At 44.3% G+C, this 72,089-nt stretch overlaps 1 protein-coding gene across 1 annotated transcript; it reads left to right on the forward strand.

Annotated features, from left to right (window-relative positions):
* Positions 1 to 15,254: 15,254 nt before the first annotated feature.
* LOC126153054 (carbonic anhydrase 6-like) lies at positions 15,255 to 35,089 on the forward strand. Its single transcript, XM_049916044.1, has 4 exons — positions 15,255 to 15,353; positions 19,793 to 20,020; positions 34,765 to 34,851; positions 34,898 to 35,089. Exons 1-4 carry the CDS (start codon positions 15,255 to 15,257, stop codon positions 35,087 to 35,089), a joined length of 606 nt encoding a protein of 201 aa, XP_049772001.1.
* The last annotated feature ends 37,000 nt before the right edge of the window (positions 35,090 to 72,089 follow it).

Here is a 72,089-nt window from a genome sequence, read left to right on the forward strand (position 1 = left end):
GGTCTGCTTCGCGGGAAGCGACAGTTGCAGACGCTTAGTTCGACGACGTTTGCAGCAGCATGGACTATCAGCTCGGAGACCGATGCTGCTGTTACCCTTGACGCTGTATCACAGACAGGAGCGCCCGCGATGGTGTACTCGACGACGAACCTGGGTGCACGAATGGCAAAACGTCATTTATTCGGATGAACCCAGGTGCTGTTTACAGCATCATGATGGTCGCATCCGTGTTTGGCGACATCGCGGTGAAGGCACATTGGAAGCGTGTATTCGTCATCGCCATACTGGCGTATCACCCGGCGTAATGGTACGGGGTGCCATTGGTTACACGTCTCGGTCACCTCTTGTTCGCATTGATGGCACTTTCAACAGTGGACGTTACATTTCAGATGTATTACGACTGGTGGCTCTACCCTTCATTCGATCCCTGTGAAACCCTACATTTCAGCAGGATAATGCACGACCGCATGTTGCAGGTCCTGTACGGGCCTTTCTGGATACAGAAAATGTTCGACTGCTGCCCTGGCCAGCACATTATCCAGATCTCTCACCAATTGAACACATCTGGTCAATGGTGGCCGAGCCATTGGCTCGTCACAATACGCCAGTCACTACTCTTGATGAACTGTGGTATCGTGTTGAAGCTGCATGGGCAGCTGTACCTGTACACGCCATCCATGCTCTGTTTGACTCAATGCCCAGGCGTATCAAGGCCGTTATTATGGCCAGAGGTGTTTATTCTGGGTACTGATTTGTCAGGATGTATGCACCCAAACTGCGTGAAAATGTAATCACATGTCAGTTCTAGTATAATATATTTGTCCAAGGAATATGATCTGATTTCTTCTTGGTGTAGCAATTTTAATGGCCAGTACTGTAAATAAGGCAAGTTTTTGTGAAATCTGCATGCAGGCGTTTTACATCCGCGTTTTAAGCAAGAAATGGGCATAAAAAAAAGCTCAATCACTTTTCATGTTTTAACTTAACTAAACGAAACGTATATCACGTTTAGCAAACGCATTTCAGTAGTAGCGTGCACAATACTCGAATTCGAAGTCGTTCTAATTCAAACAATATAGTACAGAATAGGAAAACATGTTATAGGTCTCCCAATGGAAGAGAAACTTTATTGGAGGAATATTTTATAAGCCTATTCAGAAAACTTTTACTACGAAGTTTTTCTTATTTTGCCGCGTACATCCACAAATATAAACTACTTTCAGATAGAAGGATATGTGTCTCCAGTTACACTTTGGAAACTGGACTTGCACGCTGCTTCCCAAAGACGTGCGAATTATTGATGCAGCAGCTACTCTTACCGTGTACACAAAAGTAGGGAGTTGCTCGATATTACTTCGAAAGAATACGCACAGTGAAGATCTGAGACGATTTAATACGCTTATGTCGTTCCAACCCCTTCAAGTCATTCACAGCTACAATGCTGACATAACTGAAGAAGGAAAATGTTTTTATTGAGGCTTGTACTTTCCTGTCTTGAGTACATCACCGTAGTCGCTGTTGCTCCTCTGTGGCTACGGCATTCCCCGCTTGCGCGTCCTTTTCGGTTGCTGACAGTTCCAGCGAAAGAAGTTCAAGTGCGCCGATGATACGTGGGCGCGCCTAAAAGCTGGAGAGCAATTTTTGTGGTTTAGACTTCGATTGATTTGTAGTTCCAAAAAATCGCCACTTACTACATGCTCTTTTTTAGAGTTTGCCAGTCATATTTGCACTGATTGCGGAAGTTCCATGAGAAATACTGAACTGTACGTAGTGAATGTTGTCAAAATTTAGTTTTAACCCGATAGTCTTTCACCATTTTTTGAGTATTTAATTGGCTGCTTCTTCAGTAAGAAAGTTGGTGATATATTTAATTCCTTTCCTTGTACCATCTGAGAAAAGGTTAAAATTTGCATCTTCTGAAGTTACAAGCGGAAGTTAATTTATGTATTTCACAGGACTCACTTATGACACACAATGTCTGTCCAGCCGACTTTTTTCTTTTGAGTCCTTGTCTTCTGACTGGTTTGACGCGGCCGGCCACGAATTCCTATCATGTGCCAACCTCTTCATCTCCGAGCAGCACTAGCACCCTATGTCCTCAAATATTCTTGGCTGTATTCAAATCTCTGTCTTCCTGTAGAGCTCCCTCCAGATCCATCGACGTTATTCCCTGCTTTAATATATGCCCTATCATTCTGTACCTTGTTGTTGACAGTGTTTTCCAGACGTTATTTCCTTCGCTGATTCTGCGGAGAACCTCTCCAATCCTTAGCTTATCAGTGCACCTGACTTTAAACCTACTTTAGTAGCACCACATCTCAAAAGCTTCGATCTTCTTCCGTTCCGTTTTTCCCACTCTCCATGTTTCACTACCATAAAATGCTCTGCTCCAAACGTACATTCTCAAAAATTTCTCCCTCAAATAAAGGCCTATGTTTGATACTAGTAGACTTGTCTAGGCTATCCGTCGTTGGTTATTTTACTGCCTTGGTAGTAGATTTCCTTGACTTAATCTACGTCGTGACAATCAATCCTGATGTTAAGTTTCTCGTTGTGCTCATTTCGGCTACTTCTCATTGCTTCTGCTTTTCTTCGATTTACTCTCATTCCATATTCTGTAGTCATTAGGTTGTTCATTCCATTCTCCGTCATTTTCACTCAGTATGGCAATATCATCAGCGAATCGCACCACGGATATCATTTCATCTTGAATTTTAATTCCTCTCCTAAACCTTTGTTCTATTTCCATCATCGCTTCTTCGATGTACAGATTGATCGGTAGGGGCGAAGGACTACATCCCTGTCTTATAGCATTTTTAATCCGAGCACTTCGTTATTGGTCGTCGACTCTTATTATTCTGTCTTGGCTTCTGTACATGTTTTGTATTACTCGTCTCTCCCTATAGATTAGCCTTATTTTTCTCAGAATTTCGAACATCTTGCAACATCTTACATTGTCGAACGCTTTTCCAGATCGACAAATCCTATGAACAATTTACATAAAGGCCTAAAATCACTTATCTTGGTCCGAAAAGGGGCCAGTGTTCAGAAACACACATTTTCAATAAATTGCCAGCAACTATTAAATACTTGATTTCAGATGAAGCACGGTTTAAACAGAGTTAGAAAGACTTTTTGATAGGCAATTCCGTCTAAGCTAAAGATGAATGTTTTAACATGGACTGTTAGCCCAGCGTAAGTAAAATTGTCTGTTAGATTTAAGTTTTGACAGCAGTTGCTCACATTGGGTATTTTGTGCATGATAAACTTATTAAAAGTGCATAACCATGTTTCATTCTGACAGTGTATTAATTCTGTAAATATTGACAGTTTACTGTAATATATTCACCTATTTTGAAAAACTTTTGACAAATGATCAGGGTAGTGAGTATTATATTCAAATGATTTATGTTTTTTACATGTTATAAGAGGGCTATTCGGCAAGTGAGGAACGATTAGTCGCGAATTGGGAACCACTGTGAAAATCCGACGAGGCTTTTCACAGATGTTTTGGGCAGTGCCTCCAGTACGCCCATCGATCGCATCAAGACGCTCTTTTCAGTTGTGAGCGCACTGTGAGCGAGTAAAGGTGCCGATAACAACAATGTCACTTGCCAAGTAGGAGGGCCCGCTGAGGCGCTTCGCCTTAATGAGTGCAGCCCAACTAACACAACTGCCACGCACTTCCTGCTTCATGGCAATTCTCCGTCGCACTGCAGGGGCAGTGAAGAAGCTCCTGCAGACTTTTCGATGGGAAGTGTTCGATTACCCACAACACAGCCCTAATTGGCTCGTCCTGAGTATTATCTCTGTTCACTTGAAACGCTGGATACGAAGACAACATTTAGGCTCGGGCTACGCGCTATTGACCAGCGTAGAGAATTATCGGAAAGCACAGGTGGGTGCCTTCTACACTACTGGCTATTAAAACTGCTACACCAAGAAGAAATGCAGATGATAAACGGGTATTCATTGGACAAATATATTATACTAGAACTGACATGTTATTACATTTTCACGCAATTGGGATGCATAGATCCTGAGAAATCAGTACCCAGAACAACCACCTCTGGCCGTAATAACGGCCTTGATACGCCCGGGCATTGAGTCAAACAGAGCTTGGATGGCGTGTACAGGTACAGCTGTCCATGCAGCTACAACAAGGTACCACAGTTGATCAAGAGTAGTGACCGGCGTATTGTGACGAGCCAGTTGCTCGGCCACCAGACGTTTTCAATTGGTGAGAGATCTGGAGAATGTGCTGGTCAGGGCAGCAGTCGAACGTTTTCTGTATCCAGAAAGGCCCGTATAGGACCTGCAACATGCTGTTGTGGATTATCCTGCTGAAATGTAGGGTTTCGCAGGGATCGAATGAAGGGTAGAGACACGGGTCGTAACACATCTGATATGCAACGTCCACTGTTCAAAATGCCGACAATGCGAACAGGAGGTAACCGAGACGTGTAACCAATGGCACCCCATTGCCATCACGCCGGGTGATACGCCAGTATGGCGATGACGAATACACGCTTCCAATGTGGGTTCACCGCGATATCGCCAAACACGGATGCGACCATCACGATGCTGTAAACAGAACCTGGATTCATCCGAAAAAATGACGTTTTGTCATTTGTGCACCCAGGTTCGTCGTTGAGTACACCATCGCGGGCGCTCCTGTCTGTGATGCAGCGTCAAGAGTGACCGCAGCCACGGTCTCCGAACTGATGTTCCATGCTGCTGCAAACGTCGTCGAACTGTTCGTGCAGATGGTTGTTGTCTTGCAAACGTCCCCATCTGTTGACTCAGGGATCGAGACGTGGCTGCACGATCCGTTACAGCCATGCGGATAAGATACTGTCATCTCGACTGCTAGTGATACTAGGCCGTGGGGATCCAGCACGGCGTTCCGTATTACCCTCCTGAACTCACCGATTCCATATTCTGTTAACAGTCATTGGACCTCGACCAACGCGAGCAGCAATGTCGCGATACGATAAACAGCAATCGCGATAGGCTACAATCCGACCTTTATCAAAGTCAGAAACGGTACGTATTTCTCCTCCTTACACGAGGCATCACAACGACGTTTCACCAGGCAACTCTAGTCAACTGCTGTTTGTGTATGAGAAATCGGTTGGAAACTTCCCTCATGTCAGCACGTTGTAGGTGTCGCCACGGGCGCCAACCTTGTGTGAATGCTCTGAAAAGCTAATCATTTGCATATCACAGCATGTTCTTCCTGTCGGTTAAATTTCGCGTAGCACGTCATCTTAGTGGTGTAGCAATTTTAATGGCCAGTAGTGTATGACGATGGTGTTGGGAATTTGATATAACGCTCCGACAAATGTCTAAGTCGGAGTGGCGACTATGTAGACAAGTACCTGGAAGGTGTAGGTAAATTTGCAAAGAAAACAGTTTTGATTTTCACTGTGTTTCCACCTCGCGACCGATCGTTCCTTACTTTCCGAACAACCCTCATACTTTCTGACATGTGCCATGCCTACGAGAATCATCTCATTTTTGGGTCTAAGGAACGAAAACGGAATCTACACTAATCTAATGACAGAACGGCGGTATCGAAAACTGGCGTCGAGACAACTGTGGGGCACCATAGGCAATAGATAGCAGGCGTGAGAGACAGCTGCGGGAATAGACGTGCAACTGTTTAGCAGCAGACGGCCTTATGAACCAAGGGGCTATCAACAATGTCTCCTCATTTGCTCTTCAGCGAACGTTGCTGCGTGTGGGCCTCCGCAGCAGGCACCTATTTAATGGTTCAAAAAATGGATCAAATGGCTCTGAGCACTTTGGGACTCAACATCTGAGGTCATCAGTCCCCTAGAACTTAGAACTACACTCCTGGAAATTGAAATAAGAACACCGTGAATTCATTGTTCCAGGAAGGGGAAACTTTATTGACACATTCCTGGGGTCAGATACATCACATGATCACACTGACAGAACCACAGGCACATAGACACAGGCAACAGAGCATGCACAATGTCGGCACTAGTACAGTGTATATCCACCTTTCGCAGCAATGCAGGCTGCTATTCTCCCATGGAGACGATCGTAGAAATGCTGGATGTAGTCCTGTGGAACGGCTTGCCATGCCATTTCCACCTGGCGCCTCAGTTGGACCAGCGTTCGTGCTGGACGTGCAGACCGCGTGAGACGACGCTTCATCCAGTCCCAAACATGCTCAATGGGGGACAGATCCGGAGATCTTGCTGGCCAGGGTAGTTGACTTACACCTTCTAGAGCACGTTGGGTGGCACGGGATACATGCGGACGTGCATTGTCCTGTTGGAACAGCAAGTTCCCTTGCCGGTCTAGGAATGGTAGAACGATGGGTTCGATGACGGTTTGGATGTACCGTGCACTATTCAGTGTCCCCTCGACGATCACCAGTGGTGTACGGCCAGTGTAGGAGATCGCTCCCCACACCATGATGCCGGGTGTTGGCCCTGTGTGCCTCGGTCGTATGCAGTCCTGATTGTGGCGCTCACCTGCACGACGCCAAACACGCATACGACCATCATTGGCACCAAGGCAGAAGCGACTCTCATCGCTGAAGACGACACGTCTCCATTCGTCCCTCCATTCACGCCTGTCGCGACACCACTGGACGCGGGCTGCACGATGTTGGGGCGTGAGCGGAAGACGGCCTAACGGTGTGCGGGACCGTAGCCCAGCTTCATGGAGACGGTTGCGAATGGTCCTCGCCGATACCCCAGGAGCAACAGTGTCCCTAATTTGCTGGGAAGTGGCGGTGCGGTCCCCTACGGCACTGCGTAGGATCCTACGGTCTTGGCGTGCATCCGTGCGTCGCTGCGGTCCGGTCGCAGGTCGACGGGCACGTGCACCTTCCGCCGACCACTGGCGACAACATCGATGTACTGTTGAGACCTCACGCCCCACGTGTTGAGCAATTCGGCGGTACGACCACCCGGCCTCCCGCATGCCCACTATACGCCCTCGCCCAAAGTCCGTCAACTGCACATACGGTTCACGTCCACGCTGTCGCGGCATGCTACCAGTGTTAAAGACTGCAATGGAGCTCCGTATGCCACGGCAAACTGGCTGACACTGACGGCGGCGGTGCACAAATGCTGCGCAGCTAGCGCCATTCGACGGCCAACACCGCGGTTCCTGGTGTGTCCGCTGTGCCGTGCGTGTGATCATTGCTTGTACAGCCCTCTCGCAGTGTCCGGAGCAAGTATGGTGGGTCTGACACACCGGTGTCAATGTGTTCTTTTTTCCATTTCCAGGAGTGTATTTAAACCTAAATAACCTAAGGACACCACACATATCCATGCCCGAGGCAGGATTCAAACCTGCGACCGTGGCGGTCGCTCGGTTCCAGACTGAAGCGCCTAGAACCGCTCGGTCACAGCGGCCGGCTCCTATTTAATGCACCCATGCTGAATGCTGTTCATCGGCGACGAAGGCTGGAATTTGCACGCTAATATCGGAACTGGTCGTCCACTGAGAGGGGACTGGTGTCCTTTTCAGATGAAGCATATCTTATGCCTCATCGGACAGACGGCTATCTGAAAGCAAACACCCTGCAACAATCGTCTTAAGGGTCCAAACCGCACGAGGGAGCGTTACAGTAAGGCAAACGTTTTCGTGGTATTCGCTGGGTGACCTAGTCGTTGTGGAAAGCGCAATGGATCAACACAAGTATGGGTACCATGACCACCTCTACATGCAGTCTTTTCTTCCACGGCACGATTACATCTACGAGCAGGGCAATGCAACGTGTCATACCGCTCGTAGTGTACATGTGTGGTTCGTAGAGCTCCAGGATGAGTTTATCGTATTCCCCTGGTCACCAAATTCCTCGGATTTAAAGCGAATCGGGAGTCTGTGGGACCGCCTCGACGGTGCTATGCGCGTCACGGATTCCCTAGCGGCAGACCTAGCGCAGCTGACCATGTCACTGGAATTGGGCATGGCTGCACATCCCTTCCAGAACCTCACTGACTCTCTTCCTGTACGTCTCGCAGCGATCTGGGCTGATGATGATGATGTCGGTTTGTGAGGCGCTCAACATCGTGGTCATCAGTGCCCAGTCTTTCCTGTTTCAATCTCGGCACTTCCCGAATGATGATGAGATAATGAGGACAACCCAAACACCCAGTCATCGGTCGGAGAAAATCCCCGTCTTGGAATCGAATCCGGGACCCCGTGATCTAGAGGTATCACGCTAGACACTAGAGCACGAGCTGCAGACGATCTGCATGAAAAAGGTTTTCAGGCTTTTGACAGGTGGTCATGTTGTGTAAGTGGACAACGTAATTATTAGTTGTTGCTCCTGACTTCTACTGGCTGTTTTAAGAACGTCAAATAGCTGAAGTGAAGGTCAATATCAATGAAATTATCCAAGAGCCGTGTAGCTGAGATGTTATTTTATTTTATTTTGATGGCTACCAATTTCGGCATTCAATCTCTCCCAATAAACGGTAATGTCATATAGTGCCATAAATCTCTGGATGTCGTTAATTTATATGCTTTCACTAGTGTTTCATTCGAACACTTGATAGTAACTTGCTATCAAGTCATCGAATAAAGCACTAGTGAAACAATTGAGATTTATGGTACTGTATGACATCATAGCTTATTTGGAGACATGCATATGGGGCCTGAAGATGGCATGTGGAATGCCGAAACTGGTAGCCTTCAAAATAAAATGAAATAACATCTCAGTTACGGCTGTTGGACAATTACATTGATATTGACAGTTACTTAAACAGTCGATGTCCCCTGTCCACGATGGATCAACAGAGAATAGCTGAAGTGGTCATTCTTCAGAGTGTATCGAATAAGATACACTCAGAAGATAAGTTAAGGGATCTTGCAACTCTAGTAGGCACTGAAATCCAGGCGCCGCAGTACCGTTTCACGTCACTAGAGAAGCCAAAACAAAAGCGCTCAACCCACTGATAAATTCTGGACGGGCTTCTCTACCGGTGTGACACCGCACTGTGGCGGGCTGATTTCAACTGTGGACATGTACCTGCAAAAATAAGAACTTAATTGCAAAAGAAATTAATTTCTGTGTAATAATAAAAGCTTTATGACTACTAATAATACGAAAGATATTGCAGCTTGCGAATAAACATAACTGAAATATATGTATGGCATATTATACAGGTGGTCGTTAGAGGATACAATTGACTCTCTTGTGTACTAGTTCTCAACTCTTGAATTGTTTTCACGGCATTCTCGGTCGCAGTAATGTAATAATTTTTTGTACCACATTTTCGAAAAAGAGAAACATTTTTGGTGACAGAGACTATTGAAAGAGGCACAAGTAATGAAACAGTTCTTAGAGTACTTGGTAAATAAAAGATCTCTGAAGCACTTTCTGGGACTAACACAAGATGCAATCGCTACAAATGCCACTGTACGCTGAAAAAATTTACCCTATAAATCGAGTTAGACCATGAAATGACTGTATACTTCGAAAGTGAAATTAAACTTGAAGAAAAAACTTATCTGCTGACTTTTAAAACACCTATAAATACGACTGCATATGGCGCTAATGTAACTGGACTAAACCGTTTCATTAAGTCTAGTGCGTTTTCCAATTCTGGATATGATCTATTAGTAGTACCAAAATCTGCACACATTCCTTTCTTTGAATTTACGCACATCAACAAAAGTGTTGCATCATTCCGTAACACCATGCAGGAGCGCTGCCTTTGCGACTGTTCCTGTACTGATCAGAAGGCCACCCCTGACACTGTTTGTAAACATACACACAGTTACCATGAGCGGTACCTACGGGCAGGACGACCCACTCAAACGGACTACAGCTTTTCAGTTGAGAGTAATGCACTGGTAGGGGCGCGTTAGAGATGTCTGTGTAACAGTAGAGTCAACGTTCATAATACCAGGAAGGTCATTCTTGACCAATGACTGGGGATGCGTAATGCGCGCATTAGACTTGTCAGCCAGTGAAGTTGCTCCATGTACGTGCGGGAGTGTTGAGCAGACAAGGAACCGGTTGCACTTGATCGATAGTATTGGGGAGTTACACTGCACAGGCTGTCCGACAGATGCACAGGACGATCGGAATCTACGACTTTGGGGTCAAAGGAGCCTTGGCCTGAGTGCTCCGGAACTGAATTCGGCGTTCGAAGAGGCTGACGGACGTCATGTATTGCATCAAACTGTACGGAAACCATTTCATGACGCGAACCTCCATTCCTGACTGTAAGGTTACCGTTAGGTGGTATCTTATTCTATGACTGAATAGAACTGTGTAAGCTGTAATGACATTATTTAATACTGCAATTTTGTCACGGAAATACACGCTTTTACACAGTTTACAATGTGACAATGTTAAGCCAGTTGTCAAAATGACACATTTCAGCCTCTGAAAGTGAACTAATCCTAAAAACAACAGTATTAAATTTTAACTCTCAGAAAGTTAAATAATCCTAAACACAACAATATTAAATTTTAACTACGAGTTTTATTACAAAATTATTCTTACGTGTACATTATGATGTTGGCCAGTACTATGATAAATCATCCGATTCCAGTTCAAAGTTTGGTACTACTTTTAGGATGACAATCAAGTCTGTGGGGGATGGTCAGTTTTGTGAAAAGTCGGGCAAAAGATTACCCAAGGTTGCTCGAGTTTACAGTGGACGCAAGCTGGTGAACCAACAGGTTTACGCTTCTGCACGCGGTATTTACCTTAGTTGCGATGAGTTGTCGTCTGCATGGCGTCTCTCGCCCACTGAAATTCCTAAAAAATCTAATTAAGCCTTTGTTGAATTTACCAGTAAAAACTTTCCCTATGTTTCTCGATATGCGAGAAAAGATGAACTCATACCCAGTCTCAGTACATACGCATGGCTGGAGCAGCATGCCCTCACAGTTCTCACAAGAACAATTAGCTAACTGGCTGGTTCGTTTCTCCACAGTTGGAACTCAATGACGCTACAGCTAATTTCTAGCTGGAGGTCAGCCACTGCGAACACAGTGTTCATACAAATTTCTCCTCTGCGTCGTACAGAGTGTTATGCACTCTGTTTTGCTCGTGACTCCAGTTCAGAGAAGAGCCCCCTCAAATTTACGTCTTGTCTTCCTCGTAGCCGAACTCTCTTCCCACCTGGGTTCTTTTGTTCTTCACGTCACAGCTCTTTTCTGCAAATAGCAACGTTCCTCTTATTTTGTGGAATTAACTCTCTCTACCAATCGCAAGGGTCCCACCATTGAACTGCGTCGATATCTCGGCACTTTACGCCTTCCCGGTGCGTTTCCGCCAATCGAACGTTTTGTGCCTGCTCCAGACGCCTAAAAAATTACATGTGTCTATCATGTGTGTACCACTTGCACTTCATATGATCGAATGCGTCACTGGTTTTCTTCGTATCAGTTTGGAATTCCGAAACGCAGTTTTCTAAAGCTTCTTTCTGCCCTACTTCTGGTGGTCAGTTTCTCGCCCTGCAGGATGTGTCACCCATCCAGTCGCTGGCTCTCACTGCGGGACGTGCCCCCTTTAAGAGCTTTCTGTAGTGCCTCCCACGGTGCAGCCTCTGTGTCTGCCCGTGCTGGCTTCCACACAAAACGTTTCCTCTCGCTACTTGTTTCACCTTCTGCTCATTGGCACGCGTTATATAGGAGTGGATGTGAATACCGTCGATTGAGAGTCATTCCTTTTGCGTTACATACTTATAGGCAAATCTACTCATTGCTGCCGAAGTAAGTTAGGTGTTATATTCACCTTCCTGTTACGATGTATAAAACTCTTATGTAAGGTGCGAAATTGACCTTCATTTATTCTGCCACCTTACGTGACGATCACAGAGAGCGCCACGTTGTACACCACAACACCCTGGAACCCGTTACAGATGGGCAAGGAATCATACAGAATGGCCAACCCAGTATTGACGAAACTCGGCTTTGTTTGTACGCTTACAGCTGTTGCCAAAATGTTTGGAGACAACTAGGTAATATCGAACGCCTCCAACACTGTCGTCGACAAGTGCAGCAAGGTGGTTATGGAGTGACGTCCCGGGTGGCATTACATGGGGCCACCGTACATCTGTGATTTTTGAGGGCAATAACACTGCTGTACATATTGGGAACAAGATTCAGCAACCAATAATGGACCCGTACTGCCAACGTTTTGACGACAATCTTCATATGATATCTCGCGTGCTTATTGTACTAGTCTCCTGAATTTGTTCCTTCAGCATAACAGGATGGCCAGAATGGAGTGATCTCTGTATTCCCCTGACATGAACCCAGTCACACATGTGTGGGGCCAATTACATGGCTCTGAGCACTATGCGACTTAACTTCTGAGGTCATCAGTCGCCTAGAACTTAGAACTAATTAAACCTAACTAACCTAAGGACATCACACACATCCACGCCCGAGGCAGGATTCGAACCTGCGACCGTAGCGGTGGCTCGGCTCCAGACTGTAGCGCCTAGAACCGCACGGCCACTCCGGTGGGGCCAATTAAAACGAGCTGTTTTTGAACATCGATAACGAGCACGTACTTCGCACGATTTAAGCGGAGTCGCCATTGAACAGTGGGACAATTTGTACCAGGGTCAGCTTGATGATCTCGTCGACGTTATGTCATGACGGATTTAAGACTGCATCCGAGCAAGGTGATCTTCCACCGCGCATTGAAGTTGCTCAGGCATGCTGTAAATAACACCCTACAATGATTGTGTAATCTCCTCCCTCTTTCCTAATTCCATCTATTGTCCACATTAGTATTTTATGAAGATTTGAGAGGAGCGAAGATTACAATAAACTATCTAGTTTACTTAGCTTTGTCATGCAGAGTTCACTCCAGTTCTTCTTGTCTGCGGGGTCTGATTCTTGAAGCTGAAAATGTCACATTTTAGGTCCTCACGGTTGGATCGATCTAAATAAATTTGAATATTATTGCTGCAGAATTTTTGTTTTTGCGTATATATATTTCTCACATTTTTGTAAATCACACAGTCTTTTGATTTTTCACATTAACAAAGCCGAAATTACATTGTTCGCACAAAATACAAAGATACGTCCGATAACATCAGTGGAATACTTACGACTGTCACACACTGGAAAAAACTGTGTCCCTAAGGGTTTACAATTTTTCTAAACAAATGTATTTCTACTAGTTTCTGTTACATTATTACTTTCGATTATTATTATTATTTCATAAATGAAATCAGGAATAAATATAGTAACCAGTACAGTATTGCGTAATGAATAACAGGAATTTTAAATGTGCTAATGATTCGTAATTTCATATGTTTCTAAAAAAGTTATTTATATTGTACATTCACAACTAGTACTTATAGATTATAACATCGAGACTAAAATATTTTATAAAGTAATTCATTTTAATAAATTTTAGCTTGAAATATAACATAGTGTTTATAAAATTATTTGAAGGTTTTCAGAAGAGCATCTGAGATAATATTGACCTGTCCAAAATTCGAAAAATAATTCTGGTATCGACAACTACTGTTGAGGAAAAGTAATGCTACAGGAGGATGTCCCGTTACAAACGGACAATTTTGTTTTTTATGTATGATGATCTTAACACTTTAGAAATGAATATATACAAATGCCTCAGCGCCAATTCTTGTTTTATGTGCCATGAATTTGAAAATAAAGGGATGACGCAAATTTCTTGTAGAAGTGTTTTTTATGTTAGGTTGATGCACAAGTTTGTAGCGTTTCTTCAGAAGTTTAATAAACACAACAAGTACACGTAACAGAGACTGTAGTCATCAATAATACGTTCTCCTTCACTTTTTACAACAGTCTACCATCGCTGGGGTTTCTCGTAGACTCCGTGACTGGAAACCGATTGGTTTTGAGACGAAGAACCCGTTGTACCATGTTCGAAGTGCATATTCATCCGTAAAGGAAGTTTCTTGAAGGTTGTTCGACAGAGAGCGGAAAAGATGAAAATCTGATGGCGCAAGATTAGGTAAACAAGGTGGGTGCGGAATGACTTCCCACGGGAGCAGAATGTTACCATAGAGTAGCATCACTTCACGCAGTGTTCCTGGTCGTTATTCTTGGAATGCGTATGCAAGACGTCTCAGTTGTGGACAATAAACGTCAGCGGAGATGATAACACCTTGGGGAAGTTATTCTAGCATACCACACCGTCGATGTTGGACCAGGTGCGTAACATTATCCTTTGTGGATGTGCGCAGGCCCTTGTACGTGGAGTCGCTGCTTTGTTTGGGCTCAACCATGGCTTTCTTTTCCTTGTGTTAGCGTAAAGACACCACTTATCCCTACCAGCAGCGACACAGGATAGAAATGGTCGGTGTTGTTCACGAGCCAATTGATGGCGAGGACGAAACACACATGCATTATCACCCATAGATTTTTGTGATTTTGGTTCAGAGCATGCAGTACTCATACAGCCGATTTTTGAACCTCTCCATTGCATGGGAATGTCACACGATTGTGGAATGATCACAGTTCAGCATACTTGACAGCTGTCGAGTACACAGGTGTAGATCATTGTGGATTAAAGCGTTTAAACGATGTTCATCAAATCACGAAGGTCGGACAGTCACTAATGTCGTAACAATCCTCCTGAAAATGGAAAATACAATTTTCTTGTCATGCTGTGTCCAATATCATTATCCCCATACAGGGAGCAAATGTTTCTGGATGCTTCCGCTGCTGTCACCGCCCCATAATGAACTCTAACAGAAAAGTAACTCGGAAATGTTCTGGTTTCTGCACTTGGCACTCCATTTTCTAACGGCCAAAGCTCCACTCAGTATCTCGAAATAACAAAATATCAATATCTAAACTCAAATAGCAACAGCGAACTACAAATAAAAAATGACAGTCGACAAATAAATCCACGGTGACGGGAATACCATCAGCAAAACAAAGATGCTACGAACTTATGCGGCAACCTACTAGTTGTACGAACCGAGCGGTCTAAGGCGCTGCTGTCATGGACTGTGCGGCTGGTCCCGGCGGAGGTTCCAGTCCTCCCTCGGGCATGGGTGTGTATGTTTGTCCTTAGGATAATTTAGGTTACGTAGTGTGTAAGCTTAGGGACTGATGACCTTAGCAGTTAAGTCCCATAAGATTTCACACACATTTGAACATTTTTGAATAGTTGTACGTTATGTTGTTCTGTTAGATACATTGTACTCTCTTTGCTCAGTCTTGTACTAATTCTGTTGCCAATGAGCTCCACATATTATATGTAAATGCACCTTTCAATTTTCAGACACGTAATGGAAGCTCAATGGGCGCTGGTCAACCAGGAGTACCCAAACTACGAGGAAGCAGAGGATGGTTACTGGGGAGTCCTGAAAATTGGCAGAGTAATGATGGTGAGTATCACCAGCAATAGCTCAGATAACAAGCCAACTGTAAGGAAAGTAAGGAAGGCTTAAAAGTGAAAGGAATATATAGGAGAGCTACAACGGAAAGATTATTGACGACGAGTTGTGGAGAAGGTAGATGAATATGGGACGGTGATGTGATACTGTGAGATAAATTTAATAGTGCGTTGAAGAACTTAAGAAGTCGAAACAAGGCGCACTTAGGGGACAACATTCCATTAAAATTATCATCATCTTTGGAAGATCCAAACATGACAAAACTGTCCGACCTAGTATGCAGGATATATGAGAGGCGAAATACCCTTAGATTTCAAGAAGAATGTGATAATCCTAATACTAGAAAAGGCAGGTGCTTGCTGGCATCAATATTACCGAAAAATCAGTTAAATAAATCATATGAGGGTTGAATGAAAAGTAATGCCTCCAACTTCGTTAATGGTGTTTGGATGGGAATATTTTAATAAATCAAACTCAGAAATAATCCTTAGGATGTAATCTTTAATTACCAATATTCACTTTTCTACATAATCATCAGCCATTTGGATACATTTCTGCCAACGATGAACAAGTTTCCTGAACCCGTCACGGAAGAAGGCAACACTGTTTCCGCAAGCACAGTCTGACAGTTCTCTCAACGTCTTCGTCAGAAGCATAATGGTGTCCCCGCAGGTCGTCTTTCTTTATCGGGAATTCAGAATTCAGAATCTGTGGCTTTAATATGTAAATCCTTGTCTTTAAGGTTTCTCTTTAATTATCTTGAATTCTTAAAATGGCCTTCCGCCGTACTGTGTAAATGCTTATCTTAGGTTTGTCTTTCATTTTTCGAATAATTGTTTGGGCCTTCAGCTGTCAAGATATTTAAAGTTTTCATCAGATGGTTTTCTGTAGTGCTGTGTAAATGCTTATCTTTAAAGGTTACCTTTTATTATGTTGAAATATTATTGGGCTATCAGCCGAGGAATTAATTTGAATTTTCCTTAATATGCCTTTTAAAAAATTTCCTTTGGTGATCTGAAATAAACTCCTGGAAATGGAAAAATGAACACATTGACACCGGTGTGTCAGACCCACCGTACTTGCTCCGGACACTGCGAGAGGGCTGTACAAGCAATGATCACACGCACGGCACAGCGGACACACCAGGAACCGCGGTGTTGGCCGTCGAATGGCGCTAGCTGCGCAGCATTTGTGCACTGCCGCCGTCAGTGTCAGCCAGTTTGCCGTGGCATACGGAGCTCCATCGCAGTCTTTAACACTGGTAGCATGCCGCGACAGCGTGGACGTGAACCGTATGTGCAGTTGACGGACTTTGAGCGAGGGCGTATAGTGGGCATGCGGGAGGCCGGGTGGACGTACCGCCGAATTGCTCAACACGTGGGGCGTGAGGTCTCCACAGTACATCGATGTTGTCGCCAGTGGTCGGCGGAAGGTGCACGTGCCCGTCGACCTGGGACCGGACCGCAGCGACGCACGGATGCGCGCCAAGACCGTAGGATCCTACGCAGTGCCGTAGGGGACCGCACCGCCACTTCCCAGCAAATTAGGGACACTGTTGCTCCTGGGGTATCGGCGACGACCATTCGCAACCGTCTCCATGAAGCTGGGCTACGGTCCCGCACACCGTTAGGCCGTCTTCCGCTCACGCCCCAACATCGTGCAGCCCGCCTCCAGTGGTGTCGCGACAGGCGTGAATGGAGGGACGAATGGAGACGTGTCGTCTTCAGCAATGAGAGTCGCTTCTGCCTTGGTGCCAATGATGGTCGTATGCGTGTTTGGCGCCGTGCAGGTGAGCGCCACAATCAGGACTGCATATGACCGAGGCACACAGGGCCAACACCCGGCATCATGGTGTGGGGAGCGATCTCCTACACTGGCCGTACACCACTGGTGATCGTCGAGGGGACACTGAATAGTGCACGGTACATCCAAACCGTCATCGAACCCATCGTTCTACCATTCCTAGACCGGCAAGGGAACTTGCTGTTCCAACAGGACAATGCACGTCCGCATGTATCCCGTGCCACCCAACGTGCTCTAGAAGGTGTAAGTCAACTACCCTGGCCAGCAAGATCTCCGGATCTGTCCCCCATTGAGCATGTTTGGGACTGGATGAAGCGTCGTCTCACGCGGTCTGCACGTCCAGCACGAACGCTGGTCCAACTGAGGCGCCAGGTGGAAATGGCATGGCAAGCCGTTCCACAGGACTACATCCAGCATCTCTACGATCGTCTCCATGGGAGAATAGCAGCCTGCATTGCTGCGAAAGGTGGATATACACTGTACTAGTGCCGACATTGTGCATGCTCTGTTGCCTGTGTCTATGTGCCTGTGGTTCTGTCAGTGTGATCATGTGATGTATCTGACCCCAGGAATGTGTCAATAAAGTTTCCCCTTCCTGGGACAATGAATTCACGGTGTTCTTATTTCAATTTCCAGGAGTGTATTATTTCGGCCTTTAGCCGAGAAGATATTTTAATTTTACTTAAGTAAGGACTTCATCCGTTTCTCTAAATCATGGGTTTTAAAAGGAATTATTTAAACTTACGAGGGCTGTCCAGAAAGTAAGTTACGATTGATCGCGAAATGAAAATCACAGTGAAAATCAGAAATGTTTCATTTGTAACCTTTGAGTTACTTCTCTACGTAGTCGCCGTTCTGACTCAGACATTCGTCGTAGCGTTGTACCAACTTTCCAATACCCTCATCATAGAAGGCAGCCGCCAGTGCTTTCCGGCAATTGTCTACGCTGGCCTAGAGACAATTACGGGCTGTATTGTGGGTAATCAAACATTTCCAATTGAAACGATGCAGGAAGAAGAAACCGCACGACAGTTATGTAATGTTGGTTGCATAGCTTCAGGGGAAAATTCTCACCAGGCCCTCGTACTTGGCGGGGGAGACTATTTTCTATAACATCTTTACGCGCTCACTAAGAGCTCAGGGATGAAAAGAGCGACATAATTCTACCTAGAGTCATACTAGAGACACTGCCCAACACATCTTTGCAAAGCTTTGTCGGATTTTCATAGTCGTTTCCATTTCGCGACCGATCGTAACTTACTTTCTGGACAGCCCTCGTATTTTTGAGAAGTCACTTGGGCCCTCAGCCGTGAGTTGACCCTTGTTGTCTTAAAGAGAAAACTGTGCATTGGTTTTCACGGAATAAAGTTGTGTGTTCTTGTGTAACTGACAGTAACTGATCTTGGCCCTTTTCCACAACCTGATCCTCTCTGCCCTGCGTAACCAGATTTCAGCCTCCAACCGAAAATAACTATTTCCCGCCAGTGATCGGTTCGTTCCATGTAAACACTGCCCACAATATTATGGAGCCACCACCAGCTTGCACAGTGCCTTGTGAAAACTTGTGTCCACAGATTGGTGGCGTTTGCCCCACACCCGAACCTTGTCAACAGCTCTTAGAGCAACTGCAAGCGGGACTCATCTGACCAGGCCACTGTTTTCCAGTCGTCTGGGGTCCAACCGATATGGACACGAGCGCAGGAGAGCACCTCCAGGCGACGTCGTAATGTTAGCAAGGACACTCACGTCGGTCGTCTGCTGCCATAGTCCATTAATGCCAGATTTCGCCGCACTGTCGTATGTTCGTCGCACGTCCCACATTAATTTCTGCGGTTATTTCACACTGGGTGTTGCTTGTCTGTTAGCGCCGACAACTCTATGCCAAAGCCGCTGCTCTCGGTCATTAAGTGAAGATCGCCGGCCACTGTGTTTTCCATGGTGAGAGGAATGCTTGATATCTGGTAGTCTCGGCATACTCTTGACAATGTGAATCTCGGAGTATTGAATTCCCTAATGATTTTCGGAATGAATTGTTCCATGTGTCTAGCTCGAACTACCATTTCGCATTCAAAGGATGTTAATTTCCGTTATGCGACTATAATCACGTCGGAATCCTTTTAACGTGAATCGAATGAGTTCAAATGACAGCTCTTTCAATGTACAGCAGTTTTATACCTCGTGTATGCGATACTATCGCCATCTATATATGTACATAGAGCTATCCCATCACTTTTATCAGCTCAATGTACATCTGTGTGACCTATCAGTGTATATCTGTGTGAGCTATGGAACTATAATGTCATGTTCGCTGGGACCCCCCCCCCCCCCAATTTCAGGAGTGCCATTTGCACGACTAAGTTAATTTCACATGATTTCATGGGTGTGGCCATTTTTTTACTGTTTACGTCACCAGTTATGGGTCTTACGATCATTAGAGGAATATGCTGAGCACCCAGCCATAGTCTTTGAATGTGCATATCCAAGCGCATAGCACCCTTCACGCCAGTTAGACATGCTATGGCGTTGGAGATTTAATGGTCAGCACTGTGGAATTCCCCCTAAAGCCCCCCCGCTGATCTGGTGGCCCTTATGCTGTTGTATATCGCTTTTGTGTCGTGTTTTTGCAGCTTGCCGAAGAGGATAATCCTTCTCTGGCGCCCATAGTAGCAGCACTGCCCAGTGTCCGCCAGCCTGGGCAGACGGCTTTCCCAGAGGAGCCGATAATCTACAACAATCTCTTCTCCGACGCCGTCGACGACTACTACGCCTACAACGGCAGCTCAACCACGCCACCCTGCAGCGAGCCAGTTGAGTGGCTCGTTTATTTCTTTCAAGAAGGCATCTCCAAATCGCAGGTAACACTGTTTGTCCCTTACTACTTATACAGCTGTAAGTACAAATACTTGTGTTGCTGACTGGGGACAGTGTACTGAACAACATTACACCAGTGTTTAGATCATTTGCAGACTAACAATTAAAGCTATTTCAAGTCATATGGTTTTAGGTTGGTTAGTACCTTCAAGTACATGTGGCAAGAGCAAGCCATTAATGCCTATTTTCCCCAGGGCAGCAAGTCAGATGTTCAAGTGTGGACGCATGGACGCAAAAAGGTTGACCTATACTGTCAGGTGCAGTACGACCATGCAGAAAACATCAGGTTGTAAAATTTGTGACGTGTTTTTTGGAAGACTGTTTGGCGCAGAAAGAAAAACAACCATCACACTGATGCGTGTACAATTAACTTACAACATGTGAAATATCTACCTCTACACTCATCACAATAAATCATACACATTACACTGTGTACTTTGCGGACTACATTGGCTTGTGCGTAGCAAATACACTACTGGCCATTAAAATTGCTATACCAAGAAGAAATGCAGATGATAAACGAGTATTCATTGAACAAATATATTATACTAGAACTGACATGTGATTACATTTTCACGCAATTTATGTGCACAGATCCTGAGAACTCAGTACCCAGAACAACCACCTCTGGCCGTAATAACGGCCTTGATACGCCTGGGCTTTGAGTCAAACAGAGCTTGGATGGCGTGTACAGGTACAGTTGCCCATGCAGCTTCAACACGATACCACAATTCATCAAGAGTAGTGACTGGCGTATTGTGTCGAGGCAGTTGCTCGGCCACCATTAACCAGACGTTTTCAGTTGGTGAGAGATCCGGAGATTGTGCTGGACAGGGCAGCAGTCGAACATTTTCTGTACCCAGAAAGGCCCGTACAGGACCTGCAACATGCGCTTGTGCATTATCCTGCTGAAATGTAGGGTTTCGCAGGGATCGAATGAAGGGTAGAACCACGAATCGTAACACATCTGACGTCCACTGTTCAAAGTGCCGTCAACGCGAGGTGACCGAGACCTGTAACCAATGGCACCTCATACCATCACGCCGGGTGATACGCCAGTATGGCGATGAGGAATACACGCTTCCAACGTGCGTTCACCGCGATGTCGCCAAACATGGATGCGACCATCATGATACTGTAAACAGAACCTGGATTCATCCGAAAAAATGAGGTTTTGCCATTCGTGCACCCAGGTTCGTCGTTGAGTACACCATCGCAGGCGCTCCTGTCTGTGATGCAGCGTCAAGGGTAAGCGCAGCAATGGTCTCCGAGCTGGTAGTCCATGCTGCTGCAAACGTCGTCGACCTGTTCGTGCAGATGGTTGTTGTCTTGCAAACGTCCCCATCTGTTGACTCAGGGATCGAGACTTAGCTGCAGGATCCATTAGAGCCATGCGGATAAGATGCCTGTCACCTCGACTGCTAGTGATAGGAGGCCGTTGGGATCCAGCACGGCGTTCCGCATTACCCTCCTGAACCCACCGATTCCATATTCTGCTAACAGTCACTGGATCTCGACCAAGGCGAGCAGCAATGTCGCGATACGATAAACCGCAATCGCGATGGGCTACAATCCGACCTTTATCAAAGTCGGAAACGTGATGGTATGCATTTATCCTCCTTACACGAAGCATCACAACAACGTTTCACCAGGCAACCCCGGTCAACTGCTATTTGTGTATGAGAAATCGGTTGGTAACTTTCCTCACGTCAGCACGTTGTAGGTGTCGCCACCGGCGGCAACCTTGTATGAATTCTCTGAAAAGCTAATCATTTGCTTATCACAGCATCTTATTCCTGTCGGTTAAATTTCGCGTCTGTGGCACGTCATCTTCGTGGTGTAGCAGTTTTAATGGCCAGTAGTGTAGAACACAGTGTGTCTTTGTTAATGGAGAGAATTCTTATGACTTAAAAAATCATTTGAGGTATACATGCCGTATGTTTTACAGGACTACTACTGTTCACCGTATCTACCTGGTGAACATTAATAAAATCGACAAATTGAAGGGCTGGATTCCTGACTGGAAATGGAGGAAAAAAGTTCCTATGAACATGTGTTTGGAAATGGACGGTGTGCATGCAATGACAGCAAATCATGCTGGAACAAAGTGGAGAGCTGCATCGCATCCATGTCACAACAAAATTTTCAAAGCGGCCTCCATGGGGTGCAATACACGCGTTTACGTGTCGCATCATGAATTGCCTTACTGTCTCGCACGTTCTGGCCTCTCTCCGAATAGCATCACAGGCGTTGTGAACATGTTTTTGAATGGTCTGCACATCAGGAACTGGTTCAGCGTACACAACGCTTTCCAGATGCCCCATAGGTAAAAATCCCGGTGATCTAGCAGGCCATGCTAAAGGGCCCCTCGCGTCTTATTCAACGTCCGGTGTAGGTGTTGTTGAGCTGTCGGCAAACTGTAACGCGCAAGTGGGTTGGTGATCCATCACGCAGATACCACATAACCTGCAGTACTCCGAAAGGTATATTGTCAAGCAGAACAGGCAGAGTATTCCGCAGGAAGTCTTGGTACATTCAGTCGTCGAGGCATTGTGGAATAATAAACGCTCCAAGTATGTGGTCGCCAAGAATCCCTGCCCACACATTGATGTTGAACTGTTGCTGATGAGACGCCTCAACCATTCCCTGAGGATAGTCTTGCGGACTTTCCATAACTACGCACCCTCCGACTCAGAGTTGCAATATTAAAAGTTTTGGCTAGTTTCGTTGTCTAGGGGCTGCGACACGTAGTTGCCGCATTACAGACCAAATACTGCTGAGTCTACAGTATACGATAAGAATACTCAGGTGAATCGAATGGTCGAAGGTTCTTATCACTCGGCAATTGTGAATTAATATAGAAATTTATAAATGAAAGATTACAATTAAATAAAATCTGCAGGCTCTATCAAAAATGGTTCAAATGGCTCTCAGCACTATGGGACTTAATATCTTAGGTCATCAGTCCCCTAGAACTTAGAACTACTTAAACCTAACTAACCTAAGGACATCACACACATCCATGCCCGAAGCAGGATTCGAACCTGCGACCGTAGCAGTCCCGCGGTTCAGGACTGTAGCGCCTAGAACCGCACGGCCACCGCGGACGGCGCTGGCTCTATCTTAACGACTTTAAATGATGAGTACAATAGTAGAAGTGCTTTTGAGAATGCGGTATGTTTCTGCAAAACTTGGTGTCGATGGTCCAGCAATTAAATAAAAGTTGAATAACAGGGAAACGATAGATTCCTACTGCACGTAATTAGGTATTAACGACAACATAGCTCGCGAGATATTCACTTCTAAACGCATACTACGTCTTCACTGCAGAAGCCACGGCAATCTCACGAGTGCACAAGTCGGCACTCCGAAGTATTTCTATCTTTCGCGGCACGCGCAAACTGCTCCACTGTCCAAGTCTTTCCCGCGACTGTGCGTCTGTCGCGCCGTCCCGTCCCGACATTTCGCGTGTCCTGTGCCGCACCGTCCAGAACTGCCGCACTCTCCTCAACCACCTCGTGTCCTCTCCAGAAACGATGCTCCCATCCAGTCTCCCCGTTCACGAGCGTTGTGATTGGCTAGAGCGCTCGCGCCAACGCACCCACACGTATATTTAAGCACATCCGAAATACTCGAGTTACATTTAAATAACTGAAATTAAATAAATATTCCTACGGCTGGGCCATAAACACGCTCTAACACACATTATTGAATACATAAACAATTAAATAAACATATATCAAAAGAAAAGAAGCAAAAGGTAGGCCAGGAGCCTAATGCCTCTGTGATTTCTAAAACGCAGTAAATAATTGACCAGTTTCTTCATGAATAGCATATATCGCATATTAACAAAGACATAGATGAATCAATGTATTTATAAGCATGCTCCTACCGTTTTTTCGTGTAACTGTGGAGAACTTATGGCCTGACGCGATCTATAGTAATCGGCCACTTCGTCCTCCAATAACTCATGTACTATTTAAGTTACATGCGTGTAATTCATACCAATTTAGGTTTACACTAATAGCTTTCTACATCTACATCTACATGATTACTCTGCAAATCACATTTAAGTGCTTGGCAGAGGGTTCATCGAACCACAATCATACTATCTCTCTACCATTCCACTCCCGAACAGCGCGCGGGAAAAGCGAACACCTAAACCTTTCTGTTCGAGCTACGATTTCTCTTATTTTATTTTGATAATCATTCCTACCTATGTAGGTTGGGCTCAATAAAATATTTTCGCATTCGGAAGAGAAAGTTGGTGACTGAAATTTCGTAAATAGATCTCGCCGCGACGAAAAACGTCTTTGCTTTAATGACTTCCATCCCAACTCGCGTACCGTATCTGCCACACTGTCTCCCCTATTACGTGATAATACAAAACGAGCTGCCCTTTTTTGCACCCTTTCGATGTCCTGCGTCAATCCCACCTGGTAAGGATCCCACACCGCGCAGCAATATTCTAACAGAGGACGAACGAGTGTAGTGTAAGCTGTCTCTTTAGTGGACTTGTTGCATCTTCTAAGTGTCCTGCCAATGAAACGCAACCTTTGGCTCGCCTTCCCCACAATATTATCTATGTGGTCTTTCCAACTGAAATAGTTCGTAATTTTAACACCCAGGTACTTAGTTGAATTGACAGCCTTGAGAATTGTACTATTTATCGAGTAATCGAATTCCAACGGATTTCTTTTGGAACTCATGTGGATCACCTCACACTTTTCGTTATTTAGCGTCAACTGCCACCTGCCACACCATACAGCAATCTTTTCTAAATCGCTTTGCAACTGATACTGGTCTTCGGATGACCTTACTAGACGGTAAATTACAGCATCATCTGCGAACAACCTAAGAGAACTGCTCAGATCGTCACCCAGGTCATTTATATAGATCAGAAACAGCAGAGGTCCCAGGACGCTTCCCTGGGGAACACCCTGATATCACTTCAGTTTTACTCTATGATTTGCCGTCTATTACTACGAACTGCAACCTTCCTGACAGGAAATCACGAATCCAGTGGCACAACTGAGACGATACCCTATAGGCCTGCAGCTTGATTAGAAGTTGCTTGTGAGGAACGGTGTAAAAACCTTTCCGGAAATCTAGAAATACGGAATTAACTTGAGATCCCCTGTCGATAGCTGCCATTACTTCGTGCGAATAAAGAGCTAGCTGCGTTGCACAAGAACGATGTTTTCTGAAACCATGCTGATTACGTATCAATAGATCGTTCCCTTCGAGGTGATTCATAATGTTTGAATACAGTATATGCTCCAAAACCCTACTGCAGACCGACGTCAATGATATACGTATGTAGTTCGATGGATTACTCCTACTTCCCTTATTAAACACTGGTGCGACCTGCGCAATTTTCCAATCTGTAGGTACAGATCTATCGGTGAGCGAGCGGTTGTATATGATTGCTAAGTAGGGAGCCATTGTATCAGCGTAATTTGAAAGGAACCTAATCGGTATACAATCTGGACCTGAAGACTTGCCCGTATCAAGCGATTTCAAATGGTTCAAATGGCTCTGAGCACTATGGGACTTAACTACTACGATCATCAGTCCCCTAGAACTTAGAACTACTTAAACCTAACTAACCTAAGGACAGCACACAACACCCAGCCATCACGAGGCAGAGAAAATCCCTGACCCCGCCGGGAATCGAACCCGGGAACCCGGGCGTGGGAAGCGAGAACGCTACCGCACGACCACGAGATGCGGGCTATCAAGCGATTTGAGTTGCTTCGCAACCCCTAAGGTATCTACTTCTAAGAAACTCATGCTAGCAGCTGTTCGTGTTTCAAATTCTGGAATATTCCATTCGTCTTCCCTGGTGAAGGAATTTCGGAAAACGGCGTTCAATAACTCCGCTTTAGCGGCACAGTCGTCGGTAACAGTACCACCGGCACTGCGCAGCGAAGGTATTGGCTGAGTCTTGCCGCTTGTGTACTTTACATACGACCAGAATTTCTTCGGATTTTCTACCAAATTTTGAGACAATGTTTCGTTGTGGAACCTATTAAAGGCATCTCGCATTGAAGTCCGTGCCAAAGACACGGCGATCGACGAAATCGGATTAAGCGTTTAAATTTTGGAAATTCGTTGCTGGGTCTTACTTGTATAATTTACCGTCAGGTACTAAAGTTTATACTAATAAAGATATTGAAAATCTGATTACTCCATGAGAATCGTCGTGCAAATAATAGTAATGTACATGTTTCTTTTTGAGGTATCATGATTCCTCTGGTTATTATTAATTTCTTTATGAACTGCGAAATGTCTGACATTATGGTTCACGAAGTCAGCCATCTTTGGTGCTCTCGGCATACAGCGTCACCAAGGAATTCCCAGCCACGCTGTTGGACCGGCCGTTGTGCGGCATCATGCGGTTGCTAAGGTAACGTCCGGGACTGGAAGTGAAAGAAGAAGAAGAAGGGCTGTAATAGCTACAGACCAAACAAATAAACGGCGTGGTCGCTGCCGAGTGGCCCCGGCTTTGACGAGCGTCCTGTGCGGAAGTCCCAATTCCGAACATATAATATTTCCAGGTCACCACAACTCGCCCGTTGCCTCAGAGTCTGTAGGCCACAGACGACGATATGCAGATTGATAATGATGGTTGGTTGGCTGATTTGGGGGAGCAAGATCATCGGTTCCATCGGATTAGGGAAGGATGGGGAAGGAAGTCGGCCATGCCCTTTCAAAGGAACCATCCCGGCTGTATACCTCAAGCGATTTAGGGAAATCACGGAGAACCTATATCACGATGGCCGGATTTGAACGGTAGTCCTCCCAAATGCGAGTCCAGTGTGCTAACCACTGCGCCACCTCGCTAGGTTGATGATGTCAGTTCTGGTGAAGGTTGCTTTGTTGGTAGAGAGGACTGATAACAGACATCCCATAGTTGTGATCGTATGATGCAAAAACCACCGACAAAATCGTTGCTGTAGAGGGTAATCTAGTTCTGATAATCCTTGCACTCGTTGCAGGTGATGGGGATAGCAGCGGCTGTCATGCAGGATACATATAACCGGATTTTGGCTTACACCATATGGGCTGACCATTTGCCTGGAACTTATACTAGGGTTCTGTAGGACGCGGTTCTCAGGATCTGATGTACGCACAGTCCGCTACCGCACTGTGCGTTCGTCTTGTTGAAAGGAGCCATGATCACATAAAAGTCCAAAAAGGGCTTGAAATGTTGTGTCATGTGATCGGTGTCTGTGAGGGTAATTGTTTTGGTATAGCTGTGCTGCCTATCGATCGTTTCCATCCGCTTGGTCGTGCACAAACCATCTTTGCTTGCTCCCGACATGAAAAAAGGACCATTCTGTTGCATACATTAAGTATGCTGCGTCAATCACACCACAGCCGGCAACACACAGGGAACGCACAGCACATGGTGAAAGGAACTTTCCTTCGTCAGCGCCACCTATCGTGGCAACTATATATTTCCGGACACATGTTCATAAGACCTTTTTCCGTCCGTTTCCTGTCAGAATTCGGCTCCTGCAGTGTGTCGGTTTTATTAATGTTTGCCATGTATAGACGACCTAATGTATAACGCTGGAATCTCCGAGAGGTTGTTCTCAGATGATGCAGTTGTCCACTGACAAGTCACAGCATTTCAAAATTGTTGCGAAATACAGGGAGAACTACTGGGATTGGCAATTAAGCTTTTAACACACCAGGATTATAATTTTCACACTGCAACATGAAATACTTTGATATATTAAAATCAATTTTGTCATTTTTTGGCACCCTATTTCCCAAAGATTCAGTCAACTTGGTTGTTTTTTTGTAAAACTTTGCCCACCAAACTTTATAACCAATACTGAACGATTTTTCATGCAGTACGCTGGTAAATTTACATTTTTAACTTGATTCAGCTAGTTTCATTGCATATCCTGTAGGCGAGTACGCACGATCACTCCGATTTAGATATCTTTTAACTACCCGAAAGTCACGATCACAGGGGAGGAAAGAGTGTCCCCGTGTAGGATAATATTGAACAAGAATGAGATTTTCACTTTGCAGCGGAGTGTGCGCTGATATGAAACTTCCTGGCAGATTAAAACTGTGTGCCGGACCGAGACCCGAACTCGGCACCTTTGCCTGTCGCGGACAAGTGCTCTACCAACTGAGCTACCCAAGCACGAGCCACGCCCCGTCCTCACAGCTTTACTTCTGCCAGTACCTCGTCTCCTACCTTCCAAACTTCGTGAGTCGTGCTTCGGTAGCTGAGTTGATAGAGCACTTGCCTGCGAAAGGCAAAGCTCCCGAGTTCGAGTCTCGGTCCGGCACACAGTTTTAATCTGCCAGGAAGTTTCATATCAGCGCACACTCCGCTGCAGAGTGAAAATCTCATTCTGGAAACATCCCCCAGGCTGTGGCTAAGCCATGTCTCCGCAATTATCCTTTCTTTCAGGAGTGCTAGTTCTGCAAGGTTCGCAGGAGAGCTTCTGTTAAGTTTGGAAGGTAGGAGACGAGGTACTGGCAGAAGTAAAGTTGTGAGGAAGGGGCGTGAGTCGTGCTTGGGTAGCTCAGTTGGTAGTGCACTTTCCCGCGACAGGCAAAGGTCCCGAGTTCGGGTCTCGGTCCGACACATAGTTTTAATCTGCCAGGAAGGTTAATATTGTAAAATTTAGTCGAATCTTCCTGTTGCAAAGAGACTCATGATAAAGCGTGTGACTGTGTGGTTTCAGCTTTGACCACCGCAGGAATCTGAAAATAAATGAAGTTCCTTGGTACTGTCACGTATGTTATTACATATGTAATGATTAAGATGTGAGTACACCTCATTGGGTCCTTTTCTGCCCAAGACCTCGTGATATAAATGATGTACTGAGGTTCCCTTTTTCATATCATGGATGCAAAACAAGTACATCCGTAGCTGTCTCATGTAAAATACCTCTTGCTCTGGAATGTGCAGCAAGGGCAAATTCTCCATGTAATCAATATATGCGATGTCATCTCGTCCATAACAATTTGCTGTTACTGCCTTATTTTATTGTAGAACTTTTGTGATCTACGCTTATGTACCAACAGCTCCTCGGTTGCAACACGCTTAGTGTTATCATTTAGAAAATTTATTTTAAGCTTTTGACAAAGCTCCTCACAAGTAGCACACACATCTTTTTGTGACCTTCCAAATGCATAGCCAAAGTTCTCCTTGTAATACTTCAAATAAAATGAATAAGTAACTTTAATGTCTGCATAATTATTGCAAAAGAGTGCATGCATGATTGTTACTGTTAGCTTGGCAGTCATATACTTGATATTTCGATTTGCGTAATGTGTTACCTTTACTGGGAAAGAGTAAATATGCTCATTTATTTTTTCACAAACTGCTCCTGCTACAGCTTTGTTTCTAGAGTCTTCTGGGTTTCGTCTATTTTCTTTTGGAGATTTCCCTGCAGCCAGCAAGTCAAAATATTGTGGAGTCTGGTCTTTGGAATATCCTTCCGTGGTCTACGGCGAGGAACATCAGATAAAATCAGCTGGCATTGTAGGAAAATATCTTGCTCCGTTTTAGTTTCAAATTCATGGAAATTTTTCAAAATTGTTTTCTTGTCTAGGTCACTGAATTTTGTAAAACACTTCATACTGCTTCTGAAATCAAACAAAAGCTACTACTTTTGACTTTAGTGCTTTGTAATGGGTATTTAGGCAAACTGTTATCTGCATAAACCTGTGGAAATATAAATTTAGTACTGCAGATTTTTAATTTATTTGAGTTTAAATACAGGTGAGACTGTATTTATGCTATGTGGCTGAAGATTAATAATTACGGTAAAATTCACTGATTGATCCCAGTAAACACAATAAGCCTACATTAAAATTTTGATATATTTACTTTATAGGTTTTAATTAGTGAAGATGAAGTTAATGTTTGCCCCATGCAAATGTGATTTAAATTGTTCTAGTGGTAATTATGTTGAAAGCTTATTTTATATTAGTTTATGTTTATAATAAGATGTAACCTACATAAAAGTTAGGTTAGAAACTTACCTGCAATCGGGTCCTGTAGATCTGGCTGCAGTGACTTCCCCAGAATAACTGACGTGTTCACTTACCTTTACTTTACACCTTTTAATCTTATTTTGCTTGTATTCTTCTGCGTTTCGTTGGCCATTTTTGCATTTTCGAGGTGATTCATTAGTATCACTGTCCATGTTTGCACGCAAATCAACTATAAAACTACAATCAAGTAGTTGCTTGAAGAGTTTACTGAAATGGTCACCAGATAGCAGCAGCGTAGTTGTTTTGAAAGGGGCATCAGTGCAGGACTAGTGCCCTTTTCAAAACATTCAACAGACTCATTGTCTTTCCCTGCCTATGTTATGCATTGGACTGGTGCAGTTTTCATACGAGATGTTGTAGCTATCTCTGTAGATACCGGATCCAAGCATAACTCAATAGGGCAAAAAATATGACTCGTGCCCTTTTCAAAATAACTGATTCAATTATAGTTCTACAGTGAGGGAGTGTTGTCGACTGAAAGGTGTAAGGAGAGCCAAGATGTCATCCAATGGCTTAAAGAAGACGATAAAGAAATTGGAAAACGTGGGTGAACATGGTGTGGCACCTGGAAGAGGAAAGCGTCCTATCCCGATGGAAGTTATTCATGATGCTATTGCACATGCTCCAGGTAGTGAATGTGCTTGTGCAGTGTCACGAGAATTGTCGCTCTCCAGGCATGGAAAGTTTCTCTGCGTATTTCATATGAGTACCCATCCAAGACCTAGGCAGTGCTGCAGCTGAAACCTCATGGTCTGCAGCAACGTTCTGAATTTGCCCTTTGGTTTCTGGCACAGACCGAAGCTGATTACATTTGACCGGGCGATACTCAATGGAGTGGTGAGCCACATTTTACACTACAGGGTGCATTTGACACACAGAACCGCCGAACGTGGGGTAGCGATTATTTGCGTGTTGTGCACGAAGAGCCATTGTCGTATGTGACTGTGCGGTGTGGAATCGCAAGCAGCTTTTTTCTCGGTCTGTTTGGTTTTGAAGAGAACACACGCAGAGGACCCGTCAGGTGTACCATGATGTTTGCAGCTTATCGAAACCTACCTGTGCAGCATGCCAAGGGTGCATCTGTGAGGAAACCAATGTTTTCGTGCAACACGGGGCAACACATCACGTCGCTCACTCAGCGAAAGGTCTACTTAACGCAGCCTTCCACGAATGTGTTACCTCCAAAGGTTTTCCAGCTGCATGGCCTACAGGTTCACCTGATGTGAATTGTGACGTCTCGGTTTGTCTCGGCTCGATGGCGATGGTTGTCGCAGTCGAGATGACGTGGAACGGCGTCCGACGATCACGTCAACGCCAATCTGTAACTCTTATAAAAACAAACTCCTCGCACAGTTCGGTTATTTTTCAGATACTGTCTCTCAAAACCGATATCAACGTCTCGATGGAGCACCACGCCGGATTGTGTGCGCCGCCCTTGCTTGTAATTAAAGCAATTGTGTTCGATGTCCATCGATCTTCTCCACGTTTAAATATAGCGACTACACCACTCGATAACAGGATGACTCCTTTGATCTGAAATCATAACCAGAAGTCCTTTGGGTGTTCGCGAGAGACTTTTCAGCTTACGCGATCGTGCTGACTGTAGTTCTTACGCCAGTTTTGAGAATGGGTATTCAAACGTTGAAAACATAATGTCTTGAATCATTAATCCATCATCACAGCCGATGTCACATCATGATTTTTGTGGCGATATTGTATTGTTCATTATTATTCCGTCGTCAAGGCGTCGCTACGTTGTGTATTCAACAACTACACGACGTAATTCCAGAGATAGCATACCCTTGAGCAATGTTCAGAATCTGTCGTATTTCGGTGTAAACTTATTGCTGTTTACAGTTAAATATTCACTAAATCACTTTTCACTTTTATGTTATCCGAAGAATCAGTTAATGCCACAAATACACTTTAAATGCCCATTAAATGATTGTATGCGACACGAAGAATTAAAGTTCAATTAAAGTTTATTGTTCTTCGTAATTATTTGTCCCTACACTGAGCACACACACCGATTTTTCATTGAGGTAATTGCGTCAATTAGCATCAGCAATTCTGACTTTGACGATAGCTTCTGAGAACACGGCGCAGTTGTAAGCTCTTCGTGCTTGCGTTTATCTGTTGCCTACTCAAGTCTAATAATTGAGTTTATGTTGGCGACCAGTCTCTTTCTGTGTCCATTGATGTTCGTGACTATTAAGTATCACGAAGGCTAAGTCCCATCACAAATCAGCAATCACACAAGTTATTTTTCTGCCACACATATCAACTATCCAGTTATCTGTTAAACGGTAAAGATGATTTTCGTTCAGTCCGACTTCTGACTAATACTTCCAACCGTAAAACTTTTAAACTTCAGATCGGTTTTAAAAGAATCTAGTAGCGCTTAACATGCGTACTTTTATTGCAAGAGTACAAGAGAGAAGTGAATATCTCCACTGCAGAGTTACATTGTAGTCACAGAGAACTTACAGCTCGATGCGGCTACAACTGTCTTCAAGGATAAATGTTATATCTTTGGTCCATTTATGGCCTGGGCTTTAACCTTCGTAAATAATTATTTTTTGAGCTCTTTCTTTAAAGTATGGTATTCTTTCATTCAGTCCTTTCTGTATGATAAGCATTAGTATTTACATAACATTCTTGCTAATCAAACTGTCAAGAGTGCAAATTTTGTTGTCAGTAGCTGTCATCAACATCAGGATGACTGATTTTTCTATTTCTTTTTGCAACAAAAGGGTGTTCATATTGGTTCTATAATTGGAGTGTTACAGAATCCACGTGACTTTTGGCCCGGGAACATCTAAAAGGAACTAGAACTGCTGTGAGCAATTGTTGAGCAGGTTGTTTTACAGATTCAGTATCTCATCAAATTAAAGAAATCGTGTAAGCAGCAGTTAATAATAAAATAGGCGTTATGCCTTACTCACTTGTTTGAGCTTTTCTGCCTACGCCCGGCTCCTAAACCATTTAACACAGCAAAATTTCTATATGTCTTTCCTTAATTCGCAGAGCCTGATTTTCACCTGGTGGCCAAACGTGGAACTAATTTTTTCCATCATAAATCGGTTCCACATTAATACATCATAAAATCTATTATGTTTCGTTGCCATATGGTAATTACAGCCCACACTGGACCTCTGTGGGTAGTAGCACTTTAATTACACTACTGGGCATTAAAATTGCTACACCACGAAGATGACGTGCTATAGACGCGAAATTTAACCGACAGGAAGAAGATGCTGTGATATGCAAATGATTAGACTTTCAGAGCATTCACACAAGGTTGGCGCCGGTGGCGACACCTAGAACGTGCTGACATGAGGAAACTTTCCAACCGATTTCTCATACACAAACAGCAGTTGGCCTGGGTTGCCTGTTGAAACGTTGTTGTGATGCCTCGTGTAAGGAGGGGAAATGCTTACCATCACGTTTCCGACTTTGGTAACTGTCGTATTGTAGCCTATCGCGATTGCGGTTTATCGTACCGCGTCATTGCTGCTCGCGTTGGTCGACATCCAATGACTGTTAGCAGAATATGGAATCGGTGAGTTCAGGAGGGTAATACGGAACGCCGTGCTGGATCCCAACGGCCTCATACCACTAGCAGTCGAGATGACAGTATCTTATCCGCATTACTGTAACGGATCGTGCAGCCACGTCTCGATGCCCGAGTCAACAGATGGGGACGTTTGCAAGACAACAACCATCTGCACGAACAGTTCAACGACGTTTGCAGCAGCATGGAATATCAGTTCGGAGACCATGGCTGCGGTTACCCTTGACGCTGCATCACAGACAGGAGCGCCTGCGATGGTATTCTCAACGACGAACCTGGGTGTACGAATAGCAAAACGTCATTTTTTTTATGAATCCAGGTTCTGTTTACAGCATCATGACGGTCGCATCCGTGTTTGGCGACATCGCGGTGAACGTTCATTGGAAGCGTGTATTCGTCATCGCCATACTGGCGTATCACCTAGCGTGATGATATGGGGTGTCATTGGTTACACGTCTCAGTCAACTCTTGTTCGCATTGACGGCACTTTGAACAGTGGACGTTACATTTCAGATGTGTTACGACCCATGGCTCTACCCTTCATTCGATCCCTCCGAAACCCTACATTTCAGCAGGATAATGCACGGCAGCATGTTGCAGGTCCTGTATTGGCCTTTCTGGATACAGAAAATGTGCGACTACTGCCCTGGCCAGCACATTCTCCAGATCTCTCACCAATTGAAAACGTCTGGTCAATGGTGGCCGACCAACTGGCTCGTCACAATACGCCAGTCACTACTTTTGATGAACTGTCGTATCGTGTTGAAGCTGCATGGGCAGCTGTACTGCACATGCCATCCAAGCTCTGTTTGACTCAATGGCCAGGCGTATCAAGGCCGTTATTACGGCCAGAGGTGGTTGTTCTGGGTACTGATTTTTCAGGATCTATGCACCCAAATTGCGTGAAAATGTAATCACATGTCAGTTCTAGTATAATATATTTGTCCAATGAATAGCCATTTATCAACAGCATTTCTTCTTGGTGTTGCAGTTTTAATGGCCAGTAGTGTATAACTACCTGGCAGCTGCATGGAAATAAAAAGGAAGTATGAAAGTGTATTTTTTCGGAGTTTAGTCATAGTGAGTGTGGTGAGAAGCAGAGTTTTTACTTGTCCGCAGTTGGCAGAGTTCCGGAAACTGCAGACCACAAACGGCCCCATGGTGAACAACTACCGCCAGTTGCAGAAGAGGCTGGACCGCGGCATCGTGGATCATCCCAGTTGCACCCACAGACCGTGCGACTCTCGCTCAGGGACGGGGCGGCAACGAGGCGGTGGGCGTCGCGCGGCAACCCAGTCCGGCCGGCACGGCGCCTCCAAGAGCCACGGAGCAGCGCGGCGCAGCCAACACTAGCTGCCCGCTTCCAGGATCTGCTGCAGGAGTGCCTGGCCTCGACCGGCACCACACGCCCGTGCTCACCGACCCGCTCTGCTGTTCTGCTTGACGACCTTGCTAATGCTATGTTTGACCTTCCTATAAGCACCGGGGTCAATATGGCCCCATAAGCACGTTGAAAATGTATGCCTCCTTTGTTTTCAAAATATATGACTTTCTGAGTGAGTTGCACCCAATGATGTTGCTTCGTTTTTATATTTACATCCCATTAAAATTTTTTCATTGTTTTTGCACTGACGAGGGGGCCACGACGTTTGGAACGCGGATTTTCTTCTGATTTCGTACACTCGTAGTACTCCATTAGGACAACAAAATGTGTAAGCAGTAGCGCGTACTTATCAATCGTTATTGAGAAAATCGCAAGATAATTTCGGTCGTCAAATATATACCTGTGCGTGGCCGTTTTTACCAGGAAGCGGCGGCAGCCGAATGCGGCTCGAAGTTAGTTACCTCCGAGCGAAACTGAGCGCACCGCTACATGATCTTACAACCGCCCATCTATACCGGATAATGAATACTGGTGGAAGAGTAAACCGCATGGATACGAAATGTCCCCTACGGGATTGGGATCAAATCTGGAAGAACATCCACAACAAAGTGCTCGGAACAAATATCAGATCAACGTGGTATAAAGTAGTTAATGAGACCATACCTACGAAAGAAAAATTACACAGAATACGATTGGCGGCAACTGACAGAAGTGGGGAGTGTGCCCTCATAGACAACTTACAACACAGATGCGTCTGCGGAGAAAATAAATTGGTCTGGGAATAATGCAGAATGAACCTTGCCTTTATCTGCAGGACAGATAGACAGACAGTCTCCATCACATCGGTGTTGCAACCAGATGGCACTTACTATCTCATCACGAAGAAAAATACATGGACATGGCTGACAAGACATACTTTGCACTACCTAATTCAAGTCGAAGATGCGCCATCTTACCGGGGCTACAATTGCTGACGAAGGATGACAAATACAGACAAAAGTTCGCGAACTATATACCAGCCTTGAGAATAACGACACTATGAACGACAAAGACGATGAAAAAAAAAAAAAAAAACGAACAAGGAACGACGAAGTAGATATAGGCACTGCGTCCGAATGTTCATAACGTTGATGGCAGTGTGTTATGTATTTTTTTTCCCCTTCACTTCCATATACTCCACATCACATCCAGTGTGTGACATCCGGCAACTCTGCTAAGAGAAGACAACTGCTTACGTAGGAGATAACATAGAAATGGGGAAAATGGAACGAGACCAAGCATATGCTTGGGGTATACCATAATAGGCAACCCTGGAGAAGACGAGCGTTGAGTGCCGTCAATAAGCCGAGATATCTCACGCAAAGAATAGTGGAAACAAACAATTACAAAAACCTTTTTTGTATATTAAAACAGTAAAAAAAACAAAAAAAAGGAAAAAAAGATGAAAATAAAAGCTTTGCAGCAAAGAGTCATCGACAGGAATGAAATGTTTCCTTTGGTACAGAAGCAATGCACCTTGAAATTTCCACTGCAGTGACAACAGTGTTTCTTTTCTTGATGCAGAAGAAGCATCCTTTGTATTAAACGTTCTTTTAACAGCATAAGCTACGTAATCGCTGGATCGAGTCCCGTTCGTCAGTTTTCTTTTATTTCTAACACAGTCATTTTCTTTACTATTTATATTACAATTGATATAATGGGAAAAATACGTGTAATCGGATGAACTTCTATTAAATTTACAATGTTATTTGACAGTCTAAAAATTTTTACTATCACAAATAATATAATATTCGTAACTATCGACTAGTAAAAGACCAAACGCATGAAGTGATACTGAAAATGTATGCTTGTCCGTGATTTGAGAAATCCCTTATACCTGGAAGTAGCCCGAAACTACTTGTTACCTCCATGTTTTGACCGACAAAGACGGCTTTCGAAAGATGTACAATTAATCGTCGCTTTCGACATTACGAGTACAATGGCAGGATGGTATTTTTCGTAAAAACATGGAAAACATAAAGTTAAACGGAACCAGCTGCACTGAATAAAAGCTGTTTCCGCATACGCAAAGTCTTTTGAGGTTTTCCGTGGAAAGACAAACCTCGTTAAGATTTTCAAAAACCTGTCTTTCAGCCGATAAATTGGAAGCAAACCATGTGTAACGCAGCATTTCCTCAAATATCGGCGCTGATAATTGATCATGTAGTATCGAGTGTATTTTAATAGCATCTTCACGAGAAGCCGTTCCTCGTTCTTTGTCGATTAAACACGAGCAAATCTGAAGACACGGACAAGCATACATTTTCAATATCACTTTATGTGTTTGCTCGTTTACTAGTCGATATTTATAAATATTATATTATTTGTGATAATAAAAATTTGTAGACTGTCAAATAACATTGTAAATTTAATAATAAAAGTTCATCCGGTTACACGTATTTTTCCCATTATATCAATTGTAATATAAATAGTAAAGAAAATGACTGTGTTAGAAATAAAAAAAAACTGACGAACGGGATTCGATCCAGCGATTACGGGGCTTGAACGCTACCCACCTTTTTTTTTTCTTTTTTTTTTTTGTGCATAAAGCGAGGCGTCGTTTGGCATTTACCGGCGTGATGTGTGGCTCATGAGCAGCCTCTTTTTTTTTAATTGTGAGGAATAAATAAGGAAAAGTTTAAAAAAAAAGAAAACAAAGACTCCAATTATACTGGTTTCTCCTTCCAGTAAACAAAAATGAGTCTCCTTCGTCTTGTTGGCGAAGAAGCAATCTTTTGGAACAAAAAGGTTTCTCAAAGCCAAAATCAAATTTCTTTTTCCTTTAAGAACAAATTATGAGGAATAAATAAGGAAAACCTTTTTTTTTAAGTCGTCGTGCGACTTGTAGTTAAAGTCCAGTTCTTACAGGAGCTTTCCCACTCGGCTGTCGCCGCTTCATGGCAAAAACGTCCACGCACAGGTATATACTTGACGACCAAAATTATCTTGCGATTTTCTCAATAACGCTTGAGAAGTACGCGCTACTGCTTACACATTTTGTTGTCCTAATGGAGTACTACGAGTGTACGAAGTTTGTAGCAAATCCGCGTTCCAAACGTCGTGGCCTCCCCTTGTGAGTATCACTGTGGTCAACATGAACCTAGCTTAAGTGTGAACGATGAGTATTGTAAATGAAGTAAGGATCCACGCAGTGGGCACCAAGTGAAAAAGCTACTCCTTATGTTTCAGATCTAGACTGCCATAAAAAATGTGAAGGAACTGTTAATCAGAACTCAGGGAGAAGTTGTAATCTGATTCACATTCGATTTATTGGTCTTAAACCTGACGAGGCAACAAAATTATTAAAGAAACATATTACAAAAAATTTTATTTAACAAACGTCTTACTAACATGGGATCTATGGTGGACACAAGTCTCACCTGCGGTTCTTTACTAGTGAAGCGCCAGTACGCCGGCCGCTGTGGCCGTGCGGTTCTAGGCACGTCTGTCTGGAACCGCGAGACCGCTACGATCGCAGGTTCGAATCCTGCCTCGGGCATGGATGTGTGTGATGTCCTTAGGTTAGTTAGGTTTAACTAGTTCTAAGTTCTAGGAGACTGATGACCTCAGCTGTTAAGTCCCATAGTGCTCAGATCCATTTTTGAAGCGTCAGTACAAGAGATTTGTACAAGAGAGATCTTTCTTCCTTTCTCCCCGTTTCCTCCTCAGCTCGGTTCCAAAAGCACATTTCTCTCTTGTTGACTTCCCCCATTTTCACACAAGCCAATCACGAGCTGGAGCCCGGCATTCTAAGCTCAGAGAATGGTCTTTGTACTGCAAACGGTGAGACTTGTGTCCTTTGCTAGTGTGCGACTTAAAGCCTGTGCCAGTCACCTTCAGAACCGTGAGAGGTACTGCTTATATCATCACGGTCACAACGAATGACGCGTGCGTGTACTTATTTGTCTTGAGTCGGCCGGCTAAACATTTGACGTATTCCGACACGCACAGTCGTCGCACGGAGTCAAATTGGTTTGGCAGACTTTAAAGTTAATTGGCAGGAAACGGAAAAAAATTCAGCGTCGCGGCCTCTTTCCCACGCGTTTTGCAGTGTCTTTTGCTAACACAATACAGGGTGAAAGCACAGCCCTCCATTGCATCATAACGTATGAAGTCAAATCTCAGTAGATCGTATTCCCTACACCGAATAAGAAGTGAGGGTGCCCTGCAATCTCTTAAGTTTTCTTTTGGTTCTTAAACGCAGCATTTACGAAAACAGACTGTGAATGTTACGGTGAACAGATGGTATACGAAGCACCAGCAACAATGAAAATATTATTCCCTGCTTATTTTTCTTCCGACTGTTGGACTTTCTTACATCGGCCGTTGTTATACCGATCCTAATACCACTGGAGTGAATATGACCCAAAAGCACATTGGTAAATAAATCTCCCTTGTTTTCAAAGCTATTTTTCTCCAAAATATATGACTTTCTATCTCTGGGTGAATTGTATCCTACGATTTCCTACTCACCTTTATGATTACAGCACATTAAAATTTGTTGGAATTATTTTTTTTGCAGACATGTGAGTCTCAAATTTACGAGGCGTGTTTTTCAAGTAAGTACCGTTTTGAAATTTAAAAAAAAGACGTGCTAAGATATATCAATAATTTTATTTTTACATGAAAGCCTGTACCTTAATCTACGCACTGAGGCCGTTACAGTCTGATTCTTCCTTGTTTACGTTGTGTACCGAGTGTTTAAGATGCCTCCGATAATCGTGAGTCCCTCCGACTTTGATGTACGGACTCTTATAAGATTTCTTGGAGCTAAAGGCCTAAAAGTGATCGATATTCATCGTGAGATCTGTGCAGTTTACGGAGAAAACATTATGAGTGATGGAATGATAAGAAAGTGGGTGAGAGCATTTAAAGATGGCCGCACAAATGTGCATGATGAACAACGGAGTGGGTGTCCTTCGATCGTCAATGAAAGTTTGGTGCAGGAAGTGTACAATAAGGTGAGAGGAAACAGACGCTTTACGATTTGCTCCTTGCCGGATGACTTTCCTAATGTTTCTCGTAGTGTTTTGTATGGCATTGTGACCGAGCACTTGAATTACCGAAAATTGTGCGCACGTTGCGTACCAAAAATGTTGACGGATGTGCACAAAACCAAACGTTTAGACAGTGCATTGACTTTCCTTGCGCGGGACCACAACGACGGTGATGATTTCTTAAGCCAAACTGTTACGGGCTATGAAACGTGGGTGGCCTACGTCACACCAGAATCAAAGCAACAGTCCATGGAAGTTGAACAAGGGCATAGTTTTGCTGCAAGACAATGCCCGTCCGCATGTCGCGTATCAGACCAAAGATCTCATCACATCTTTTCGATGGGAAACTCTAGATCATCCTTTGTACAGCCCCGATCTTGCGCCCAGTGACTACCATCTGTTCCTGCACTTGAAGAAACACCTGGGCGGTCAGCGTCTTCAAGACGATGACGAAGTCAAAACAGTGGTGATACAATGGTTAACTAGTCAGGCGGCAGACTTCTATGAGGAGGGTATTCAAAACTGGTACAACGCTATAAGAAGTGCCTCAATATTGACGGAAATTATGTAGAAAAGTAGATTAAGGTACAGGCTTTCATGTAAAAATAACATTATTGAGATATCTTAGCACCTCTTTTTTTAATTCCAAAACGGTACTTACTTAAAAAACACGCCTCGTATTTTTGATAAGGCCAGAAGCGGAAGCAATGGATCCAAATTTGTGCCATGGCAGGGGCGCTATTCCTGTGAGAGAGAGCCTCAGCAATAGTGCCGATTTAAGGAGGAGGAAATGGCCAAATTTTGTGTCAGTGACGGCATTGCACTATGGTAGCCTGTGTAAGTGTGGAAGCCATAACACTCCGGTGATGTCGTGGTTAGCACATTTGCCTAGCAAGCAGGAGACCTGAGTACAAATCCCGGCTGTGGCTCAAATTTTAATTCATTGCTTCAGCTTCTATCCACATCAAAATTTATTCATGATTTTTGCATTGAGTACCACTGGGGACAACATGAAAACAACCTAAATTTCTTTTCGTATCTTGAACGTAGTATTAATGAAAACTGAATCATTACATTTACAATGAACTACTGTAATTCATGGTTTTATGACAGTTTATTAAAATAGCGCCAATACGTCCTGTGTAAATTACTTCGTGTCTAAAGGGTTGTCCATTGATCGTAACCGGGCCAAATATCTCACGAAATAAGCGTCAAACGAAAAAGCTACAAAGAAAGAAACTTGTCTAGCTTGAAGGGGGAAACCAAATGGCGCTATGGTTGGCCCGCTAGATGGCGCTGCCATAGGTCAAACGGATATCAACTGCGTTTTTTAAATAGGAACCCCCATTTTTATTACATATTCGTGTAGTACGTAACGAAATATGAATGTTTTAGTTGGACCACTTTTTTCGCTTCGTGATAGATAGCGCTGTAATAGTCACAAACATATGGCTCACAAATTTAGACGAACAGTTGGCAACAGGCAGGTTTTCTTAAATTACAATACAGAACGTAGGTACGTTTGAACATTTTATTTCGGTTGTTCCAATGTGATACATGTACATTTGTGAACTTATCATTTCTGAGAACGCATGCTGTTACAGCGTCATTACCTGTAAATACCACATTAATGCAGTAAATGCTCAAAATGATGTTCGTCAACCTCATTGCATTTGGCAATACGTGTAACGACATTACTCTCAACAGCGAGTAGTTCGCCTTCCGTAATATTCGCACATCCATTGACAATGTGCTGACGCATCTTGTCAGGCGTTGTCGGTGGATCACGTTAGCAAATATCCTTTAACTTACCCCACAGAAAGAAATCCGGGGACGTCAGATCCGGTGAACGTGCGGGCCATGGTATGGTGCTTCGACAAGCAATCCACCTGTCATGAAATATGCTATTCAATACCGCTTCAACCGCGCGCGAGCTATCTGCCGGACATCCATCATGCTGGAAGTACAACGCCATTCTGCCATGCAGTGAAACATCTTGTAGTAACATCGGTAGAACATTACCTAGGAAATCAGCATACATTGCACCATTTAGACTGCCATCGATAAAATGGGGGCCAATTATCCTTCTTCCAATAATGCCGCACCATACATTAACCCGCCAAGGTCGCTGATGTACCACTTGTCGCAGCCATCGTAGATTTTCCGTTGCCCAATAGTGCATATTATGCCGGTTTACGTTACCGCTGTTGGTGAATGACGCTTCGTCACTAAATAGAAAGCGTGCAAAAAATCTGTCATCGTCCCGTAATTTCTCCTGTGCCCAGTGGCATAACTGTACACGACGTTCAAAGTCGTCGCCATACAATTCCTGGTGCATAGAAATATGGTACGGGTGCAATCGATGTTGATGTAGCATTCTCAACACCTACGTTTATGAGATTCTCGATTCTCGCTCAGTTTGTCTGCTACTGATCTGCGGATTAGCCGCGGCAGCAGATAAAACACCTACTTGGGCATCATCATTTGTTGTAGGTCGTGACTGACGTTTCACACGTGGCTGAACACTTCCTGTTTCCTTAAATAACGTAACTATCCGGCGAACGCTCCCGACACTTGGATGATGTCGTCCAGGATACCGAGGAGCGTACATAGCACACACCCGTTGGACATTTTGATCACAACAGCCATACATCAACGCGATATCGACCTTTACCGCAATTGGTAAACGGTCAATTTAAACACGGGTAATGTATCACGAAGCAAATACTGTCCGCACTGGCGGAATATTAGGTGGTACCACGTATGCGTTTGCGACTATTACAGCACCATCTATCACAAAGCGAAAAACGTGCTCCAACTAAAATATTCATATTTATTTACGTACTACACGAATATGTAATAAAAATGGGGGTTCCCATTTGAAAAAAACGCAATCGATATCCGTTTGACCTATGGCAGCGCCATATAGCGGGCCAACCACAGCGCCATCCGGTTTCCCCCTTCAAGCTAGACGAATTTCCTTTTTTTGTAGTTTTTTCGTTTGATGCTTATTTCGTGAGATATTTGGCCCGGTCACTATCAATGGACCACCCTGTGTATGTGCCCAGTGGTATTCAGAGAAGTAAAAAAAACCTGCTGACTGTATGATGTTTAGTATCTTATGATTAAGCAAATCGAAAAATTTTCACCAAACAATTCGCTACAAGTATAAAGTCACAAAACAAATATGAACCTCGCAAAAACAAAATTACAAAACACACAAAGGTGCGTTTACATTACACAGGAAAGCCTCGCACATCAGTTTCGCGTCATGTCTCGCGTAGTATAAATATGTTTCCCACCATGGAAAGGCTTACGCAGTGCGCGATTACGGAGCTTTGTACCTGTTCTACCGGGTGCTGCTCCAGGTACGCCGCGCCTTATACTTCTTAGTGGATCCTTCACTTTCTTTTGGCCTCTGTAACGCCATGGAATCAGTGAAAAGTAATTTACTGGAAGGCAAACACATTAACACACGGTATGACTAAAGCATTGTCTGTCTGACATCAACTAGCCAATGAGGTTCGTCAGAGAAGAAGGAGTTGAGTGTAAGAAGCATCACTACTTCATTCTCTGGAATAATAAGTCGACTTGCACCGTTCCACGAACATTATACACTCTATTATACACTGAAGCGCCAAAGAAACTGATATAGGTATGTGTATTCAAATACAGAGATATGTAAACAGGCAGAATACGGCGCAACGGTCGGCAACATCTGTATAAGACAAGTGTCTGGAGCAGTTGTTAGATCGGTTACTGCTGCTACAATGGCAAGTTCTCAGGATTTAAGTGAGTTTTAACGCGGTGTTATAGTCAGCGCACGACAGATATGACACAGCATCTCCGAGGTAGCGATGAAGTGGGAATATTCTCCTTACGACCATTTCACGAGCGTACCGTGAATATCAGGATTCAGGTAAAACATCATATCTCCGACATCACTGCGGCCGGGAAAGGGTCCTGCAAGCACGACACCAACGACGACTGAAGAGAATCGTTCAACGTGACAAAAGTGCAACCGTTCTGCAGATTGCTGCAGCTTTCTATGCTGGGCCTTCAGCGAGTGTGAAGCGCAAACCATTCAACGAAACATCACCGATATGGGCTTTCGGAGCGATGACTGCACGGCACAAAGCTTTATGCCTCATCTGGACCCGTCAATACCGACATTGGACTGTTGATGACTGCTAACATGTTGCCTCGTCGGACGAGTCTCGTTTCAAATTGTATCGAGCGGATGCGTGTCTATGGGTATGAAGACAACCTCATGAATCCGTGGCCCCTGCATGTCAGCAGAGGACTGTCCAAGCTCGTGGAGGCTCTGTAATGGTGTGGGGCGTGTGCAAAAACGGTTCAAATGGCTCTGAGCACTATGGGACTCAACTGCTGAGGTCATTAGTCCCCTAGAACTTAGAACTAGTTAAACCTAACTAACCTAAGGACATCACACACATCCATGCCCGAGGCAGGATTCGAACCTGCGACCGTAGCGGTCTCGCGGTTCCAGACTGCAGCGCCAGAACCGCGCGGGGGCCGTGTGCAGTTGGAATGATGTGGGACCCCTGATACGTCTAGATACCACTCCGACAGGTGACGCGTACCTAAGCGTCCTGTCTGATCACCTGCATCCACTTACGTCCATTGTCCATTCCGACGGAATTGGCCAATTCCAGCAGGCAATGCGGTACCCTGCTGAACTGTAAATTAGGGCGATTCACAAAAAAAAAACAACTTAAGTTCACATGTTATTCCAAAAACGTTATTGTGGAAGTAGGGGCCAGGAGGTGCTGGTGAAAAAACACACATTGATAAGTTTATCTTTTATTTTAAACGGCTTTCCCAGTAATAAATTTTTAAGTCTGGCATTTCTTTCAAAAAAATAATTTCAAAACAATTTCAAATAGCTTGGCAATTTTCATTATGAAAAGGAGATTACCAGGTATGGCATTAACAACTTGCCAATAATGAGACTTTAACTTGACAACAGTTAAAAAACTCTTTTAAAAATAACTCTATGTAAAGGATATTGCAAGGTTTGACGTTACCAATAAGAAGATTTTGAACTTGTTGTATCAAAAAGGGAACAATTCCAAAAAAACTTTAAGCAGCTAGCGTGTACTAAGCAAAAATATTTGTCTCCCGCCAGTTACATAACTAATATTTATTACAAGATAAATGTGAATAAGCCTGCACAGAAACCTTCACATTAAAGGCAGCTTCCCCAAAAAAATTTTCCTTAGCTCGGTGAGGGAGTGACACGTGTAAAGAGGCCCAAATCACAATAGGCGGAATAGTTACTGATGGTCTACAGGGCCATAGCAGATCAGCTTCGAAACTTCCATTACAAGCCGCCACCTCCCCGAGTTTTATATATATATATAGCAGTACTCAACATCTTACACCCCACCCCAGTGCCGGGAACATGTAGCATTTCCAAATGCTCGTCAGAGCCAACCGCTGCCAGTGGTTTCAACGGCCGATAAGATGACATAGGGTCCCGCGCACTGATCTCCTGCACCACGGCTTCTAAGCTTCATAAGCCACGTACATGCGGGTAAGGCAGTCGGCCATAGCACCTGGCGAGCAGTTGACGACCTCCAACAGCAGGGTCCCGCCCACGCCACCACCTCTCTCGGTCACCGCCCAGTACCTCTGCCTAGATCGTCACCCGACCGTAAACGTGCTCCACCTCCCGCCTTGCTCTACCTCCCGCCAGAGGGCGGTAGCGATCCAAACAGCGTGGCATACCGAAAGTGCCACCGCAAACACTAGACGTGAAGCGAAAGCACTCCGCCTGGCGCGCTTTTCGAAGAGCCGGATACAACTAGGCTCAACCTCTCCCCCCCCCCCCTTCCAAAGGTGACCATGCGCTGGTAAAAGGAAGCCAACTTAACCGGACTTAACCTGGCTCAAATGGACTCGGTACTCCCTACGAGACTGATTAAGCCTAACCAGCAAGTTAACCGGACCCAGAATCCGAAGGATGGTACAAGGGCCCAAAAAGCGGGGAGTAAATTTGCTCACTCTGCCTTCGCCCCTCCCCCGGCCAGAGAAATTCCTATTATAAACCTGATCGCCTAGTTTTCCCTTGTAAGGCCGCCGATTACATCTCAAAGCTTGTTTACCATGAGCGGCAGCAATAATCCGGCGCGCCTGATTCCAATTCTTCTTAATCAGACAAGGGGTTACCCGCTCGGGGAGTAGGTCTTGGATCCGCCACAAGCTTGACAAGGAGGAATTGACCGGATAGGCGAACAACAAAGAGGTTGGAGTAACTTTCAACCCCTCATGTACCGCCGTATTAGATGCAAAGTTGATCCACGGTAAATTGGAATCCCACCTACTCGGATACCCTGATGGTGAATTATAAGGGCTGATTTCAAGTCCTATTCACGCGCTCTGCTTAAGATCCCTGAGGGTAATATGGGGTAGTGGTTATATGTTTAACACCATTCCCAAAACAAAAGGCCTTAAACTATGCCGAAACAAAGGCGGGAGCATTATCACTGACCAGAATCTTAGGCGGACCGAAAACAGAGAAGATGTAGGTGAGATGCGAGACAGTGACTTCGGTAGTAACGTTCCGGCTAGGAACCAGCCACGTAAACCGAGAGAAAGCATCAATGACGACTAATATAAATAGATTGCCTCCCTTGGACCGAGGCAACGGACCCACATAATCAATATATAAACGATCCATAGGGTTGTTGTCACGCTCGGAGGACAATAAATCCTGCCGCACGCATTGTTAGGTTTAGCAGCCCGACATAAGTGACACTTAGCTACCAGCTGTTAAACATCCCGTTCAAAGTGAGGCCACGTAACATACTGTTTAATCTTTTGAATAGTTTTATACGAGCCCAAATGACCCCTCACCAAGGAACAAAGATAATATCGAAACAAGGGTTAAATCAACACTTGGGGCAAGCAGATCCTGGGATGACGATTTCGACCCACTTCTTTACACAAAATTCCTTTCCTAATACTAACTCGCCCGACTTCACCCGTTGCTTAATCGGTGCTATTTGGGAATCTTGATCCAGATTGTCGGCAAGATCCCTGAACAGCTCGTGTACTTCGCCCAATGCCATGGCCTGAACTTCTTGTGAGTAATCTTGTCCGTCGCCTGAACCTCCATGCTGCTGGTCAAACATTCGACTAAGGGCGTCCGCCACCACATTCTCGGTACCTCTAATATGTTTGAACGTGAACTTAAAAGCCGAGATCTTCATGGCCCACCGGGCGATCCGCCCTGTCTTGCGTGGTCTGGCCAGGACCCAACTTAAAGCCTGATTATCAGTCTCGAGCAGGAAAGGCTTATGCTCCAGATAAAAACGAAATTTCTCCAAAGCTAACGCCTCGCACTCATACACTGAGTAATTCGACTCAACGTCATTTAGCCTGCGAGACGCATAATTCAAAGGTTGTCTATGGCCCTCCGACTCTTGTAAAAGAACAGCCGAAACTCCGGCATTTGACGCGTCCGTTTGCACAACAAAGGGTTTTTCAAAGTCGGGAACCCCATGGACCGGCGGGTTTCAATATCCGTTTTAATCTGCTCAAAGGCAGCGTGCTGAGTGGGACCCCAAATAAAACGAACACCCTTCTTACGGAGTTGATTCAAGGGTGCGGTTAAGGAGGCAAAATCCGGTACGAAACGCCTAAAATACACTCCTGGAAATTGAAATAAGAACACCGTGAATTCATTGTCCCAGGAAGGGGAAACTTTATTGACACATTCCTGGGGTCAGATACATCACATGATCACACTGACAGAACCACAGGCACATAGACACAGGCAACAGAGAATGCACAATGTCGGCACTAGTACAGTGTATATCTACCTTTCGCAGCAATGCAGGCTGCTATTCTCCCATGGAGACGATCGTAGAGATGCTGGATGTAGTCCTATGGAACGGCTGGCCATGCCATTCCCACCTGGCGCCTCAGTTGGACCAGCGTTCGTGCTGGACGTGCAGACCGCGTGAGACGACGCTTCATCCAGTCCCAAACATGCTCAATTGGGGACAGATCCGGAGATCTTGCTGGCCAGGGTAGTTGACTTACACCTTCTAGAGCACGTTGGGTGGCACGGGATACATGCGGACGTGCATTGTCCTGTTGGAACAGCAAGTTCCCTTGCCGGTCTAGGAATGGTAGAACGATGGGTTCGATGACGGTTTGGATGTACCGTGCACTATTCAGTGACCCCTCGACGATCACCAGTGGTGTACGGCCAGTGTAGGAGATCGCTCCCCACACCATGATGCCGGGTGTTGGCCCTGTGTGCCTCGGTCGTATGCAGTCCTGATTGTGGCGCTCACCTGCACGGCGCCAAACACGCATACGACCATCATTGGCACCAAGGCAGAAGCGACTCTCATTGCTGAAGACGACACGTCTCCATTCGTCCCTCCATTCACGCCTGTCGCGACACCACTGGAGGCGGGCTGCACGATGTTGGGGCGTGAGCGGAAGACGGCCTAACGGTGTGCGGGACCGTAGCCCAGCTTCATGGAGACGGTTGCGAATGGTCCTCGCCGATACCCCAGGAGCAACAGTGTCCCTAATTTGCTGGGAAGTGGCGGTGCGGTCCCCTACGGCACTGCGTAGGATCCTACGGTCTTGGCGTGCATCCGTGCGTTGCTGCGGTCCGGTCCCAGGTCGACGGGCACGTGCACCTTCCGCCGACCACTGGCGACAACATCGATGTACTGTGGAGACCTCACGCCCCACGTGTTGAGCAATTCGGCGGTACGTCCACCCGGCCTCCCGCATGCCCACTATACGCCCTCGCTCAAAGTCCGTCAACTGCACATACGGTTCACGTCCACGCTGTCGCGGCATGCTACCAGTGTTAAAGACTGCGATGGAGCTCCGTATGCCACGGCAAACTGGCTGACACTGACGGCGGCAGTGCACAAATGCTGCGCAGCTAGCGCCATTCGACGGCCAACACCGCGGTTCCTGGTGTGTCCGCTGTGCCGTGCGTGTGATCATTGCTTGTACAGCCCTCTCGCAGTGTCCGGAGCAAGTACGGTGGGTCTGACACACCGGTGTCAATGTGTTCTTTTTTCCATTTCCAGGAGTGTAGTTCACCATACCAATGAACTGTGCCACTCCCCGCTTATCCTTAGGAGGGGGCAAGGCGCACAAGGCTATCGTGCGATCCTGACAGATCCGGACTGACGGTCTGAAACGATATGGCCCAAAAAGGAAATATGCGGTTTCGCCAGCGTAAACTCAGATGGTTTGACCGTTAGACCGGCCGTCTGGAGCCTAGCCGGGACCTGACGCAAATGAAGCAAATGATCTTCGAATGACCAACTATAAATAACTAGATCGTCTAAATAATTGCAGACGCAACGTAACTTTAAACACCCAAAACATTATCTAATAAACGGGTCAAAACAGCAGCCGCAGTAGCAAGACCGAATGGAACGCAATTGAATTCATACAGATTCCAATCGGTACAGAAGGCAGTAAGATGCTTACAATTTTCAGTCAAAGGAATCTGATAATAGGACTATTCAAATCAAGTGCAGTAAACCCAGTCGCGCCAGCAAACCAAGTAAAGCAGTTGTGGAGGTCGGGAAGGGGTACTGATTCAAAAATCACTTTCTCATTAAGACGCCGGTAGTCTACTTCCGCCCTGAAATCCCCCCCCCCCCCCTTGATCTTTGGGGACCAGAAATATCGGGGAGGGATACGGAGATGTGGAGGGACGAATAACCTCCTGCTCTAACATTTTACGTGCCTTCCATCGTAGTATTTTCATTTTGGGAGGAGACAACCGGTACGGGGACTGCCTAACAGGAACGTCATCGGTCAAACGAATGTCATATTCCAGAATGTTAGTCATCCCCAGTTTACCCCTCAGTAAATCCGGAAACCCCCTTAATAACTCACGAACCTGCTGACCTTGCTGCGGCGAAAGGTGGCTAATATCCACTTCATCAACAGAAGCTACTGGAAAGGCAGGGACCACCGACAACGCCTCCCGACATTCACAGAGACCGAACTTCCCCAGAGGAGCAAATTTAAAGAGGAAAACAGTAATGAACCGTCAATTAGGGCGTTTCACAAACAACAACTTGAGTAAACATGTTATTGCAAAAACGTTATCGTGGAAGTAGGGGCCAGGAGGTGCTGGTGAAAAAACACACTTTGATAAGGTTATCTTTTATTTTAAAAGGCTTTCTCAGTAATAAATTTTTAAGTCTGGCACTTCTTTAAAAAAATAATTTCAAAACAATTTCAAATAGCTTGACAATTTTCATTATGAAAAGGAGATTACCAGGTGTGACATTAACAACTTGCCAATAATGAGGCTTTTGCTTGATTTATATATACAGGGTTATTACAAATGATTGAAGCGATTTCACAGCTCTACAATAACTTTATTATTTGAGATATTTTCACAATGCTTTGCACACACATACAAAAACTCAAAAAGTTTTTTTAGGCATTCACAAATGTTCGATATGTGCCCCTTTAGTGATTCGGCAGACATCAAGCCGATAATCAAGTTCCTCCCACACTCGGCGCAGCATGTCCCCATCAATGAGTTCGAAAGCATCGTTCATGCGAGCTCGCAGTTCTGGCACGTTTCTTGGTAGAGGAGGTTTAAACACTGAATCTCTCACATAACCCCACAGAAAGAAATCGCATGGGGTTAAGTCGGGAGAGCGTGGAGGCCATGACATGATCATGATCTCCACCACGACCGATCCATCGGTTTTCGAATCTCCTGTTTAAGAAACGCCGAACATCACGATGGAAGTGCGGTGGAGCACCATCCTGTTGAAAGATGAAGTCGGCGCTGTCGGTCTCCAGTTGTGGCATGAGCCAATGTTCCAGCATGTCCAGATACACGTGTCCTGTAACGTTTTTTCGCAGAAGAAAAAGGGGCCGTAAACTTTAAACCGTGAGATTGCACAAAACACGTTAACTTTTGGTAAATTGCGAATTTGCTGCACGAATGCGTTAGGATTCTCTACCACCCAGATTCGAACATTGTGTCTGTTCACTTCATCATTAAGAAAAAAATGTTGCTTCATCACTGAAAACAAGTTTCGCACTGAACGCATCCTCTTCCATGTACTGTTGCAACCGCGCCGAAAATTCGAAGCGTTTGACTTTGTCATCGGGTGTCAGGACTTGTAGCAATTGTAAACGGTAAGGCTTCTGCTTTAGCCTTTTCCGTAAGATTTTACAAACCGTCGGCTGTGGTACGTTTAGCTCCCTGCTTGCTTTATTCGTCGACTTCCGCGGGCTACTCGTGAAACTTGCCCGCACGCGTTCAACCGTTTCTTCGCTCACTGCAGGCCGACCCGTTGATTTCCCCTTACAGAGACATCCAGAAGCTTTAAACTGCGCATACCATCGCCGAATGGAGTTAGCAGTTGGTGGATATTTGCTGAACTTCGTCCTGAAGTGTCCTTGCACTGTTATGACTGACTGATGTGAGTGCATTTAAAGCACGACATACGCTTTCTCGGCTCCTGTCGCCATTTTGTCTCACTGCGCTCTCGAGCGCTCTGGCGGCAGAAACCTGAAGTGCGGCTTCAGCCGAACAAAACTTTTATGAATTTTTCTACGTATCTGTAGTGTGTCGTGACCATATGTCAATGAATGGAGCTACAGTGAATTTATGAAATCGCTTCAATCATTTGCAATAGCTCTGTATATATATAAAACGTTAACAATTAGAAGATTTTAAACTTGTTATAGCAAAAAGGGAACAATTCCAAAAAAGTAGCTAGCTTGTACGAAGCAAAAATAGTTCTCTGTCACCAGTTACATAATTTATATTTGTTACAAGATAAATGTGAATAAGCCTGCACACAAACCTTCACATTAAAGGCAGCTCCCCAAAAGAAATTTTCCTTAGCTCAGTGAGGGAGTGACACGTGGAAAGAGGCCCAAGTCACAATAGGCGGAATGGTCATTGGTGGTCTACAGGTCCATAGCAGATAGGGTCCAAAACGTCCATTACAAGCCGCCACCTCCCCGAGTTACTCAAAACCAGAAGATGTAGCAAAAGTGGTGCCTGCACAGACTCCGAACCACAGAGACGCGCGACACCGATCCTAAATCACCCAATCGAGGTGTGGATGTAAACGGCCCGACCAAGAAGCAATTACCACATTCCCGCGGACAGGCAGACGAAAACTGTGGTGGGGCGACCCCAACAAAACCACTGGTGAAAAAACACATACACTTCACTAGAACTTGAAAACCTACATAAAAACAGTTCTCAACTTCTCAAACTCCACCCCAGCGCCGGGAACACGTCGCACTTCCAAATGCTCGTCAGAGCCAACCGCTGCCAGTGGTTTCAACGGCCGATAAGAAGACACAGGGTCCCACGTGCTGTTCTCCTGCACCACGGCTTCTAAGCTTCATAAGCCATGTACATGCGGGTAAGACAGACTTAGCCCGTGACAGCCAAGAGGTCGGCCATAGCACCTGGCGAGCAGTTGACGACCCCCAACAGAAGGGCCCCGCCCACGCCACCACCTCTCTCGGTCACCGCCCAGTACCTCTGCCTAGATCGTCCCGCCTTGCTCCACCTCCCACCAGAGGGCGGCAGCGATCGAAACAGCGCGCCAAACCGAACGCGCAACCGCAAACACTAGACGTGAAGCGAAAGCACTCCGCCTGCCGCGCTTTTTGAAGAGCATGACACAATTACGGCTCACCTACACTTTCTGAATTCGTACAAAGTGACTCCAGCAACGCTGTTATGAGTTTAAACACTTTCTCTCCACCCGTCTCCCCAGACATGAGCATCATTGAGCGTATCTGGGATGCCTTAAAACGTGCTGTTCAGAAGAGACTCCACCCCAAAGATCTCCACCCTCTCGTACTCTTACGGATTTATGGACAGCCCTGCAGGATTCGTGGTGTCAGTTCCCTCCGCAACTACTTCAGATATTAGTCAAGTCCATGTTACTTTGTGTTGCGGCACTTATGCGAATTCGCGTGGGCCCTACGTGATATTAGGCGCTTCAGTACGATACAGTCATTACAACCACATGTGTGGCGTCCGTTTGGACATGTCTAGAAGAGCAGATACGCCTCGACGGGAATACGGCTATTTGAATGCAAATTCATACCATCATTCGTCCCACTGCAGGAACTGAGCGAGGCTGGGTCCAATGGGGCATTTGTATGCGGTCACATCGTCAGTTGTGAGCAGGTATATGAGTCAGTTGGGAAGCGCCTTTGGGTGGGCAAGGCAGTTAACGGAACCATTCTAGAGAAGTAGAACATAGAAGTAGAGCATAAAAGTACAGCACCCGGAATCGATTCCGATCTGGTCACAAATTTTCAAGTGCAGCTTTTGAATTATGTCAACGAAGCAGCTACGTCATACCAATTTCCCTTTAGTTATAAAAGAATTGTTATTCCACCACTGGCGGTAGGCACTGAGTTAGTTACCACTTATATGGTGCAGCCATCCTAATCCGCATCTTGCCGATCATATACCTCACCGTCCAAATCTACATGTAAAGATTTCATTCCTCGGCTGGTTTCTCACAACATGAGGGAGTTTCCGATGCTGTGAACGTCCCCTCGCTCTTGTACGAGTTAAAGTTGCCCTGGGCAGTCTCGAGCAGAGTTCTGCTAAAACTTCGATAACAGTGGGCCTGATTTGTACGTAATTCCCGGGCTCGGATTGCGCATGCGCAGAGAAGGACTGAGATCGCGTAATACCGCTATCTTCCTTTTCTCGGCAGTGCCTGTAGGGGTTGTCGCCTTGAGCAGTTAAGCGCGATGTGGCTGCCCCGTGGCGTCTACAATATCTGAATCTCTTCGTGGAGCAGTCTTGAGTCACACGCCTACACTGCGGTTAATAAATGGTTTGCACACTCACAAGCCTTTTGTCTCTCGTAGTCCCCTTGTGCGTTTTCCAACTACCCTTGACCGCTCTAGTTTGTCCTGTGCTCACTCGACGCTTTAATTGTGACAGTTAATTGATCTAGCAGCCGTTCCTCTCAACGTTAATATTAAAATAATACTGTCACTATACCGTACCTTCACTACTGGCCATTAAAATTTCTATACCAAGAAGAAATGTAGATGATAAACGGGTATTCATTGGACAAATATATTATACTAGAACTCACATGTGAATACATTTTCACGCAATTTGGGGCCATACATCCTGAGAAATCAGTACCCAGAACAACCACCTCTGGCCGTAATAACGGCCTTGATACGCCTGTTCATTGAGTCAAACAGAACTTGGATGGCGTGTACAGGTACAGCTGCCCATGCAGATACAACACGATACCACAGTTCATCAAGAGTAGTGACTGGCGTATTGTGACGCATCAGTTGCTCGGCCACCATTGACCGGACGTTTTCAGTTGGTGAGAGATCTGGAGAATGTGCTGGCCAGGGCAGCAGTCGAACATTTTCTGTATCCAGAAAGGCCCGTACAGGACCTGCAACACGCGGTCGTGCATTATCCTGCTGAAATGTAGGGTTTCGCAGGGATCGAATGAAGGGTAGAGCCACGGGTCGTAACACATCTGAAATGTAACGTCCACTGTTCAAAGTGCCGTCAATGCGAACAAGAGGTGACCGAGACGTATAACCAACAGCACCCCATACCATCACGCCGGGTGATACGCCAGTATGGCGATGACGAATACACGCTTCGAATGTGCGTTCACCGCGATGTCGCCAAACATGGATGCGACCATCATGACGCTGTAAACAAAACCTGGATTCATAAAAAAAAATGACTTTTTGCCATTCATGCACCCAGGTTCGTCGTTGAGTACACCATCAGAGGCGCTCCTGTCTGTGATACAGCGTCAAGGGTAACCGCAGCCATGGTCTCCGAGCTGATAGTCCATGCTGCTGCAAACGTCGTCGAACTGTCCGTGCAGATGGTTGTTGTCTTGCAAATGTCCCCATCTGTTTACTCAGGTATCGAGACGTGGCTGCACGATCCGTTACAGCCATGCGGATAAGATGCCTGTCATCTCGAGTGCTAGTGATACGAGGCCATTGGGATCCAGCACGGCGTTCCGTATTACCCTCCTGAACCCACCGATTCCATATTTATGCTAACAGTCATTGGATCTCGATCAATGCGGGGGATCAATGTCGCGATACGATAAACTGCAGTCGCGATAGGCCACAATCCGACTTTTAGCAAAGTCGGAAACGTGATGGTACGCATTTCTCCTCCTTTTGTGAATGCTCTGAAAAGCTAATCATTTGAATATCACAGCATCTTCTTCCTGTCGGTTAAATTTCGCGTCTGTAGCACGTCATCTTCGTGGTGTAGAAATTTTAATGGCCAGTAGTGTATTAATCAAGCGTTGTGTTCGACGCTGGAGTGTATTACACTTTTAACACGGTGAGATACGTAAAAAGAAAAGCCAATTTGTGGTATTCAAACAGTGTCTGGGTAGTTATGAAAAAAACTTTTGAGCTTTTTTACAGTGTTTTTTCTTTTTGCCGTTAATGTTTCTACAATTTAAAAGAAGTCAGTATCAGTCATGCCTTGTCACTGTAAAAAGCCAGTCTCATACATCCGTCCCGCAGCCTCTTGCACGCAGATAGCTTCTTGCAGACAGGGCGTTACTCGCGCACATACAACGTATTCATTCTTTGGGAAGCAATAAAGAGGGTTTGACATTGCCGAGTGTTGAGTCGTACCACTTGGGCAAGCAATGGCGCCTTTTCCGCGCGGAACCCGTGACATGTTTACAGTGCCGAGTGCGTTGAACGCAGTAGTGAGCTGTTCTGTTCTCGCCTTTTATGCACTTAGAATTTTTTCGGTGTGAGTAAATATTAGAATTACCCTTAATTACACAAAACATTTAAAAAATATTGCTGCAACAATGCGAACTACGAGTATTTCATTTGCTTCAGGCATCTCACAGCTTACTTGCAACCTATTAAATAATTGTGTTAAAAATGACGAAATTCCTCTAGCTGTATTAAGGTGTTGGTTTTATTGGCAACTTGTTTCGATATTGTTACATCATCTTCAGGCCCATACTTGACAGCAACCGTATGTGTCTAACACTAGTAGTGGTGAGATAGGGAACACAGGCCGGCCGGTGTGGCCGTGCGGTTCTTGGCGCTTCAGTCTGGAACCGCGTGACCGCTACGGTCGCAGGTTCGAATCCTGCCTCGGGCATGGATGTGTGTGATGTCCTTAGGCTAGTTAGGTTTAAGTAGTTTCTACGTTCTAGGGGACTGATGACCACAGATGTTAAGTCCCATAGTGCTCAGAGCCATAGGGAACACACCTATCTCACCACTGACTACTAGTTGTGATATTATTGGATTTCAGACTTTTGGTGGTGGTGGGTTAGGTGAGTGTTGTTTAACGTCCCGTCGACAACGAGGTCATTAGAGACGGAGCACAAGCTCGGGTTAGGGAAGGATGGGGAAGGAAATCGGCCGTGCCCTTTCAAAGGAACCATCCCGGCATTTGCCTGAAACGATTTAGGGAAATCACGGAAAACCTAAATCAGGATGGCTGGAGACGGGATTGAACCGTCGTCCTCCCGAATGCGAGTCCAGTGTGCTAACCACTGCGTTACCTCGCTCGGTCAGACTTTTTGCATATGAGAAAAGGACAGCCATCGAGCTGTAGTTTGTAATGATACTAAGCATGACAACGCGAGAGTCAAGAAACGAAATCTGTTTATAACGTGCGCCTATACCAAGACGCGCGGCCAGCGTTTAAAAAGGTACTTTTAAACATTATGACTCGCTGGGCGCAGATATTTAAAATCATTGCCGCAGCGCTTGATAGCAAGAAACTGCGAAACAGAAGAAAGAACAATTTATCATTTGTTAGGAAAATTCTAGAGTCTTTATAGGTAGTTGTACTTCTGGTCGCCGATATGTTAACATGTACTTCATGACCTTTGATGTTTGGTCGCCGACTTGTTAAGGCGTGTTGTGTAGCACCGCTACAAGTAATATTTCATTTAGTGTGAAAAACCACGAAAAACCAAGAAAAAAAACGCTTTTGTAAACCTTGTGACGATAAAAAAATACTTACGCGCACGCCAGGACATTTAATTTTTACAAAATATCACACATACATGGACTGCTCCATGTAAGAGAAAAACATAAAAATGTAAGTTTGGTATTCATTGTAAATTTGTTAACGTTTATAGTTTAACGCCTTTGTTCTTTGAGAACATATTGATGCTTCACTGTACAGAAAATCTATGCTTATTCTTTTCTTTAAATTAACCACAAATAATGTTTATGTTTAATTTCTGTTTCCTTTTGCTATTAGATCCGCCTCTATCACATCATTTCGCTTACAATAGTCAGAAATAGTTAACAACAATTTCTATTGTTGTGCATTTTAGTGAATCACAATGGCCGCTATCTGTGCCAGTTTCAGTGCTCTGTAAGTGTTTTTCATTTATTTTATCACTCCCGTTGCCATATTGGCATTTTCGTGTGTCAGAGTTTCAATTGTTTATAACGCGCAAGCAATATCTGTGAAATCAGGACGCGAAATCCTTGGCGACCTAACAAGTGAAAATCATAATTTTTTAAAAAAAAGCATCTTTTCTAGCTCGTGCAGTGTAACTACTTCAAATTTACGATGGCTGATGAGCAACCAAGGGAATTTAGACCGCGCGCGGGTGTAAACAAACCTGAATCTCGTAGTGAGGGAACAACAGACGACGAAGCGACACGTGAGCTGTCGGCGCCACAGACTGCGTCGCAGTCACGTGAATGCTCGCTGTCAAGATATACCAAAATTGTTTGCTGATATGAAAACTAGTTTTGAAGTAAACATGGCACAGCTTACAAACAAGAGTGATAACACTGAAGCTCACATGGGTAATCTTGACACTTGAATGGGACAGTTAACAAACCAAAGTGACAATATTGAAACGCAAATCAGTCAGTTAGGAAATCAAAGTGACAGCAGGTTCAACAGTTTAGAATCAAGGATAGAGGACACTCAAGTGCGAATGAACAATATAAATTCTGTTATTACCGACATCCAAGCACAAATCAAAAATTCGAATGACACCATGGAGGAAAAAATTAAGCCATTACCATTGCTTACGCAAGCGAGCTAAACGCAAGCGTACACGCAAAAATTGATAGTGTTCTTTCGATGGTGGAATCCGCCGAGACCAATATTGGTAGCAAGTTCACAGATATGCAGGCCCAAATACATGTGTGTAAATCAATTGCGAGTGACTCCTTGAAACATTACAGTGATGTTTCAAAGAGAGTAAGCCAATTGATAGACCGTGTCAACCACGTTGGCGAGCGAGTTGAAGACCTTGCTCAGCAAATATCCGATCTCAATATTGGCAAAAAGATCGCAGATGTCAACATACACTTAATAGGGAATTTGAAGAGTGGATGCAATCCAAAGAACAGTACATTGTCAGCAAGGTACACGCTGAACTAAAGGGTACGGTTAAATCTGCTACAGCAGAAATCTTAACCGCTCCCGGTACTTCTGGTGACACTTTAACCAGTGAATTAGGTTAAATCAGACGGGCATTTAGCCACGATCTTTTGGAATGGAAACGTCAGCTAAGCAATGATATAGATCAACTGAAACGACAAGTTATGGAATTGCAAGGTGACAATCAAAGTGAGTATTCGCTACCGCCAGAACACGATAATCGTCAATATCCCGAGTGTCAGTTACAATTCTCACCAACAGTAAATAATACGCGTGACGAAACTTCCACGTCACGTAGTCACGCCGATCAACTAACACTCGTTGAACTAATGCGAGACGAGAGTGTGCTAAAACACAGAGTTTTTCAGCCTTTTATACCTGAAAAACGAAATATACATCCCATGGTATTTCTAAAATCATTCACAGGTGCTTTTTCAGAATCATGGAACGACAGGCAGCGGATACAGTTCATCTTAGGCTATGTACACGGTGAAGGATCAATTTGGGGTACAGAAATAGTAGACAAATGTCACACTTATGCAGATTTTGAAAAGCATTTTTTGAATAAATTCTGGAGTTTAGGTATACAACAAAGGCTCTGAAAGGAGGTTTACAACGCCGAACCTTTCAACACCAAAGGAGGAGGTTTGAGACGTTATTTTGAAAAATATCTACGTAAAATTCAGTATTGGGACACGCCCATTTCAACCAAAGATGTAATCATGATCTTAAAGTCAAAACTTCCTGTGTCAATAAGAGAAAAAACTAGTTAATGTGAGCGAAGAAGACCTAGAAGCCTTCCTTTCTGTTCTTGACGATTTGGATATGATCTATGAGGATGTGCGTGCGAGCGCGCGGAATAATGGACCTCCCGCTCCGAAGCAGCACATAACAAATTGCATCAAAGGAATGTCGTACCAACATAACACGGGACAACCAAACGCTCAGCCTTACGGCAATCATAACAGTTTCAACCGCCGTAATGGAAAACAATAAAACAAATATCCACACCAGAATAGATACAATCCGATTTATCAAAACACACAGCAACAATCCGGTAATTCACCGATAAATCACAACGGTAATTACCAGTACCAGAACAACAAGACGAATAATGGAAATCGTCATAAGGGAAAGAAATGGAACAGACCACAACAGTACAGTCAGCCGAGTCACTTCACTCCCTCTCACCAAATGAACTTTTCACAGTCGAAAAATGCGACATTTTCTCGCCAACCCAACCAACAGTTCAGGAACAATAGTCAGGACAATTCGTCGCATGCTTTTCCTGACACCGCCGGTCATAATAGCCAAGGAAATCCGACATTTTCTACACACAGGCGAACCAAGCACCAAACGCGATGTCAAATAACACGCAATCAAGAGATGCACAAGTCGTATGGGATACGAACGAGAATTTTCGACCTGGTATGTCGCAAAATACTAGTCAAGTAAAAATAACTGACATCTCAGCTCCACCCCAGTCGGAAAACCATTGGCAGCTTCTTTAGGCCTCCACGGGGAAGCTGCGGAACCAATGGGGGGGCAACTTCATTAAAAGACATATCAACGTAATTAGATACGAAGACGACAGAGACTTACGGGACGAACTATTAGACGGAAAGAACACCTACGAAAACAACGACCTTAGGGGAAAACCAAGTACAAGCGTCAGCTCTGATTCACATTTATGATATACCAATCATTGCCATCTTCGACACAGGTGCAGATATTAATGCTATGTCTATGTGTTTATATAAAAAGGTGTGCTCTGTAACAAAAATTCGTTCACTTCCTGTACAAAGATGTACTGTATCCGGAGCAGTAGGCTCCCTAGTACAGAAGGTTAGCTTGCAAATACAAGCAACAATACAATTTAAATCCGACTGTATACAGTGCACATTTTTAGTAGTAAAGAACCTGTCAGTGCCATGCTTGTTAGGAATGGACTTTCTACGAAGAAATCGTGCCATCATTGATTTAGGTGAAGGTAAGTGCACGTTAAGACTAGATGATAGGACACTGGTCATACGTCTAATGAGAACCAAAGTCAGGATAACCAACCTGGAACGTAAAGTGAAAATACGTAGACTTTCTGACAGGCAACATTACCACCGTGCGGTTGACAAGTTCAGTGACGTCAACAATGACCCTGACTTATTACCAACTGCCGACGAGTTACACATAAAAATTGTGGAAACAGAAGGACTCGACGGCAGACAGAAGTATGAACTACATGACCTATTATCAACATTTGTGAACATTTTTTCCAGAAAACCAGGTATCATAGCAGACTATGAATTTAACATGAGAGTGAAACCCCATGATACTTTTTGCAAAACAACCTATTCAGTTCCGCAGTCCCGTAAAGATGCCGTCAAACAAGAAATACGTAAAATACTTAAGTGGAAAATCATAGAACCGTCCGACTCTCCCTACAGTAGCCCGTTGTTACCTGTTTTCAAACACGATGGAAGCGTCAGACTTGTCTTGGACGCAAGGAATATTAATAAAATCATCATTCCAGTATGCACAAGACCAGAACCACTGGAGGAACAACTACAACGATTCCATAGTGTGAGGTTCTTATCCTCAATAGACCTCCGAAGTAGCTATTGGCAGGTGAAACTATCATCATCGAGGAAGTACACAGCCTTTATCTTTGCCGGCAGATCCTATCATTTTCGTGTAGTACCTTTCGGTCTCAACATTAGTTCAGGTGTTTTTATTGCAGCACTTGATCATGTGCTAGGACCAAAGTTACTTGACCAAGTCACGGTCTATGTTGATGATTTACTGACAACAACGACTTCCTGGGAAGAACATTTAACTCTCCTAAAAAAGATCTTTCAAAGATTCTCTGATTTTGGTGTTACAGCAAATTTACAAAAATCCAAATTTGCCAAGACAGAAGTCAAGTTTTTAGGACATATAATTTCTTTGGAAGGAATCTCACCTGATCCCAGCAAGTTAACAGCGATAGAAAATTTCCCTGTGCCTTGCACTAAAAGGCAACTAAAAGGTTTCATTGGATTAGCTTCATTCTTCCGTCGCTTCATTACGAGTCAATCAATGGACAATCCCGCATTGTTAAATTTGCTCAAGAAAAACGTCCACTGTATGTGGACTTCTGAATGCCAAAAAGCCTCTGACAAGATCGAAGAAGCTCTTCTAAAGAGTAACATTTTAAGTCATCCAAACATGAGTTTAGATTTCTGCATTTCTTGCGATGCATCGTTTCAAGGATTAGGTGCATGTTTATTTCAAATAGACAAAACTGATGGGCAGGAGGAAGTCAAAATAATCTGTTTTGCCAGTCGGATCTTAACCGAATGTGAGAGATCATATTCGGTAACCGAATTAGAGGGATTAGCCGTTGTGTGGGCTTTTCGCCGCTTTAATTACTATATTTATGGTCACAAAATCAGAGTATACTCAGATCATCAAGCGCTGAGCTTCTTACTCTCTTGCAAACTGTATCATCCTCGGCTTACTCGATGGTGTTTATTTCTACAAGAGCATGATTTTGAAATTATTTACGTAAAGGGCAAGAATAACATTACTGCTGATGCATTGTCACGTATGCCGGAAGGATTGCCAGAGCCTACTGAATTAATAGAACAGATTTCTAATCACAAAATTCTTCTTATGAAAGATCCTCTACATCGGAGTTACTTTTTGCGTCTTTGCCGTCAAATGAATACTCTTCAAGACACAGAGCGCAATTGGCTAGAAATTAAACAGCTTCTTCAAAACAACCCTGATCACTCGTTGTCAAAATTTTATAAAGCACACAATGGAGTTTTGTTTCACCGAACTTCTCTGTTGACAGGAAGGTGGTGTGTCTGTATTCCTAAAGATTATGTTGAACATCTCATTTGGTACACTCACCTCTCCTGGGGTCACTACGGCCCAGAAAAATACAAACGCAAGATTTCAACATACTGCTATGTACCTAATCTTCACAAGAAGGTGCACCAATTATTAAGAAATTGTTCCATTTGCCAAAAGGCGAAACCTTTCAACTTGTCAAATGCCTTACCTTTAAACCCGATACGTACAGAAAGACCAAACCAAATCGTCAGTTTGGATTATGCAGGTCCACTTCCTCAGGGAAGAGGCGGTGTGAAGTATCTGGTCGTATTGTTAGATCTTTTTACCAGACACGTGAGACTCTATGCAATGAAGTCATCTAATATACTTCCACTAATTATACGTATTGAGAAAGACTATTTTCCTCGCTTTGGCAAGCCTGAAGCCATGTTATCTGATAACACATCAACTTTCGTGGGGAAACGATGGAGAAATTTCCTTGCAACCAACAACATCAGACAAATTTTGATATCCCGGTACCGACCGCAAAGTAATCCCACAGAAAGAGTATTCAAAGAGTTCAATCGTTTCATACGAACGTATATTCCAAACCAGCAGACACGGTGGGTTGATTTCGTCACACCCTTTGAAGAGATTGTTAATAATTTACCTCACACATCAACTGGTTTCACACCATCAGAACTAGTCTCTAAACGACTGGAAAGAAATGAATGGGTAGACCCTATCCCAAAATTACAACACCCTGAAGTAACATTAGACGACAAGTTAAGACAAGCTGTCATATCTTTAACCACTCATGCCAACCTAAGAGAAAAGGCGCATGAAAACACATTAGCAAAGTCTTATCGTATCGTATAAATGAACGAGTGCTATTAAAGACCCACTTCAAACCATCTTTGATTCATCATAAGAATCGCAAGTGGCAGCACTTGTATGAAGGACCATATATTATATTAAGAAAGCCGCACATTGGTTGCTATCTATTAGCTGACCCTGTATCTGGACGAATAAAAGGATTGTTTCATCACGCAGACTTGAAGAAATACCGAGTCAACCATTGAAAATATCTGTTAAGTTAAGCTGCTAAAATAAAATATACACACACTATAAGTTGTCATACTATGTGTGAAGTACCAACGTATGTAAGAGTAATGCACAGGACTAACACCCTGCCGACCTGCCACAACAAAATAAGTAATTTATATGAGCACCTGAAGTAAAACACATTTATTGTAGAAGAGCAAGATTTGCCTTAGATGTAAGTTAGTTTTAAGTTAATTGAGCCATGAACGGCCACAGCCGAAAGAGCTGACAAATAAATATTATAGTAGGAACGTGCTAAGTGCCACCTGCTACCACTAGTTTTAAGTACAGCAAAGTTCTCTCCTCTTGAATGAAATAAATTAAAATGATCATTCAGACCAGAATGATTGCTCGTAGGTAAAAAAAATTGATTAAGGTCGCTTACTCTAATGAGGTAAATGTTATGTTATGCATAAGGAGTGTGTGACAACAAATTTTCTGAGACCACCTATGAAACGCAGCAGCTTAGCATATAAGAATCAAGTAAGTCAATAACGATCCAGGTAGCAAGAAAGAAGTGCGCAACTCATATATGATATTTCTTCAGTGATTCACTCCTGCAACTACCATCTATATGCCGACGACATCCAACTGTACATAAGTGCAAGCCCCAAGAACATTGCTGACGCAGTAGCGAGTGTGAACGCAGATCTTTGCTCTGTTTCTCGATGGGCACAGAACCTAGGACTGAAACTAAACCCCAAGAAATCCCAGGTCATACTTATATCTCATCCAAAGTTAATCAGTCGGTACTCTCGCGAAACAGTCCCTCAAATACTCCTCAATGGTACCCAACTACCATACCAAAAACAGTAAAAGACCTTGGAATAATCTTGGATGAACACCTAAACTGGGAAGAACAAACAGTCACAGCTTGCCGGAAATCGCTCTCCTCCCTACATGCAATTCAAAAATTTAGAAAAATATTTCCAATCCATGTTAAACAAAAATTAGTCCAAACACTAGTCTTGCCTAATCTTTACTACTGTGATGTAGTTCAACACGGCACAAATAGTGAAAATTCGAGATGCCTCGAGCTAGTGATGAATGCTTGCGTTAGATACGTATGCAATATACGGTTGTATGATCATATGAGTCCTTCATACTCCCAGCTAGGTTGGATACGCCCACATAAGGCACGCGATCCCCACACGATGCGCTTACTTCATCGATTTCTTAGCCACTGGTGCCCCCAAATCTTATCTTCTCACATTAAACACCTATCATCATTCCACAACCGCAATACCAGATCGGATACGTCTAGCATCTTGGCTGTACCTTTACATAATACAAAATCTTTCTCTGTGTCATTCTCCATCTCAGCCATACGACTATGGAACGCGCTCCCCTGTGATCTGCGTCTTATCCAGAACCACTTAACATTCAAGAGGGAACTCAAGACTTACATATTAGGGACGGTATAGCCACCATTGTCGTGCCCCTCTCATCTTTTTATTTCTCCTCTCCATCATAGCTTCGAATTTTACCATTCTATTTCTCTTCCTCTAACCTATCTACTCTTCTATATCTCTTCCACCCCATTCTATCGTCTTATGTCTCTGCTTGATGAGAATAACTCACAAGCTGCAAGAATATAACGAGAAAATTCCCAACTAGCAATAGTACTGACATTCATAAAAGAAAAAATATGTTTACTTTCCTATACATAGTCATTACTATTATTATTATTCTTGATTATTATAATTATTTTTTGATTGTTATAATTATCATTGTACTACTTTTATAATCTCTAATTTTTTCTGTAACATTAATACTGTATAACATGTCATATGTCCTAATGTTCTGTAGAAACTGAAATTTGTTGAATCTGAGTATGCCTGGTTAGGTGTAAGAGAGGGCCTGAAGGCCCTAATCTTGCCAGGTAAAATAAATGCATAAATAAATAAAATAAAAATATATTTTATTATAATACGGAGAAAACCGTATACGCTCATAACAATTTTACGGCACAGTGCAGCTGAAATACTTAAAAAGATCATTTGTAAATAAAATAATTTAGTACTAGAAATATCTATTCCAGGTTCTCGAGATACGACGATTTTTTTTTTATAAAACCAATTTTACGATACATGGAACAGAAGATAGTTAACAGAGACAGTTCACTGCTAATGCATGGTTTAAGTAATTTTAGATATGCATAGAAAATTGTTTAGAGAGCTGGATCAGACGACACTGAAGCTACTGTATCGATTTAATTATACTATTTGTCATGAGAAACTAAGGTGATAATAATTTATTTTAAGCTCATCATATCATACGTCATTAACAGTGTGTCTTCAAATCTCTTCACTCCATAAAAGTCTTTTGTGTTTTCCTCTAACCAGTATCCTTACCATCCTACCTTATCCGGTAGAGAAGTGAATTTTACGAGCTGGTTGCATGATTGATACATACAGGCTATACGAATGGATAGTCGTGACACATTGGTTGTCGACGGGCTATGCTTATTCTCCGCAAATTGCGAGTTCAATTAAGATTTGTTATGTGCAATTGCACGACAGGGAACACCAAGCTTCCCAATTTCCATAATGGTAGTTTGAACACGAACTGTTCATCATGTAAACGAAGCCACATTGACTATGTCTTCAAACTAACGACGTAATAGAGAGAAAATAAAAGAGCTGAACTTGAGAAAAGAGTAACTATTGTAAAAAGAAAAGAATAACAAGATTTCGAACAAAGTGTAAACCTAAAGTGCCTTGGAAGCACAAACTACGAACAAGAGACACGCTTTTCGTCAGGCCTTGTAGTCACATAGACTAAATATTTCTTCGTAAATAATTTTTAGACATGACATGTATACTAAATGTTAACTGTACTTTGTAGTAATAATGCAGTCAGTAATAAATGGACACGTATATGCTGCTGCGTGTGAACCGACTACAGACAAGTAATTAATGGACACGTATAAAAGTGATGCGTGTGAACCTTAACATGACGACCAAATAAATGTGAACACGAATTAATAATAACGTGTGAACTGAAAAGGTGATAACTCCAAGGACACGTGGGAAATACCGCGTGTGAAGTAATGTTATAAGTACTTGTACCACGAAACCACGATGTAGAAAGCCGAAGAGTGAAAGTGAATAAGTGTTGTACTTACCACAAACGTTACTGTACGCCTTTCCACGGACACATTCTTCGAAACAGCTGCAGGAGTCGCCGCATCTGGCTGCTTCCGTAATCCAGAGTCGATGAAAAACTGTTTAAAAACTCACACCACGGCTAGTAGACACCAAACGCTCTGCTTCTCGCAGAATACTGGTGCTAGCGTTGTGGAACTGTCCAAGTTATTATCACGTGTTTGTGACCAACGGACGTAACACTGTGTACGCTGAGCGCTCAACAATCAATTTTTCTTTGCACAACGAGCGCGGATGCCAAATGTGTTTGAAATGCATTCAAAATAAAATATGATAAAGCAATAAATTAAGCAGTCATGTACCTTGTGAAATTATAGACACTAATCGGAAGAGTCTTAAGCTCGATTTTGACAAGTGCTACCGAATTTACTGACCAGGCCGAGTAATGAAAACGTGTCGAACCAAATAAAGCCAGAAAAAGAGATAAATATGAGAACCAAGCATTCCTAAGAGAATGAACCGAAAGCGGCTACAAGGGTAGCGGAGTACGTGTGGAGTGCACATGTGGGTTTTTTAGGTTAGAGAATTCCCTCCCTAGGCCCGACAAGACGCCTCCTGAGACGCGGAAAGGTAGGAGTAGGCAAAATGCAACAGGGAATAACAATATTAATGTGCTAATACTAAACTGCAGGAGCGTCTATAGAAAGGTCCCAGAACTGCTCTCATTAATAACCGGTCACAACGCCCATATAGTACTAGGGACAGAAAGTTGGCTGAAACCAGACGTAAACGGTAATGAAATCCTAAACTCAGACTGGAACGTATACCGCAGAGACAGGCTGGCCAGTGAACGGGGAGGCGTGTTTATAGCGATAAGAAGTGCAATAGTATCGAAGGAATTTGACGGAGATCCGAAATGTGAAATAATTTGGGTGAAGGTCACGGTTAAAGCAGGATCAGACATGGTAATTGGATGCCTCTATAGGCCACCTGGCTCAGCAGCTGTTGTGGCTGAGCACTTGAAGGATAATTTGGAAAATATTTCGAGTAGATTTCCCCACCATGTTATAGCTCTGGGTGGAGATTTTAATTTAGCGGATATAGACTGGGAGACTCAAACGTTCATAACGGGTGACAGGGACAAAGAATCCAGTGAAATTTTTTTAAGTGCTTTATCTTAAAACTACCTTGAGCAGTTAAACAGAGAACCGACTCGTGGCGATAACATATTAGACCTTCTGGTGACAAACAGACCCGAACTATTTGAAACGTTAATGCAGATCAGGGAATCAGCGATCATAAAGCGGTTACTGCATCGATGATTTCAGCCGTAAATAGAAATATTAAAAAAGGTAGGAAGATTTTTCTGTTTAGCAAAAGTGACAAAAAGCAGATTACAGAGTACCTGACGGCTCAACACAAAAGTTTTGTCTCAAGCACAGATAGTGTTGAGGATCAGTGGACAAAGTTCAAAACCATCGTACAATATGCGTTAGATGAGTATGTTCCAAGCAAGGTCGTAAGAGATGGAAAAGAGCCACCGTGGTACAACAACCGAGTTAGAAAACTGCTGCGGAAGCAAAGGGAACTTCACAGCAAACATAAACACAGCAAAAGCCTTGCAGACAAACAAAAATTACGCGAAGCGAAATGTAGTGTGAGGAGGGCTATGCGAGAGGCGTTCAATGAATTCGAAAGTAAAGTTCTATGTACTGACTTGGCAGAAAATCCTAAGAAATTTTGGTCTTATGTCAAAGCGGTAGGTGGATCAAAAGAAATGTCCAGACACTCTGTGACCAAATGGTACTGAAACAGAGGATGACAGACTAAAGCCCGAAATACTAAATGTCTTTTTCCCAAGCTGTTTCACAGAGGAAGACTGCACTGTAGTTCCTTCTCTAGATTGTCGCACTGATGACAAAATGGTAGATATCGAAATAGACGACAGAGGGATAGAGAAACAATTAAAATCGCTCAAAAGAGGAAAGGCAGCTGGACCTGATGGGATACCAGTTCGATTTTACACAGAGTACGCGAAGGAACTTGCCCCCCTTCTTGCAGCGGTGTACCGTAGGTCTCTAGAAGAGCGTAGCGTTCCAAAGGATTGGAAAAGGGCACAGGTCATCCCCGTTTTCAAGAAGGGACGTCGAACAGATGTGCAGAACTATAGACCTATATCTCTAACGTCGAGCAGTTGTAGAATTTTGGAACACGTATTATGTTCGAGTATAATGACTTTTATGGAGACTAGAAATCTACTCTGTAGGAATCAGCATGGATTTCGAAAAAGACGGTCGTGTGAAACCCAGCTCCCGCTATTCGTCTACGAGACTCAGACGGCCATAGACACGGGTTCACAGGTAGATGCCGTGTTTCTTGACTTCCGCAAGGCATTCGATACAGTTCCCCACAGTCGTTTAATGAACAAAGTAAGAGCATATGGACTGTCAGACCAATTGTGTGATTGGATTGAAGAGTTCCTAGATAACAGAACGCAGCATGTCATTCTCAATGGAGAGAAGTCTTCCGAAGTAAGAGTGATTTCAGGTGTGCCGCAGGGGAGTGTCATAGGACCGTTGCTATTCACAATATACATAAATGACCTTGTGGATGACATCGGAAGTTCACTGAAGCTTTTTGCAGATGATTCTGTAGTGTATCGAGAGGTTGTAACATTGGAAAATTGTACTGAAATGCAGGATGATCTGCAGCGAATTGACGCATGGTGCAGGGAATGGCAACTGAATGTCAATGTAGACAAGTGTAATGTGCTGCGAATACATAGAAAGATAGTTCCCTTATCATTTAGCTACAAAATAGCAGGTCAGCAACTGGAAGCAGTTAATTCCATAAATTATCTGGGAGTACGCATTAGGAGTGATTTAAATTGGAATGATCATATAAAGTTGATCGTCGGTAAAGCAGATGCCAGACTGAGATTCATTGGAAGAATCCTAAGGAAATGCAATCCGAAAACAAAGGAAGTAGGTTACAGTGCGCTTGTTCGCCCACTGCTTGAATACTGCGCAGCAGTGTGGGATCCGTACCAGATAGGGTTGATAGAAGAGATAAGATCCAACGGAGAGCAGAGCGCTTCGTTACAGGATCATTTAGTAATCGCGAAAGCGTTACGGAGATGATAGATAAACTCCAGTGGAAGACTCTGCAGCAGAGACGCTCAGTAGTCGGTACGGGCTTTTGTCAAAGTTTCGAGAACATACCTTCACCGAAGAGTCAAGCAGTATATTGCTCCCTCCTACGTATATCTCGCGAAGAGACCATGAGGATAAAATCAGAGAGATTAGAGCCCACACAGAAGCATACCGACAATCCTTCTTTCCACGAACAATGCGAGACTGGAATAGAAGGGAAAACCGATAGAGGTACGCAGGGTAACCTCCGCCACACACCGTCAGGTGGCTTGCGGAGTATGGATATAGATAGATAGAGATGTACATAAACAATTGTTATTCTTACCTGATCCAATTTTCTTTTAGACTAAGTTATTAGTACGTAAGCACATTCTAATACAGATTTTTTTCTGTATTTTTCATGTACGAAAACATAAATGGAAGCACGGACATGTGTCAAGTGAAATAGAGACCGCCATCATACGGCTCAACATGTTGCAGTACCAATCTTCCAGTTCCTGACCCACGACGTATTTCCAACGCAACATCACACACCGACAACTACTCCAACTTCCACAGTGAAAGTGATGCCCTACTTTTCCTCCACTGTGAAAGTGTAATCAATTTCCCCACTCAAGTGCAGTGCTATCATTTATACCCGAAGTTCTACCACTCCCAGTGCAACTCATACCTACCCAAGTGTAGTGAAAAAAAATTTTTTTGCGGGTACTGATAGCCACAAATAAGTAAAGTGCTACGTATTTACGGCAAGAAATCTTCGACGAAACAACGACAAAAATATTCCTGTAATATGTCATTGTAAAACAAGAATGTCAATTTTTTGTAACATATTTTTTCCACGAGTGCACACAGCACCCAGACTTCCTGCAAAGTCATATAATTTATTTCTTTGTTATTTTTTAATGTTTATTATGCCATGTATAATGTATCTACACTCCTGGAAATTGAAATAAGAACACCGTGAATTCATTGTCCCAGGAAGGGGAAACTTTATTGACACATTCCCTGGGGTCAGATACATCACATGATCACACTGACAGAACCACAGGCACATAGACACAGGCAACAGAGCATGCACAATGTCGGCACTAGTACAGTGTATATCCACCTTTCGCAGCAATACAGGCTGCTATTCTCCCATGGAGACGATCGTAGAGATGCTGGATGTAGTCCTGTGGAATGGCTTGCCATGCCATTTCCACCTGGCGCCTCAGTTGGACCAGCGTTCGTGCTGGACGTGCAGACCGCGTGAGACGACGCTTCATCCAGTCCCAAACATGCTCAATGGGGGACAGATCCGGAGATCTTGCTGGCCAGGGTAGTTGACTTACACCTTCTAGAGCACGTTGGGTGGCACGGGATACATGCGGACGTGCATTGTCCTGTTGGAACAGCAAGTTCCCTTGCCGGTCTAGGAATGGTAGAACGATGGGTTCGATGACGGTTTGGATGTACCGTGCACTATTCAGTGTCCCCTCGACGATCACCAGTGGTGTACGGCCAGTGTAGGAGATCGCTCCCCACACCATGATGCCGGGTGTTGGCCCTGTGTGCCTCGGTCGTATGCAGTCCTGATTGTGGCGCTCACCTGCACGGCGCCAAACACGCATACGACCATCATTGGCACCAAGGCAGAAGCGACTCTCATCGCTGAAGACGACACGTCTCCATTCGTCCCTCCATTCACGCCTGTCGCGACACCACTGGAGGCGGGCTGCACGATGTTGGGGCGTGAGCGGAAGACGGCCTAACGGTGTGCGGGACCGTAGCCCAGCTTCATGGAGACGGTTGCGAATGGTCCTCGCCGATACCCCAGGAGCAACAGTGTCCCTAATTTGCTGGGAAGTGGCGGTGCGGTCCCCTACGGCACTGCGTAGGATCCTACGGTCTTGGCGTGCATCCGTGCGTCGCTGCGGTCCGGTCCCAGGTCGACGGGCACGTGCACCTTCCGCCGACCACTGGCGACAACATCGATGTACTGTGGAGACCTCACGCCCCACGTGTTGAGCAATTCGGCGGTACGTCCACCCGGCCTCCCGCATGCCCACTATACGCCCTCGCTCAAAGTCCGTCAACTGCACATACGGTTCACGTCCACGCTGTCGCGGCATGCTACCAGTGTTAAAGACTGCGATGGAGCTCCGTATGCCACGGCAAACTGGCTGAAACTGACGGCGGCGGTGCACAAATGCTGCGCAGCTAGCGCCATTCGACGGCCAACACCGCGGTTCCTGGTGTGTCCGCTGTGCCGTGCGTGTGATCATCAATTGTCATGTAGTTACCCTATGGACAAATTACTATCAATTTCAGTCGTACGAATATACTTACCTGATACTCTGTATGCTAACCACTTTGTCTGATGTAGTGTGTAAAATCTATTGTAAAGAATGTTTGCAAGTAATACTAACT

Source organism: Schistocerca cancellata, chromosome 2 (genome assembly GCF_023864275.1).
Source record: "Schistocerca cancellata isolate TAMUIC-IGC-003103 chromosome 2, iqSchCanc2.1, whole genome shotgun sequence".
Lineage (NCBI taxonomy): Eukaryota > Metazoa > Arthropoda > Insecta > Orthoptera > Acrididae > Schistocerca > Schistocerca cancellata.

Coding starts and splice junctions, on each gene's coding strand:
- LOC126153054 (XM_049916044.1), top strand. CDS start 15,255: ATGGAAGCTCAATGGGCGCTGGTCAACCAGGAGTACCCAAACTACGAG. Junction 20,021..34,764: donor AAGGCATCTCCAAATCGCAG/GTAACACTGTTT, acceptor ACTTGTCCGCAG/TTGGCAGAGTTCCGGAAACT. Junction 34,852..34,897: donor AGAGGCTGGACCGCGGCATC/GTGGATCATCCC, acceptor ACTCTCGCTCAG/GGACGGGGCGGCAACGAGGC.